The sequence below is a fragment of the Leuresthes tenuis genome, unplaced genomic scaffold, assembly GCF_036924035.1.
Source record: "Leuresthes tenuis unplaced genomic scaffold, fLeuTen1.0.hap1 SCAF_9, whole genome shotgun sequence".
NCBI lineage: Eukaryota > Metazoa > Chordata > Actinopteri > Atheriniformes > Atherinopsidae > Leuresthes > Leuresthes tenuis.
In genome coordinates, this window is record NW_027325363.1 from 2,162,600 (window position 1) to 2,229,147 (window position 66,548).

At 43.7% G+C, this 66,548-nt stretch overlaps 3 protein-coding genes across 5 annotated transcripts in view; 2 read left to right on the plus strand and 1 right to left on the minus strand.

Moving 5' to 3' along the window:
- Positions 1–515: 515 nt before the first annotated feature.
- Positions 516–31,571, minus strand: LOC140313899 (transmembrane protein 87A). 2 transcript variants are annotated; one of them, XM_072391885.1, is made up of 21 exons: positions 31,359–31,571; positions 27,914–27,986; positions 27,740–27,837; positions 26,509–26,628; positions 26,366–26,434; positions 25,792–25,851; positions 23,573–23,608; positions 23,338–23,476; positions 22,647–22,708; positions 21,573–21,756; positions 20,127–20,226; positions 19,950–20,043; positions 18,996–19,075; positions 14,794–14,900; positions 14,657–14,715; positions 14,392–14,495; positions 14,235–14,308; positions 14,062–14,120; positions 12,619–12,671; positions 12,466–12,496; positions 516–1,784 (listed from the first exon to the last, which is right to left on the minus strand). In XM_072391885.1, exons 1-21 carry the CDS (start codon positions 31,494–31,496, stop codon positions 1,743–1,745), a joined length of 1,782 nt encoding a protein of 593 aa, XP_072247986.1. In that variant the 5' UTR covers positions 31,497–31,571; the 3' UTR covers positions 516–1,742. The 2 variants fall into 2 exon arrangements, with proteins under 2 accessions (XP_072247986.1, XP_072247985.1); XM_072391884.1 differs by having other exon boundaries at positions 525–1,784; positions 14,062–14,123.
- A 3,795-nt stretch (positions 31,572–35,366) lies between these two features.
- On the plus strand, positions 35,367–50,454 carry capns1b (calpain, small subunit 1 b). Its single transcript, XM_072391889.1, has 11 exons — positions 35,367–35,526; positions 36,847–36,905; positions 36,987–37,023; positions 38,703–38,795; positions 45,815–45,872; positions 45,983–46,047; positions 47,721–47,789; positions 47,876–47,954; positions 48,036–48,152; positions 48,527–48,585; positions 50,225–50,454. Exons 2-11 carry the CDS (start codon positions 36,859–36,861, stop codon positions 50,249–50,251), a joined length of 651 nt encoding a protein of 216 aa, XP_072247990.1. The 5' UTR covers positions 35,367–35,526; positions 36,847–36,858; the 3' UTR covers positions 50,252–50,454.
- A 3,633-nt stretch (positions 50,455–54,087) lies between these two features.
- LOC140313904 (synaptosomal-associated protein 25) overlaps positions 54,088–66,548 on the plus strand; it is a 23,373-nt gene continuing 10,912 nt past the window's right edge. The window contains exons 1-5 of one of the 2 annotated variants that reach the window (XM_072391891.1): positions 54,088–54,183; positions 58,506–58,673; positions 62,388–62,429; positions 63,248–63,296; positions 65,436–65,553. In XM_072391891.1, the coding sequence (XP_072247992.1) occupies positions 58,593–58,673; positions 62,388–62,429; positions 63,248–63,296; positions 65,436–65,553 (290 nt within the window). In that variant the 5' untranslated portion in view covers positions 54,088–54,183; positions 58,506–58,592. The remainder of the gene's footprint in view (positions 54,184–58,505; positions 58,674–62,387; positions 62,430–63,247; positions 63,297–65,435; positions 65,554–66,548) is intronic. The other variant, XM_072391890.1, reaches the window with a different exon arrangement.

The following is a 66,548-nucleotide window of genomic DNA, read 5'->3' on the forward strand; positions in this document are numbered from 1 at the left end:
CATGAGTAGCACACAAATAAAACATGAGTCTGCTGTGATTGGTCAGCTTCGGTGGCCTGATTAAGCTCCGCCCACAACTCTGCATCGTGTCCTCACTGTAAAACGCCTCATATTAGCTCTACTAAATGTGTTTTTTGTTCATTCTTGGAACAGATACGAGTGCTCAGGTGGCAAGAATAACCATAAAAGAAGATAAAACATCTGATTGTGTGTATTTGTGTGTTCTGGTTCCAACAGCTAATGGCTAGTAGCTCATTCCTCCTTGGGAGCGGCAGCTAGCCCCTGCTAGCCCCTGGCTAACTGCTCCTCATACTTTGAGCTAGCTTCTCATTGCTAATTGCTAATTAGCTGTAGACAAGGACGTATTAATATGCTGTTTAAGATAATGTTGAGATTTGATCTAATAAAACCAAAATATGGCTTTTTTTTTTACCTATTTTAATAAATTTGCAATAACACGGTTGTCATTAGAGGTTTTGGTCCGGATTGTGTTGTAAAAACAGCTCTAATGCAGACTAAAACCAGCCGTTTTAGCACTTTTAGCATTAATTTCAGTTGATGTTCTTGGAAATATCAAACACACGGAAAGTTTTGGGCCACAAACAAAAGAAATGAATACCGTAAAAAGTTGGGAAACATTGCTCCGGTGGCAGGGATGAAGGATGGTCGGTGGTTTGACTCCAGGCTCAGAAACAGAAAAACGTGTGTTTGACAGCAGCTTTATTTGGAATTCAGCTGCATTAATATAAATTTACACTTACAAAACGATGCAAAAAGACTCAACTTTGCAGCATGTAAAGAGCGCTCATCTGGGTGTGCGAGTTCGGTTTAAGAAAGCTCCATTTTCTACAGTTTGGGTTGGACTAACATGCTTGTGTGCATCTTAAAGGTCTGGTTGCAGTGGGACAAACACAATAATTAGATGTTGTGAATGCTAACATGCTTGGTGAAACCTGGGTGAACCTTACATCTGAGGATGAGTGCAGACGGGAGGATAAATCCTCAGATTCATGTGATTGTCTGTATAGAACTGAATGGCTGTCCTGTTGGTTGCTGATGGACACAAACACCCCTCGAGTTGTAAGAACGCTGCAAGCTCGCAGGGCTTAAAAAACAAAGACAAACGGATAAAAGATGAGGTGATTCCCCTGTGTGGGGAACCCTGCTGGAACCAGGCTATCACCTGGGTTCCCACAAGCCTTCCACACTCTAAGCAGAAGGGTTGTGCAGCGTTATCAGACATTAAAGGGCTCCTAAACAGCACAGATGGGAAAACTACCTGCAGCCACAAGCCTAAAAAAATAGAAAAAAACCTTTCATTCACATATTTGAATACTCTGAATCACATCTTTGGCTGGTTCAGGTTGGAGACGACATCATCACAAACTGGCCCGATGTGTTTTCCGGTGCAAAAACAAGGCGGAGAGCTGGTCTGCTGCACAAATACGAGCGTTTCTTTACATGTAAACCAAGAAAAAGGCCAAAAAGCCAAACGGGTAACAGAAAGAGAAGCTAAAAACAGATCCGTGTGCTGCTGTGATTGATTCTGCTCCCAGTGTATGAACAATCAAGGCTTACAAAGCTCAGAAATTGAGGGATCAAATCACATGGTGACACTGCCGCCTCTAAAATAAACTCCTCTCTCATCCTTCAGTTTTTCTCCCACAGGTGCATTTAAAGCGGCCGTCCTGATTGGCTCCACCTCCGTCTTTCTGTCCGTTCACCAGACTTCCTGTTCTGCTTCACTCCATCTTGGACATCTCAAACTTTGTCACCATGATTTCCTGAAACACAGAAACAGAAAGTACAGGTTCGCTTCTGTCTTTGTCCATCATTTGAACACCAAAACCACATTCTGCCTGCAGTCCTGACCTGTCCCCAGCAGAGAAACAACCACCCCCCCGCCCTGCTGCACACCTTAAGACCTGTTTAAGGAAGAATGGGACAAAATAACAGCTGGAACTCTGCATCACCTGGTTTCCTCAGAGTCAGAACGGCTTTAAGTGTTGGCAGAAGGAAACAAAGTGCTTGGTCATTATTTGGTATATTTTGATCATTATTTGGTGTAATTCGGTCATTATTTGGTATATTTTGATCATTATTTGGTGTAATTCGGTCATTATTTGGTATATTTAGATCATTATTTGGTATAATTCGGTCATTATTTGGTGTAATTCGGTCATTATTTGGTGTAATTCGGTCATTATTTGGTATATTTTGATCATTATTTGGTGTAATTCGGTCATTATTTGGTATATTTTGATCATTATTTGGTATAATTCGGTCATTATTTGGTGTAATTCGGTCATTATTTGGTATATTTTGATCATTATTTGGTGTAATTCGGTCATTATTTGGTATAATTTGGTCATTATTTGGTGTAATTCGGTCATTATTTGGTATATTTTGATCATTATTTGGTGTAATTCGGTCATTATTTGGTGTAATTCGGTCATTATTTGGTGTAATTCGGTCATTATTTGGTATATTTTGATCATTATTTGGTGTAATTTGGTCATTATTTGGTGTAATTCGTTCATTATTTGGTGTAATTTGGTCATTATTTGGTATATTTTGATCATTATTTGGTGTAATTCTGACATTATTTGGTGTAATTCGGACATTATTTGGTGTAATTCGGACATTATTTGGTGTAATTCGGTCATTATTTGCTATATTTTGATCATTATTTGGTGTAATTCGGTCATTATTTGGTATATTTAGATCATTATTTGGTATAATTCGGTCATTATTTGGTGTAATTCGGTCATTATTTGGTATATTTTGATCATTATTTGGTGTAATTCGGTCATTATTTGGTATATTTTGATCATTATTTGGTATAATTCGGTCATTATTTGGTGTAATTCGGTCATTATTTGGTATATTTTGATCATTATTTGGTGTAATTCGGTCATTATTTGGTATAATTTGGTCATTATTTGGTGTAATTCGGTCATTATTTGGTATATTTTGATCATTATTTGGTGTAATTCGGTCATTATTTGGTGTAATTCGGTCATTATTTGGTGTAATTCGGTCATTATTTGGTATATTTTGATCATTATTTGGTGTAATTTGGTCATTATTTGGTGTAATTCGTTCATTATTTGGTGTAATTTGGTCATTATTTGGTATATTTTGATCATTATTTGGTGTAATTCTGACATTATTTGGTGTAATTCGGACATTATTTGGTGTAATTCGGACATTATTTGGTGTAATTCGGTCATTATTTGCTATATTTTGATCATTATTTGGTGTAATTCGGTCATTATTTGGTGTAATTCGGTCATTATTTGGTATATTTTGATCATTATTTGGTGTAATTCAGACATTATTTGGTGTAATTCGGTCATTATTTGGTGTAATTCGGTCATTATTTGGTGTAATTTGATCATTATTTGGTGTAATTTGGTCATTATTTGGTATATTTTGATCATTATTTGGTGTAATTTGGACATTATTTAGTGTAATTCGGTCATTATTTGGTGTAATTTGGTCATTATTTGGTATATTTTGATCATTATTTGGTGTAATTTGGTCATTATTTGGTATATTTTGATCATTATTTGGTGTAATTCGGTCATTATTTGGTATATTTTGATCATTATTTGGTGTAATTCTGACATTATTTGGTGTAATTCGGTCATTATTTGCTATATTTTGATCATTATTTGGTGTAATTCGGTCATTATTTGGTGTAATTCGGTCATTATTTGGTATATTTTGATCATTATTTGGTGTAATTCAGACATTATTTGGTGTAATTCGGTCATTATTTGGTGTAATTCGGTCATTATTTGGTATATTTTGATCATTATTTGGTGTAATTCGGTCATTATTTGGTATATTTTGATCATTATTTGGTGTAATTCGGTCATTATTTGGTATAATTTGGTCATTATTTGGTGTAATTCGGTCATTATTTGGTATAATTTGGTCATTATTTGGTGTAATTCGTTCATTATTTGGTGTAATTCGGTCATTATTTGGTATATTTTGATCATTATTTGGTGTAATTCTGACATTATTTGGTGTAATTTGGACATTATTTGGTGTAATTCGGTCAGTATTTGGTATATTTTGATAATTATTTGGTGTAATTTGGTCATTATTGTTATTCAGACCTGTTTAAGGAAGAATGGGACAAAATAACAGCTGGAACTCTGCATCACCTGGTTTCCTCAGAGTCAGAACGGCTTTAAGTGTTGGCAGAAGGAAACAAAGTGTTTGGTCATTATTTGGTATAATTTGGTCATTATTTGGTATATTTGGTCATTATTTGGTGTAATTCGGACATTATTTGGTATAACTTGGTCATTATTTGGTATATTTGATCATTATTTGGTATATTTGGATCATTATTTGGTGTAATTCGGTCATTATTTGGTGTAATTGGGTCATTATTTGGTGTAATTCGGACATTATTTGGTGTAATTCGGTCATTATTTGGTGTAATTCGGACATTATTTGGTGTAATTCGGACATTATTTGGTGTAATTCGGTCATTATTTGGTGTAATTCGGTCATTATTTGGTGTAATTCGGTCATTATTTGGTGTAATTCGGACATTATTTGGTGTAATTTGGTCATTATTTGGTGTAATTCGGTCAGTATTTGGTATATTTTGATAATTATTTGGTGTAATTTGGTCATTATTGTTATTCAGACCTGTTTAAGGAAGAATGGGACAAAATAACAGCTGGAACTCTGCATCACCTGGTTTCCTCAGAGTCAGAACGGCTTTAAGTGTTGGCAGAAGGAAACAAAGTGTTTGGTCATTATTTGGTATAATTTGGTCATTATTTGGTATATTTGGTCATTATTTGGTGTAATTCGGACATTATTTGGTATAACTTGGTCATTATTTGGTATATTTGGTCATTATTTGGTATATTTGATCATTATTTGGTGTAATTCGGTCATTATTTGGTATATTTTGATCATTATTTGGTGTAATTCGGTCATTATTTGGTGTAATTGGGTCATTATTTGGTGTAATTCGGACATTATTTGGTGTAATTCGGTCATTATTTGGTGTAATTCGGACATTATTTGGTGTAATTCGGACATTATTTGGTGTAATTCGGTCATTATTTGGTGTAATTCGGTCATTATTTGGTGTAATTCGGTCATTATTTGGTGTAATTCGGTCATTATTTGGTGTAATTCGGACATTATTTGGTGTAATTTGGTCATTATTTGGTGTAATTCGGACATTATTTGGTGTAATTTGGTCATTATTTGGTGTAATTTGGTCATTATTGGTATTCAGACCTGTTTAAGGAAGAATGGGACAAAATAACAGCTGGAACTCTGCATCACCTGGTTTCCTCAGTGTCAGAGCGGCTTTAAGTGTTGGCAGAAGGAAACAAAGTGGGAAAAGATTCACTGTTTTCTGATCTTTTTCACCCTGAATTGTAGCAACGTCTGTTTCTGACGGCTGTTGATTTAAATTAAGACTTTATTTGTCATGAAATACACTAAATTACTCCTCTGCATTTAACCCATCCACACGTGCACGTGCACGGGGTCACACACTGGAGCGGTGGGCGGCCAATCACAGCGCCCGGGGGTACGAGGGCATCTTTTGGGTGGTGAGAATGGGAATCGAACCGCCAACCTTCAGGTTATTGGTCTCACCACTGAGCCAGATTTTAACTGTTGTTTCTTCAGCAGATTTGGTGCTCAGAGGACAGACTTTTACCTTTTATTAGGGTTCTTTCGAGGGATTTTCTGACTTTGAAATTAAGAAACAGTCGAATTTAAGGACTCAAACCAAACCAATCAGGAAAAAAACCATCATCAAGTCGGAGGTTCAACAAACCGGCTGTGAGGACGACTGTGAATTGTCATAGCATCGAGTTTAAGGCCTCTAATCATTATTCTCACAGTCTGAAAATGTACTTTGGCTTCATAAAGCCTCGCCTTAAGACTGCTGCAGGACTGATACGAACCTCTCTGCTTTGTTTGGGCGCTGGAATAAAGGAATAAACAGCTGGAACACAGAAAAGGTTCATCATGCAGCGGCTTAGAGAGGATGTTAGCAGCCGATCAAAATCCAGGTTAACGGGATTTATCAGAATCACAAAACAGCAACTGAAGCACATAGATGGACACAAAGTGGGAAAAGATTCACTGTTTTCTGATCTTTTATGGGATGCTGCAGGTCTGAGGTGTAAAAATGATGTTTGTTCACAGATTAAATGAAGCTGAACAGGAAATATGTTGAGTTCAGACTGTCTGACAGGAAGTAAAAGTAAGAGAAAACATCAAAATAACGTTTTTTGCAGAAAACTATCCCAAGTTTTTCCAATTTGTGGCTGTAAAAGTTATTTTAAGCCTTTTAGGAATGTTATAACATGTAAAACTGATCAGTTTAGTCTGTTTATGGGGTTGACAGAATGAGTAAAGGCTGAAAATCAAGGCTGAACCTCTCTGCTTTGTTTGGGCGCTGGAATAAAGGAATAAACAGCTGGAACACAGAAAAGGTTCATCATGCAGCGGCTTAGAGAGGATGTTAGCAGCCGATCAAAATCCAGGTTAACGGGATTTAACAGAATCACAAAACAGCAACTAAAGCACATGGAGACAGAGCTGAGCTTCAGGCTGATGGCAGCAGGGTAAAGTCATCTGCCTTTCCTCTTTAATCATCACAAATTACATTATTTGCCATTGCAGGGACAGCAGATGGTTTAGATATCAGATTTCACCATAATTTCCTTCTTAAACAGCAAGAATCCGCTGCATAATCTGCCATAAAGAGGCACTTATGTCACTTTAATCTGCTTCTGCAACAAAGGAGATTCATGACGCTGTTACTCACGCAGCCTGGACACAACTCACACTGATATTAATGCACTAAACTCACCTGAAAGAGTCTGAATGCGGCCTCCAGTGTGCACATAACTACTATTTCTATGCATTTAATCCCTCTCAGGGTCCCTAGCAGCTTATATAACCCATTGATTTCACATTAGAGGCACTTGGCTGATTGCTGGATGCCTTAAAAGGGGCTCAATCAGGAGATGAAGGAGAATATTTGGAAAATGACCTGAATAAACCGTTAAATAGGAGATAAACCAAAAATATCTTGAACTGAAACGAATGATTCAACTTCATCAGCCTCCGTTATTCATATGATAAACAATCAGCGAATATTATTCCATTTTGTGCATTTATGGCTGCAGAAGCATTTAAAAATCAAACAAGCTCCGCTCGCCATGACAACAAGGATGAGGATAAACAAAGTGTGATGCAACAGATGAGCTCCTGGTTGTTTGCTGCCCCCTGCTGTTCACAATCTCAACTGTGACAAAGAAGCGCCTCCTGCACATGAACAGATCCACGCTTTTATCTCCCTCTGTGGTGTTAAAGAGCTTCAGAAACTCGTCTTTTCTCTCATTCTAACTCCTCTCCTCACGTATCCTCATGCGTTTGCTTTTGCTTTTGCTCAACTATGATTATTTTCAGGCTAAAAAGACTCTTTAACAGGTTATAAATCAATCAAAACAGCCAAGTAACTCACTTTTCCTCTAAACCAATCCCCTTCCTGGACCCTGGTTACAAACTCAACCGGCTAAAAAGAGTCTTTAACAGGTTATAAATCAATCAAAACAGCCAAGTAACTTACTTTTCCTCTAAACCAATCCCCTTCCTGGACCCAGGTTACACACTCAACCAGCTAAAAAGACTCTTTAACAGGTTATAAATCAATCAAAACAGCCAAGTAACTTACTTTTCCTCTAAACCAATCCCCTTCCTGGACCCTGGTTACAAACTAAACCAGCTAAAAAGACTCTTTAACAGGTTATAAATCAATCAAAACAGCCAAGTAACTCACTTTTCCTCTGAACCAATCCCCTTCCTGGACCCGGGTTACAAACTCAACCAGCTAAAAAGACTCTTTAACAGGTTATAAATCAATCAAAACAGCCAAGTAACTCACTTTTCCTCTAAACCAATCCCCTTCCTGGACCCTGGTTACAAACTAAACTGGCTAAAAAGACTCTTTAACAGGTTATAAATCAATCAAAACAGCCAAGTAACTCACTTTTCCTCTAAACCAATCCCCTTCCTGGACCCGGGTTACAAACTAAACCGGCTAAAAAGACTCTTTAACAGGTTATAAATCAATCAAAACAGCCAAGTAACTAACTTTTCCTCTAAACCAATCCCCTTCCTGGACCCTGGTTACAAACTAAACCGGCTAAAAAGACTCTTTAACAGGTTATAAATCAATCAAAACAGCCAAGTAACTCACTTTTCCTCGAAACCAATCCCCTTCCTGGACCCTGGTTACAAACTCAACTGGCTAAAAAGACTCTTTAACAGGTTATAAATCAATCAAAACAGCCAAGTAACTCACTTTTTCCTCTAAACCAATCCCCTTCCTGGACCCGGGTTACCAACTAAACCGGCTAAAAAGACTCTTTAACAGGTTATAAATCAATCAAAACAGCCAAGTAACTCACTTTTCCTCTAAACCAATCCCCTTCCTGGACCCTGGTTACAAACTAAACTGGCTAAAAAGACTCTTTAACAGGTTATAAATCAATCAAAACAGCCAAGTAACTCACTTTTCCTCTAAACCAATCACCTTCCTGGACCCAGGTTACAAACTAAACTGGCTAAAAAGACTCTTTAACAGGTTATAAATCAATCAAAACAGCCAAGTAACTTACTTTTCCTCTAAACCAATCCCCTTCCTGGACCCGGGTTACAAACTCAACCGGCTAAAAAGACTCTTTAACAGGTTATAAATCAATCAAAACAGCCAAGTAACTTACTTTTCCTCTAAACCAATCCCCTTCCTGGACCCAGGTTACAAACTAAACTGGCTAAAAAGACTCTTTAACAGGTTATAAATCAATCAAAACAGCCAAGTAACTTACTTTTCCTCTAAACCAATCCCCTTCCTGGACCCGGGTTACAAACTCAACCGGCTAAAAAGACTCTTTAACAGGTTATAAATCAATCAAAACAGCCAAGTAACTTACTTTTCCTAAAACCAATCCCCTTCCTGGACCCAGGTTACAAACTAAACTGGCTAAAAAGACTCTTTAACAGGTTATAAATCAATCAAAACAGCCAATTAACTTACTTTTCCTCTAAACCAATCCCCTTCCTGGACCCGGGTTACAAACTCAACCGGCTAAAAAGACTCTTTAACAGGTTATAAATCAATCAAAACAGCCAAGTAACTTACTTTTCCTCTAAACCAATCCCCTTCCTGGACCCTGGTTACAAACTCAACCGGCTAAAAAGACTCTTTAACAGGTTATAAATCAATCAAAACAGCCAAGTAACTTACTTTTCCTCTAAACCAATCCCCTTCCTGGACCCTGGTTACAAACTCAACCAGCTAAAAAGACTCTTTAACAGGTTATAAATCAATCAAAAACAGCCAAGTAACTCACTTTTCCTCTAAACGAATCCCCTTCCTGGACCCTGGTTACAAACTAAACTGGCTAAAAAGACTCTTTAACAGGTTATAAATCAATCAAAACAGCCAAGTAACTCACTTTTCCTCTAAACCAATCCCCTTCCTGGACCCGGGTTACAAACTAAACCGGCTAAAAAGACTCTTTAACAGGTTATAAATCAATCAAAACAGCCAAGTAACTTACTTTTCCTAAAACCAATCCCCTTCCTGGACCCTGGTTACAAACTCAACCAGCTAAAAAGACTCTTTAACAGGTTATAAATCAATCAAAACAGCCAAGTAACTCACTTTTCCTCTAAACCAATCCCCTTCCTGGACCCTGGTTACAAACTAAACCGGCTAAAAAGACTCTTTAACAGGTTATAAATTAATCAAAACAGCCAAGTAACTCACTTTTCCTCTAAACCAATCCCCTTCCTGGACCCGGTTTACAAACTAAACCGGCTAAAAAGAGTCTTTAACAGGTTATAAATTAATCAAAACAGCCAAGTAACTCACTTTTCCTCTAAACCAATCCCCTTCCTGGACCCTGTTTACAAACTCAACCGGCTAAAAAGAGTCTTTAACAGGTTATAAATCAATCAAAACAGCCAAGTAACTCAATTTTCCTCTAAACCAATCCCCTTCCTGGACCCTGTTTACAAACTCAACCGGCTAAAAAGAGTCTTTAACAGGTTATAAATCAATCAAAACAGCCAAGTAACTCACTTTTCCTCTGAACCAATCCCCTTCCTGGACCCGGGTTACAAACTAAACTGGCTAAAAAGACTCTTTAACAGGTTATAAATCAATCAAAACAGCCAAGTAACTTACTTTTCCTCTAAACCAATCCCCTTCCTGGACCCGGGTTACAAACTCAACCGGCTAAAAAGACTCTTTAACAGGTTATAAATCAATCAAAACAGCCAAGTAACTCACTTTTCCTCTAAACCAATCCCCTTCCTGGACCCGGGTTACAAACTCAACCGGCTAAAAAGACTCTTTAACAGGTTATAAATCAATCAAAACAGCCAAGTAACTTATTTTTCCTCTAAACCAATCCCCTTCCTGGACCCGGGTTACAAACTCAACCGGCTAAAAAGACTCTTTAACAGGTTATAAATCAATCAAAACAGCCAAGTAACTTACTTTTCCTCTAAACCAATCCCCTTCCTGGACCCGGGTTACAAACTCAACCAGCTAAAAAGACTCTTTAACAGGTTATAAATCAATCAAAACAGCCAAGTAACTTACTTTTCCTCTAAACCAATCCCCTTCCTGGACCCTGGTTACAAACTAAACCGGCTAAAAAGACTCTTTAACAGGTTATAAATCAATCAAAACAGCCAAGTAACTCACTTTTCCTCTAAACCAATCCCCTTCCTGGACCCGGTTTACAAACTAAACCGGCTAAAAAGAGTCTTTAACAGGTTATAAATTAATCAAAACAGCCAAGTAACTCACTTTTCCTCTAAACCAATCCCCTTCCTGGACCCTGTTTACAAACTCAACCGGCTAAAAAGAGTCTTTAACAGGTTATAAATCAATCAAAACAGCCAAGTAACTCAATTTTCCTCTAAACCAATCCCCTTCCTGGACCCGGGTTACAAACTCAACCGGCTAAAAAGACTCTTTAACCGGTTATAAATCAATCAAAACAGCCAAGTAACTCACTTTTCCTCTAAACCAATCCCCTTCCTGGACCCTGTTTACAAACTCAACCGGCTAAAAAGAGTCTTTAACAGGTTATAAATCAATCAAAACAGCCAAGTAACTCACTTTTCCTCTGAACCAATCCCCTTCCTGGACCCGGGTTACAAACTAAACTGGCTAAAAAGACTCTTTAACAGGTTATAAATCAATCAAAACAGCCAAGTAACTTACTTTTCCTCTAAACCAATCCCCTTCCTGGACCCGGGTTACAAACTAAACCGGCTAAAAAGACTCTTTAACAGGTTATAAATCAATCAAAACAGCCAAGTAACTCACTTTTCCTCTAAACCAATCCCCTTCCTGGACCCGGGTTACAAACTCAACCGGCTAAAAAGACTCTTTAACAGGTTATAAATCAATCAAAACAGCCAAGTAACTTATTTTTCCTCTAAACCAATCCCCTTCCTGGACCCGGGTTACAAACTCAACCGGCTAAAAAGACTCTTTAACAGGTTATAAATCAATCAAAACAGCCAAGTAACTTACTTTTCCTCTAAACCAATCCCCTTCCTGGACCCGGGTTACAAACTCAACCAGCTAAAAAGACTCTTTAACAGGTTATAAATCAATCAAAACAGCCAAGTAACTTACTTTTCCTCTAAACCAATCCCCTTCCTGGACCCTGGTTACAAACTAAACCGGCTAAAAAGACTCTTTAACAGGTTATAAATCAATCAAAACAGCCAAGTAACTTATTTTTCCTCTAAACCAATCCCCTTCCTGGACCCTGGTTACAAACTAAACTGGCTAAAAAGACTCTTTAACAGGTTATAAATCAATCAAAACAGCCAAGTAACTCACTTTTCCTCTAAACCAATCCCCTTCCTGGACCCTGGTTACAAACTAAACTGGCTAAAAAGACTCTTTAACAGGTTATAAATCAATCAAAACAGCCAGGTAACTCACTTTTCCTCTAAACCAATCCCCTTCCTGGACCCGGGTTACAAACTCAACCGGCTAAAAAGACTTTTTAACAGGTTATAAATCAATCAAAACAGCCAAGTAACTTATTTTTCCTCTAAACCAATCCCCTTCCTGGACCCTGGTTACAAACTCAACTGGCTAAAAAGACTCTTTAACAGGTTATAAATCAATCAAAACAGCCAAGTAACTTACTTTTCCTCTAAACCAATCCCCTTCCTGGACCCGGGTTACAAACTCAACCGGCTAAAAAGACTCTTTAACAGGTTATAAATCAATCAAAAGGTGCAGAGTCATGCCCCAAAAAGCTCTCATTTTCAGGTTCTTTTACAACAAAAAGCTCTTTTTAGGGGCCCGGCTGCTGGAGCTGGGCTCTAATGAAGCGAGAACACGAGGAAACGTACCTCATCGGAGTCCAGCAGAGGCGGCAGGGCGCTGCCAAGAGGAGAAAAAGACTTTCATTAACACGAGTCTGAGTTTCAGTCTGAGCAGAACAGCATCGAAAGGTCATACCATGGAAATACATCCGATTTCTGTATAAAAATTATGTGACTTACACCTCTGCCACAGACGAAGGGATGTTCTCCTCGACCCATTTCAGATCCTCATCCTGTGAAAACCACAAAGTATCACATGTGTTACAGGATTAGAAGAAAAAAACAGCTAACTTTGAGCTAAAATGTCCCCCACTCACCACTTCCCATCTCTACCATTAGGTGGCAGTATGCCTTTAGTTCCCATCTCTACCATTAGGGGGCAGTATGCCTTTAGTTCCCATCTCTACCATTAGGGGGCAGTATGCCTTTAGTTCCCATCTCTACCATTAGGGGGCAGTATTCCTTTAGTTCCAATCTCTACCATTAGGGGGCAGTATGCCTTTAGTTCCCATCTCTACCCTTAGGGGGCAGTATGCCTTTAGTTCCCATCTCTACCATTAGGGGGCAGTATGCCTTTAGTTCCCATCTCTACCATTAGGGGGCAGTATGCCTTTAGTTCCCATCTCTACCATTAGGGGGCAGTATTCCTTTAGTTCCCATCTCTACCATTAGGGGGCAGTATGCCTTTAGTTCCCATCTCTACCATTAGGGGGCAGTATGCCTTTAGTTCCCATCTCTACCATTAGGGGGCAGTATTCCCATCTCTACCATTAGGGGGCAGTATGCCTTTAGTTCTCATCTCTACCATTAGGGGGCAGAATGCCTTTAGTTCCCATCTCTACCATTAGGGGGCAGTATGCCTTTAGTTCCCATCTCTACCATTAGGGGGCAGTATTCCTTTAGTTCCCATCTCTACCATTAGGGGGCAGTATGCCTTTAGTTCCCATCTCTACCATTAGGGGGCAGTATGCCTTTAGTTCCCATCTCTACCTTTAGGGGGCAGTATGCCTTTAGTTCCCATCTCTACCATTAGGGGGCAGTATGCCTTTAGTTCCCATCTCTACCATTAGGGGGCAGTATGCCTTTAGTTCCCATCTCTACCATTAGGGGGCAGTATGCCTTTAGTTCCAATCTCTACCATTAGGGGGCAGTATGCCTTTAGTTCCAATCTCTACCATTAGGGGGCAGTATGCCTTTAGTTCCCAACTCTACCATTAGGGGGCAGTATGCCTTTAGCTCCAATCTCTACCATTAGGGGGCAGTATGCCTTTAGTTCCAATCTCTACCATTAGGGGGCAGTATGCCTTTAGTTCCCATCTCTACCATTAGGGGGCAGTATGCCTTTAGTTCCCATCTCTACCATTAGGGGGCAGTATGCCTTTAGTTCCCATCTCTACCATTAGGGGGCAGTATGCCTTTAGTTCCAATCTCTACCATTAGGGGGCAGTATGCCTTTAGTTCCCATCTCTACCATTAGGGGGCAGTATTCCCATCTCTACCATTAGGGGGCAGTATTCCCATCTCTACCATTAGGGGGCAGTATTCCCTAACCCTGCAAGTAACCTGATGAAGTTCCCCACATGGAAAACCAGCTAACGTTGAGCTAAAATGTCCTCCACTCACCACTTTGTTGGCTTTGGCCGTCCCGTTGGTCTCGTTCTTCATGCCCCTCATCTTCATACCTTCTGCAGGCGCCAACACAACAGAGAGCATTTCACTGACAGCACAGATAACTCAGCCTCAGGCTCCTGAAGCTTTAAATGTGACGAAAGGAAAAGGAGAAGAAGGTTTCTGACCAAAAGCCTCATTCATCATGGGCTCCTTCTCCTCTTCTTCACTCTCTTCATCCACCAGAGGGCTGAAGGCATACCTGTAACAGAGAGACAGACACCGGGCTTTGATTCCCAACTCAAGGGCGAACACCGGCGCTAACCGCCCCGGCGTGGCCTTTACCTCTGGTTATTGGCCGATGGTCGCCATAGGAACATGATGACCAATAAGATGGTGGAGAACAGGAAGCGCCAGAAGGCATCTTCTATCCACAGTTCTCTCCAGTCCTGCAGGCACAGAGCGAAAGAACAGGAGGAAAAAAGGCTGAAAACGAGTGAACATGAGGTCAAGTTCCTACAAACCTCAACAGAAGATAGAGTTTAGATTTTATGATGGATTCCAATCATCTGGATCAGTTTAGGAGGACAAACAGAGGTGTGGTACTTACAGACCGGCAGGTCGACAGCGTGAAGGTCTTTGTGGTCCAGATGACAAAGATGATGGTCGCTGAGAAGAAGCAGAGGGGGTTTTAAACAGATGTGAAAAGGCTTCCAGGAAAGAGCATCTCCACACAGCTTTCTTTACCTATGACTGCGAAGATGAGCGTGTTGGTGAAGTGCCTGTAGAGGGAGAGCTTCACCACATTCCTCCTCAGCCTCAGCAGCTTCATCGTCTGAGCCAGACTCATAAAGATGTGACGACAAGGTCAAGGAGCATCAGGGAAAGGTCAGCGCTACCAGCCGGAAAAGCTCTTCACGTGGTTTCAGAGTCAAAAAACTACAAGGCGCCGCTTTACTTTAATAAACTCTGACAGGTTTCCACATATAATTCGTCCTCGGGGACTCAATCAGACCTTAAGCTGAATCCTGCACCTGAAATATGATTTTCCAGCTGTCGCTCTACTCTGAAAACAACAAGGAGCATCATTTTGGGCCAACAATAACACTTATTGTCCACTCTTATCCAAGCCTATGACTCAAATCTATCATGAATCCAGGAAGTGTTCTCACGAAAAAAGCCTGTTCAATCCAAGGTGAATTAGTACCGTTGTTGGTTTAGTTTGTGTCAACATCACAGAAGCTTAATTAAAAGGTTTTCTAAAGAACACAAACAGGAGGAATAAAGCGGAAAAACAGAAGAAGAGGGAGAGAAACATTGTGTGTAAATACAGTAAAAAAAAAAAAAGAGGGAGCTGCAGTAGCGGATATCCACCAGCAGAGGGTAGAGTCGAGCACAGCCAGAGGGATAGCAGCCAGGAGAACTACATCATCTTCAGCCTGAAGAAAAGAAGAAGAGGAGGAGCAGGAGGATGGAGAATGAAAGAAACAAGGGGACAATGAAGGAAGGAGGGTGGCAGGGGGGAGGACAGGGAGAAAAGAGGGAGTAGAAAGAAAAGAGAAGGATGAGAGGAAGCATCGAAACGCAGAAACAGTGAAGCTCAGATATATTAGCAACGGCAGGTTTGTTTAATTACAGTAGGAGAAGTCATTCAAACAGGCTGATAAACAGGAGCTTCGGCCCCAGAGGAGGTTAGGCCCCAGAGGAGCTTAGGCCCCAGAGGAGGTCAGGACCCAGAGGAGGTTAGGCCCCAGAGGAGCTTCGGCCCCAGAGGAGGTTAGGCCCCAGAGGAGGTTAGGACCCAGAGGAGGTCAGGACCCAGAGGACGTTAGGCCCCAGAGGAGCTTAGGCCCCAGAGGAGGTTAGGCCCCAGAGGAGCTTAGGCCCCAGAGGAGCTTCGGCCCCAGAAGAGCTTCGGCCCCAGAGGAGCTTCGGCCCCAGAGGAGCTTCGGCCCCAGAGGAGCTTTTGCCCCAGAGGACGTTAGGCCCCAGAGGAGCTTAGGCCCCAGAGGAGGTTAGGCCCCAGAGGAGCTTAGGCCCCAGAGGAGGTTAGGCCCCAGAGGAGCTTAGGCCCCAGAGGAGGTTAGGCCCCAGAGGAGGTTAGGCCCCAGAGGAGCTTAGGCCCCAGAGGAGGTTAGGCCCCAGAGGAGGTCAGGCCCCAGAGGAGCTTAGGCCCCAGAGGAGCTTCGGCCCCAGAGGAGGTTAGGCCCCAGAGGAGGTCAGGCCCCAGAGGAGGTTAGGCCCCAGAGGAGGTTAGGCCCCAGAGGAGGTCAGGCCCCAGAGGAGGTCAGGCCCCAGAGGAGCTTAGGCCCCAGAGGAGCTTCGGCCCCAGAGGAGGTTAGGCCCCAGAGGAGGTCAGGCCCCAGAGGAGGTTAGGACCCAGAGGAGGTTAGGCCCCAGAGGAGGTCAGGCCCCAGAGGAGCTTAGGCCCCAGAGGAGCTTAGGCCCCAGGGGAGGTTAGGCCCCAGGGGAGCTTCGGCCCCAGAAGAGCTTCGGCCCCAGAGGAGGTTAGGCCCCAGAGGAGCTTCGGCCCCAGAGGAGCTTCGGCCCCAGAGGAGGTTAGGCCCCAGAGGAGGTTCGGCCCCAGAGGAGCTTTTGCCCCAGAGGACGTTAGGCCCCAGAGGAGCTTAGGCCCCAGAGGAGGTTAGGCCCCAGAGGAGGTTAGGCCCCAGAGGAGCTTCGGCCCCAGAGGAGCTTCGGCCCCAGAGGACGTTAGGCCCCAGAGGAGGTTAGGCCCCAGAGGAGCTTAGGCCCCAGAGGAGCTTAGGCCCCAGAGGAGGTTCGGCCCCAGAGGAGCTTCGGCCCCAGAGGAGCTTCGGCCCCAGAGGAGCTTCGGCCCCAGAGGAGCTTTTGCCCCAGAGGACGTTAGGCCCCAGAGGAGCTTAGGCCCCAGAGGAGCTTAGGCCCCAGAGGAGCTTAGGCCCCAGAGGAGGTTAGGCCCCAGAGGAGGTCAGGCCCCAGAGGAGCTTAGGCCCCAGAGGAGCTTCGGCCCCAGAGGAGGTTAGGCCCCAGAGGAGGTTAGGACCCAGAGGAGGTTCGGCCCCAGAGGAGGTTAGGACCCAGAGGAGGTTCGGCCCCAGAGGAGGTCAGGCCCCAGAGGAGCTTAGGCCCCAGAGGAGCTTAGGCCCCAGAGGAGCTTAGGCCCCAGAGGAGGTCAGGCCCCAGGGGAGCTTCGGCCCCAGAAGAGCTTCGGCCCCAGAAGAGCTTCGGCCCCAGAGGAGGTTAGGCCCCAGAGGAGCTTAGGCCCCAGATGAGGTTAGGCCCCAGAGGAGGTTAGGCCCCAGAGGAGCTTAGGCCCCAGGGGAGCTTCGGCCCCAGAAGAGCTTCGGCCCCAGAGGAGCTTCGGCCCCAGAGGAGGTCAGGCCCCAGAGGAGGTTAGGCCCCAGAGGAGGTCAGGACCTAGAAGAGCTTCGGCCCCAGAGGACGTCAGGCCCCAGAGGAGGTCAGGACCCAGAAGAGCTTCGGCCCCAGAGGAGCTTCGGCCCCAGAGGAGCTTTGGCCCCAGAGGAGGTTAGGCCCCAGAAGAGCTTCGGCCCCAGAGGAGCTTCGGCCCCAGAGGAGGTCAGGCCCCAGAGGAGCTTCGGCCCCAGGGGAGGTTCGGCCCCAGAGGAGGTTAGGCCCCAGAGGAGTTTCGGCCCCAGGGGAGGTTAGGCCCCAGAGGAGGTTCGGCCCCAGAGGAGGTTAGGCCCCAGAGGAGCTTCGGCCCCAGAGGAGCTTTGGCCCCAGAGGAGGTTAGGCCCCAGAAGAGCTTAGGCCCCAGAGGAGCTTCGGCCCCAGAGGAGGTTAGGCCCCAGAGGAGGTTAGGCCCCAGAGGAGGTTAGGCCCCAGAGGAGGTTCGGCCCCAGAGGAGGTTAGGCCCCAGAGGAGGTCAGGACCCAGAAGAGCTTCGGCCCCAGAGGAGCTTCGGCCCCAGAGGAGCTTTGGCCCCAGAGGAGGTTAGGCCCCAGAAGAGCTTAGGCCCCAGAGGAGCTTCGGCCCCAGAGGAGGTTAGGCCCCAGAGGAGGTTAGGCCCCAGGGGAGCTTCGGCCCCAGAGGAGCTTCGGCCCCAGAGGAGCTTCGGCCCCAGAGGAGCTTCGGCTCCACGTCTCCGTGTCGGAGACACATTAAGGCCAACGGATAAGTGTGTTCATCATCGCATTCCCACATTTGTTTGGAGTGTGGTTTGTCTACATCCTCCAAAAAATGTTTCCAACATGTAGGGGCCAGAAGGGCCCGATCTGATGATGGTCGTTGGGTCGCAGCGGTAAAAATGGCGGGAAGCTTTGAAAATCCACCATAACCCAGACGTATCTTTGCCACTGCTCAGTGACAAATATGCCGGGAAAATGCTGCCGAGAGAAGAAGAGAGGTGGAGAAAGTCATCTGGTGCGCCCCCTGAGGAATCCTCCAATAACAGCCGTAGTGCACGAGGCACGTACACGAGGCACGTGCACGAGGCACGTACACGAGGCACGTGCACGAGGCTCGTATACGCCTAAGCTAGCAGTGTCATCAGCTGAGTCCCACCCTGAAAGAAGCTATCAAAAGGAAAGAGAGTTTAGCATTTTACTGCCCCCTGGTGGTGAAGACCAGCAGCCAGCGGCCGTTTCTTCCTTTAATGATTTAAATGTGTTGCAGGGGTGTAGCATCTGTTCTAGTGTGGATGAGGCTTTTATTCAGGTTTTTAAATCAAAAACAGCAGCACGGACACTGGAAGATAAAAGTTACACCGGCCCCATGTTTACAAGTCTTATAATTTGTGGTTCACATATGATCTTTCCTCTTTTCGTTTGCTTTTCTTGTATAAACCAAAGCAAAGGAGGAGATCCCACTGGGCCCCGAGCTGGGACCACACGACAAGTTACTTTAAAAAAGCTTGAAACTGGAATACTGAAGAATACTTCTCACAGATCAGGAGACATTTCACATTCAAAAACACCAAATCCGAGTTCACGGACACTTTAAAGGATATCCACCAGACAATGCAGGTGTCAGTGAAGGCCAGCACCACAGCACAAAAGATGTTGGTGCTGGATTTCTCTCCTTGGCCCTGCAGAGACACAGAGGTTAGACTCACTGCTGTGCTTTCGCTGCCTGTCCTGTAAGCAACCGTTCAGCTTTTCAGCTTTGCTTGAAGCTGCCGCCGCTGAATCCGGTCATAGATGGACATCCAAAAGAGTTTAATCATCAAGACAGAACAGATTTGAACATTTTTTGTGCAAATTACACCAGAAGGATCTGAAAAACAGGTTAAAATGGCAGTGAGCTCATCAGAAATGTAGAACAATCACCTTTAAAACATTTCGGATGCACTCTGGCTGCTACAACGGGGAAAAGGAGGAGCTTGTGACGCGTTTAACGTGCACGTATAACCGAGCGCACGCCATCTGCCGGCGCCTACGGGCTGAGAAGAGGTGAAAAAGTCCAGCTCCTGCCCAGCAGAAAGCAGCAGACTCAGCTCGTCCTTTTAGCCTTTAGCCATCAGGCTCACGCACGTTAAAGATGTGCACGTGTGTGTGTGTTTCGCTCACAGTGCACGAGTTCATCACATAACTCAGAACTCAGTAGGATGGACATCAAACGGCAACATTCAGCTTTTTAAAGGTAAAAGAGTGAAGGATTCGACTCTTTTTTCCACACAGGAGGTAGAACAGGTTGTAAAATCAGTCCAATAACTAAATGAATAAAAGCAACTGGATCTCTTTTCTTGGTTTCTTCTTCAAATGTTTTGGAAGCTCAGGAGAGCATTTAATGTTGTACGAGAGCTACTGAGGTCACGATGCTTAAGAAATCTTCAAGAATCAAGAAAATGGCAATCATACCACCACACTATCCAGTCCAAAATAAGTCCAGTTGCCTTTATTTAAGCTCTGAGCGACTCCCCCACATCAGAATCCAGCAGCTCTGCGGTTTGCGCGACTCACCGAGTTGACTCGCAGGATTCCCTCGATAACGGAGAAGACCAAGTAGAGCAGACCGACCCCGACGACCCTGTGCAGCAAAGCGCCGAGCCTGGGCCTGGAACATCAAAATGCATGATCAAATCTGTGGATTTAAACTCAGGGAAACATCCCAAAGAGCTTCATGACGCCAACACTCACTTGACGATGCCGTAACCCAGACTGGCGATGATGACCAACACCCTGGCCAGGGTCCTCTTCACCGCCGAGAGCACCTCAGCGAACACCACCGCCCCCCAGACTGCGGGAGGACACGTCACCGGGCTGTTCAACTGTACAGTTCATCTCTAAAACACCTCCAGAATCAATCCCAAATAACCCTAACCCTACCCTAACCCTGCTAATACTAATACCTAACCCTAACCCTAGGACTAGGTATTAGCATAACCCTAACCCTGCTAATACTAATACCTAACCCTAACCCTAGGGTTGGGTATTAGCATAACCCTAACCCTGCTAATACCTGCTAATGCCTGCTAATGCTAATACCTAACCCTAACCCTAGGGTTAGGTATTAGCATAACCCTAACCCTGCTAATGCTAATACCTAACCCTAACTCTAGGACTAGGTATTAGCATAACCCTAACCCTGCTAATACCTGCTAATGCCTGCTAATGCTAATACCTAACCCTAACCCTAGGGTTAGGGTAGGGTTAACAAACCTGTACAGGAGGCTCTGCAGGCCCGTGGGAACCAGAGGCGTCTCCTACCTAACTGTACAGTTCATCTCTAAAACATCTCCAGAATCAATCACACATAACCCTAGCCTAACCCTAGGGTTAGGTATTAGCATAACCCTAACCCTGCTAATACCTGCTAATGCTAATACCTAACCCTAACCCTAGGGTTGGATATTAGCATAACCCTAACCCTGCTAATACTTGCTAATGCTAATACCAAACTCTAACCCTAGGGTTGGATATTAGCATAACCCTAACCCTGCTAATACCTGCTAATACTAATACCTAACCCTAACCCTAGGATTAGGGTTAGGGTTAACAGACCCGTACAGGAGGCTCTGCAGGCCCGTGGGAACCAGAGGTGTCTCCTACCTAACTGTACAGTTCATCTTTAAAACATCTCCAGAATCAATCACACATATACCTAACCCTAACCCTAGGGTTAGGTATTAGCATAACTCTAACCCTGCTAATACCTGCTAATGCTAATACCTAACCCTAACCCTAGGGTTGGACATTAGCATAACCCTAACCCTGCTAATACTTGCTAATGCTAATACCAAACTCTAACCCTAGGGTTGGATATTAGCATAACCCTAACCCTGCTAATACCTGCTAATGCTAACACCTAACCCTAACCCTAGGATTATGGTTAGGGTTAACAGACCCGTATGGGAGGCTCTGCAGGCCCGTGGGAACCAGAGGTGTCTCCTATCTAACTGTACAGTTCATCTCTAAAACATCTCCAGAATCAATCACACATAACCCTACCATAACCCTAGGGTAGCCTAGCCTAACCCTAGCCTAACTCTAGAGTTAGGCTAGGCTACCCTAGGCTTAGGGTTAGGGTTAACAGACCCGTATGAGAGGCTCTGCAGGCCCGTGGGAACCAGAGGCGTCTCCTACCTGACCGGCCGTCGTATCTGATGCTCTGGAACTCAGCGTAGTAAACGGCTTTCTCCAACATGCCCAGAAAGATGACGCCTCCGATCCAGAACTGGATCCTGAGCAGGTCCCTCCAGTAGCAGGCAGACAGAACCAACCACAGCACCGCCAGCAGCACGTACATGATGCACATCACCATGTAGAACTGGAAACAGGCAGAACAATGAATTTGTGTTGAAGTTGCATTTCCACAGCAGGAACCCAAAGCAAAAAGAGTTCCAGGGAAGAAAGTCTGGCCCCAAAAAAGGCCCCGGTGGGACGGTTGTGCTTTAAAGACAACCATGAACCGCTGGGATGGGGCTAAATTAAATGTCTTAAGTTTAAGTTAACGGCAGGAATAGATGCAGACACTCAAGCTCCAGAATAAATACGGAGAAAGAGCTCCGATTGTGATATGAAAGCATTTAAATCTTTTTTTTTTACAGTGTTTATGTTCTAAGGCACGAATAAAAACACTTTAACATTAACAGACTTTAAGAAAACACAGCCAAGAAGAACCTTTTTGAGCTAAAAACTTAACTCTGCCCTCAAGTTTTAATATATTTGTTTTATTTTGGGGTCATTGTTAGCATACTTTTGAGATTAACAGCATTAACTAACTCTATATCGTGATAATATTCAGCCTCTGGAAGCAAAGCCTCGGGCAGTTTTAGTTGCTTGAAATGCACCAAAAGGCAGTTGAGGATCACCACCGACACCTGCCTCATTTTTCACCAAGTAGCCAATTCAACTTTTACCAGAAATGGCTGGAATTAAGAAACCTCGATAGCCGCCATGAGAACGTTGGCTTTTTAATAACCTTCAGAGCTTATTCCTCAGCTGGAAGGCGACTGAAATTGAATATTTCTGAGCAGTTCTGCGTTGCTAATCTGGGATGTAGTTTATCAGCGTCTTCAGCGGACCCCCGGTGGCTCAGAAAAGACACCGCTGCTCATTTTAATACGACCTTAAGACCACATTTGATCAACTGGTGGTTGTTTTAATCATTTATATTTGGCTGAGTTTGACTTTGATAAAAGTTTGATGTGTTCTTACCACCATCAGAGGCCATTCGGAGGCTGATATGTAGTCATGAGGACCCTTCATGCTGATCTGAACTGTAACACAGACAGACACAATCAGGTTAGATTAGCGGTTTCCATCAGCCGGTTTGTAGAGAATAAAACAACATGGAAACATCGTCTATCGTAGCTATCGCTAACCACAGTAAACCTGGAAGAAGACGGACAAAACCAGTGGTTTTGGTCACATATGACCTGTGGGAGCATCATTTAATCTCAGTGAGTCTCGGCTAATAAAACAACATGGAGTGTGGTCAGCATGTAGAAACATCGTCTATCGTAGCTGTCGCTAACCACAGTAAACCTGTAGATGTATTTGAATCATCTCAGTGAGTCTCGGCTGCGTTTATTCCCCAGAAACAGACAAACGTGACGTCAAGTCAAGCGAGGAACTTGTTTGCTGCTTCAGGAATGATTTGGAAAAGCTTTTTTCATTTCCTCTCATGAGAATAAACTCTTAAAAAGGCAGAAAAACAACCTCGAGTGTTCCAGTTCCATCGATATGCAGCCTAGAAAAGTGTTTTAATGGGTCCTGGTTACACATTTTTAAATGAAATAAAAGGGGATTCCTGTCCTGAATGATTTCAGCTGATAAAACATCGGTGTTTGGATATAATTATCATGGTTAATGGTTAACAGGTGGGCCGATAACGGTGTGTACTGACGCTGCAGACTCCAGGGAGCGGGGGCGCCGCCGGACTCGGACGCTCGGGGCTTGATGATCTCGCTGATGTTGAGGATGAACATGTAGGGTCCGTCCTCCCAGCTCTTAGCCACCGCACCAAAGCGGGAGTTCGCCGGCTTCTGCGCCACGAATCAATGAGAAGAAAGCAGTTTAAATGCTTTTTGCTGCCGTTTAAACCAACAACATGCTGGCTACACGTTAGAAATTAAGCCGACCTCTTCAGCAGGAACGGCATCGTTTCCTCCAGCAGGCTGAAACAGAGAGAGAAAGCAAGTGAGCATCTGAACATTTCAGCAAGAAGAGATAAAATAACCTGAAACTGTGAATGCAGGCATCAAGATAACATGACAGCGCTTCATCAAGGCTGAGCGATTTTATCGATACCGCAATATATATATCGATATTTTGCTTCCCGATTAATTATCGATATTTTTTTTGTTGCAAATTTTATTGAAAAATCAGACGTCTTTAACTCAACAGGTTGGTGATGTTCAAAGCTTCCCAACATTCAAACTGATGCCCGACTTTGAAGAAAAAGTGACGGTTCTGCTGCTCGGGGTACCGGGCCTTACAGCTGGCTCATTTTTCACAGCATGACTCGTCATATTTTCACGAAACAACTGATTTCGGTGCCTCAAAACACGACCTCTGTGGACCTGAAGTAACGTGGACCCTGTGTGGGCTGGACATGAGAAACAAGACAGAACAATTCTACTCAAAGGGAAATTATCTCAGACACAAAACAAAAAATAAACAAAAGATAACAGAAAACAACTCTGTGCTTCATCAAGGTTGAGCGATTTTATCGATACCGCGATATATATCGATATTTTGCTTCCCGATTAATTATCGATCTTTTTATTTTTTGTTAATTTTATTGAAAAGTCAGATGTTACAATTAGTGAAAACACAGAATATTAAAATAATACAAAACAATGCCAGGAGGGGGTCAGATTATGCATAAATTAGTTCATAAAAACGTTATATAAAGTGCATAGATCAGTGGTTTTGATGACTTTTCTGTGTATTGAATGTAGGATTGTTGTAATTTATTGTTTGAGCTCCTTCTCAAAAATTAAAAAAGATGTTTTGTGATGAGAGAATTTGGATTTGCGTTTATGGTATTTAGCAAGTAAAACAAGCAGGTCGATGATGTAATATTCACAACATAAACATGAGTCTGCGTACGATGTTTGTTTCTGTTGTCCTTCCGGGTTCAAAGGTCGACCACCAGCGAGGAGTCATGGGAAATCACACTTTCCCTTTAAAATATTTCAGAAAATGAGGTTTTAAATCGTATAAAATCGTATTGTATGGAGTGCCGTGTATCGTATCGTGAGATTAGTGTATCGCCACAGCCCGACCCTCACGCTGTTCCTTAAATACAGCGAAAACCTCACTGACTGATTGTCAGAAAAGTTTGCTTATTATCATTATAAAAGGCCAGTTCATATCAAATCTTCACAAGGAGAAGTTTAGAGACAAAGAGAGCTGTGTTTTAAGAACTGATCGTTATCTTTATAGCTCCCCAAATAAGGAGATGCCTCCAAACTCAGGAGATATACCAGACCTGGGCACATAGAGGATTGTATGTATGTGTCACCTAATAAAAGGTAAAAGGAGGCAACCACTCGTTGGAGAACTCTTGTGAATCTTCAGAGAGAAGGTTTGTGTGTTGTTCTCCCCTTGCAAGTACATTTCTGAGGGATTTCTTGGTTTCATACCGTTGTCTGTTAGTTAATTTTTTCTAACACTGATCTTTACAGGAACCGTCTTTTGGGACATGAGTCATTAACTGGACTCTGAACTCTTTAACCCGTGCAAACATGGGACTGGAACATGGGACTGGATCGTTTAGTGTAGTGATTCCCACCTTTCATGTGGGAGATCTGGGTTCAAATCCCCTGCATGAAAGGTATTACCTCCAGTAGGGCTCCTTAGGCAAGACCCCCTTACTCTATCTGCCTACCTGTAAGTCGCTTTGGATAAAAGGGTCTGTTAAATACATAAACAACAAACAAACATCCGACCATCATCTTAGACTCTTATTCCAGGTCGGGTCACAGAGGCACCGGGTCTGAGACACCCGGACATCCCTCTTCCCAGCTCCTTCCCTGGGAACCTGAAGTGTTCCATGAATATCGTCCCGGTTAGACGCACCTGTAAAAACCTCCAGAGGTGGGAATAATGTTGTTCTTGTGCATAGTTCACACTTTCTTTAATCCAATACCGTGGATTTCTCCTCATTCTTTCCTTATTTCTGTCTCTTCTTCCTCTCAGCAGGCGAACGTCACTCTCAGTCGGTCTGACCTCAGTGAAAAAAAGCTCCTAAAGAAGCTAATTTCTTCCTGCTCTCAGATATTTTCGAGGGAAAGGACGATGAGTAATAAAAGACACCCGACTTCCCTTTCCCTTCCCTGTTAGACGTGCACACCTTTGGCTGTGGATGCAGCACCTGTCTCTTCCTTCTCCCCGACGTCTTTTCTGTGACTGGCTGAAAAACAAAGAGCAGATTTACCGAAAGGCGAACACGTTATACACAACAAGAAGGATAAAATCATCCTTTTAGCCAAGTTAAAAGACGTTTTCTTTGTTGGATCCGTTTTGTTCAGACCGAAACAAATGGTTTAATGTTATTATTACATTTTTAACTAACAGGGTTTTGAGTCTTAAAGCGACTGACGGATCATTTAAAGTTCACTTCACAGTGGAATCTGAGCAGAGATTTTCCAAAAAAAACATGAATGTGAACCAGAAACGTTTCCATTAACTGGTTTAAAGTGAATAAGGATTAAAAAACAGACAACAACAACTGTGGTGGACATCCACAGGATGAAAGCAGAGGAAATAACATCATTTAAACCTCTGAAGGTCTCAGAAATGTGACTCCAATCCTTCCTCTCTTTCTTTATCCCTGCCTGAGCTTTATTTGGGTTTCAGATGGGAACCAAAGTTGTTCCTGTTGTGATTTGTCTCCCTTTTAAATGTGCAGACGGACGGATTCGTACCTGCTGCTGCTGAGGAGGAGGAGGAGGTTCCTTCAGACGGATTTCCGGGTCAAACTTATCCACACTGAACTGAAGCATAAAACAAACACTTTTAATATCCAACCATCACACCCAGATGGTGCAGGTCTTCCTGCGTTCCTCACCGTGTCTGGGTTCATGTTCGGCTGGCAGACGATGGCGGGATACTGGTGGAAAACGTAGAATCCGCTGCCCCCGCCTGTTGGGACCTCTGTGGACCTGAAGTAACGAGGAGCCTGTGTGGGCTGGACATGAGAAACAAGACAGAACAATTCTACTCAAAGGGAAATTATCTCAGACACAAAACAAAAGAAAATTCATTCAAAAATCTTATTAAATAATAAAAACTTTACAGAAACCACAAAAAAACTATTAGATCAATTTTGGAAAAAAAGCAATAGATAAAAATGATTGTGGGAATCAGTGGGAACTGTTCAAATATGAAATCAGGAAATATGCATTTCAGCAAAGAAGTAAGAATAGAATTTTTAATTAGGAGCATTTCAAACCTTACTCTAAATCTAGGTGATAATGAACAATCCTCAAATGGATGATATTTATACAGAAAAAGCTATGAAATCAGGAAATATCCATTTCAGCAAAGAAGTAGTAGATAAAAAGAGCAAGAATAGAATTTTTAATTATCTAAATCTAGGTGATAATGAACAATCCTCACAATTAGACTGTCTTCAAATGGAGTTGGATGATATTTATAAAGAAAAAGCTAAAGGTGCTTCATACGATCAAGACTAAAATGGTTTGAGGAAGAGAAACAGCAAATATTTCTTTGCCATTGAAAAAAAAAAATATGGAAAGAAGCTCACTTCATACATTAAAAGTTGACAGACAGAGCGCCCCCTGCTGGATCTACAGAGTTAACGATCCGAAGCGCTGACAGACTGTAATTATCTTTAACCCAACAGGTTGGTGATGTTCAAAGCTTCCCAACATTCAAACCGATGCCCGACTTTGAAGAAAAAGTGACGGTTCTGCTGCTCGGGGTACCGGGCCTTACAGCTGGCTCATTTTTCACAGCATGACTCGTCATATTTTCACTAAACCACTGATTTTGGTGCCTCAAAACACGACCTCCAACTCCACCTCCTGTAATCTCCTGATAGATTTCCAAAACTCGACCTTCTACTTTAGATTTTTAACCTCTAAAAGTATGTCGAAAGTCTGATGGAGAAGCTAATCGCTATGTTTTGCTAACGCTTTTAATCTCTCAAAACAGACGACAAACCAGCAGAAAAACCTCCAAATTCAGCTGGAAATCAGGGCTCAAACTGCATTAACCTGGAAGCAGTTTACTGTTCCCTCTGAATCTGAAAGAGAGAAGAAAACAAAGCATCTTACATCCAGTCTGAAGATCTCGTTGTAGCAGTGCGAGTTCCTCAGATACCAGGAAACATTGAGCTGCACAGGAGGCGAAGAGTTGCAGTCCTGAGACGTCACTGCAGACACAAACAGGAGAAATTAACCCGGACCGATACGAATGTTTGAGTGCTGCTTTAAAGGAAGTGTGTTTACCTTTCAGATAGATCAGGCTGTTGTTGAAGAGAGTTTTAGTGAAAAAGAAGAGGTTCTCCTTCTTCACGGTTTCCTGAAGATAAATTAAAAAAAAAAGAAAGCATCAGACGAATAAAAGATGAATAAACCTGTAACAACAAGAGCTACATCTCAGACTCTCCAGGCCTCAGTTAGCATGTTAAAGGTTAAAGGTCATGGCAGCAGAGCTACATCTCAGACTCTACAGGCCTCAGTTAGCATGTTAAAGGTTAAAGGTCATGGCAGCAGAGCTACATCTCAGACTCTACAGGCCTCAGTTAGCATGTTAAAGGTTAAAGGTCATGGCAGCAGAGCTACATCTCAGACTCTACAGGCCTCAGTTAGCATGTTAAAGGTTAAAGGTCATGGCAGCAGAGCTACATCTCAGACTCTACAGGCCTCAGTTAGCATGTTAAAGGTTAAAGGTCACGGCAGCACAGTTAGAAAAAGACTGAACAAGGACGGCTTGTTTGGAAGGGCTGCAGGAGAAAGCCTCTTCTCTCTAAAAAGAACATGGCAGCACAGCTTAGGTTTGCAAAGCTGCATCTGAACAAAGCTCAAGACTTCTGGAACAATGTCCTTTGGACAGACCAGAGCAAAGTGGAGATGTTTGGTCTCGGGCAGCTGCTCTTATATAACCATCATTATCTTTCAGCTTGGAGTGTTTAAGGTAGATTCCAACTAAATAAAAGACAATATCACAGTTCATAACCCTTTAATGAAATATGCAGCTTGTTGCAACAAACAATTATTTAACTGTGTAGCAAACACACAAAAATAAATACTTTATTCCTTCATTTGTCTCTGGCATCAAATCAAATGAGGTCGACACCTGAAACTCAGGAATTATTCACAGAAAGTTTTGGTCTCACAGACTCAAATATAACAGCAACACGTTCAGTTTGGACTCAGTCAGCACATTAGCTTCCTGAGGTGTGCATGTAGCTAGCTTTAATGTTAGCTAGCTTTAATGTTAGCTAGCTTTAATGTTGGCTAGCTTTAATGTTGGCTAGCTTTAATGTTAGCTAGCTTTAATGTTGGCTAGCTTTAATGTTGGCTAGCTTTAATGTTAGCTAGCTTTAATGTTAGCTAGCTTTAACACAACCGTCCATTGAAGTTCATCTTCAATGGATGGCTGTGTTAAAGCTGATGTGTTTGAATAGCTGTTCAAACACTGTTACAACGTTACAGAAAACACATGAAATATGTGTGCTGAGGCTAATTAATCACATTGTCATCGCTAATGTTCACTTAGTTTCTCACACTGCTGCTGAAGCTGCTGGATCAGGGGTTCACTTAGTTTTACACTCACTGCTGCTGAAGCTGCTGGATCAGGGGTTCACTTAGTTTAGTTAGACGGTGCGATACGTCTCGTGTGTCGTTCAGATTCACCTCAAACAGACCATGTGAAACTGTTGCCTGAATAACTGGTTTCTGGCTTCTCCACAGGTCTGATTAAATATTTGCACTGAGAAACTTTCAGGAGGCGTGGCGGCAGACAGCCGGCGAGGAACGGCTTAAATCCGCGTCCTGCTCCACCTGAAATGAGCCGTTGGACTGTGGGCCAGCAGAGGATCATGTGCCCCAGGAAGAAACAGCTCTTTGTGACTCGGCGGTGCAGGATGTGGGCGCCCAGCAGCCTCCTGCAGCATAAACCTCATAAACTGGAGGGGCTGAGACACACAAAAAGGACCAAATCTGCAAAAATAACCCGAAAGGAACCAGAGGAGCTGCAGAAAAAGGTCTCAGCTGATTAAATCAGAGGCAGAATCATCAGTTCTGCTGTGCTTCGTTTTCAGATAATCAGATAAAACTGTGTTTTTCCACAGCTCTGATTGGCTCTTGAAGGCATCGTCTCATTGCTGCTGCCTCAGTGCCAGAATCATCTTTGGGTTTCACTCAAACTTTATTTAAATCACGTTGATGGACGAAAACAGTCGTTTTAAAGTGTTTGAGAGGATATAATAAGGACATAATTATTGCCATAAATAAACTGAATTTTTGCTGCTTTTACAGCTGGGGGTCCGGTGAAAATACTCTTTGTCTGTATCCTGATGGACAGTTGTTTTATCTGTGGGTTTTTTAAGGTTTCATGACACCGATCCCTCCTCTGTGATACTCCAGCAGCTGTTTTTGACTTCATAGCGACCTCAGATGGAAGGTGGCGTCTGGGGAATTCAGCTGGGTCCAGTTTTCAGTACCGAGATCAGAGAAGAATTCAGCGAGAGCAGCAAGGTGGAGGAACCGGGCGCCTCGGCCCGACTGATCCAGGGTCCAGAGAGCAGTAAGGTGGAGGAACCGGGCGCCTCGGCCCGACAGATCCAGGGTCCAGAGAGCAGTAAGGTGGAGGAACCGGGCGCCTCGGCCTGACAGATCCAGGGTCCAGAGAGCAGTAAGGTGGAGGAACCAACAGATCCAGGGTCCAGAGAGCAGTAAGGTGGAGGAACCAACAGATCCAGGGTCCAGAGAGCAGTAAGGTGGAGGAACCGGGCGCCGCGGCCCGACAGATCCAGGGTCCAGAGAGCAGTAAGGTGGAGGAACCGACAGATCCAGGGTCCAGAGAGCAGTAAGGTGGAGGAACCGGGCGCCTCGGCCCGACAGATCCAGGGTCCAGAGAGCAGTAAGGTGGAGGAACCGGGCGCCGCGGCCCGACAGATCCAGGGTCCAGAGAGCAGTAAGGTGGAGGAACCGGGCGCCGCGGCCCGACAGATCCAGGGTCCAGAGAGCAGTAAGGTGGAGGAACCGACAGATCCAGGGTCCAGAGAGCAGTAAGGTGGAGGAACCGGGCGCCTCGGCCCGACAGATCCAGGGTCCAGAGAGCAGTAAGGTGGAGGAACCGGGCGCCTTGGCCTGACAGATCCAGGGTCCAGAGAGCAAACTGAATGATCTGAATCGTGTGAATCTCCTGAAATGTTCCACATTTGCAGCGGTTGTTGTCTGAGTTTATTTTTATTTTTGTCTTGTTTGAGGACCCCTGGCTCATTGGGCCCCCTGTGGCTGTGTCCTGGAGGCCCTTTAAGCAATCTGTCCCTGATCTTAATAGTCGCACCCCTGGCTCACATCGACTCACCAGTTTCCAGAGAAAAATCACACAATTCCTCCATTTCTGCTGCATTTTAAAGCAGAATCAGAGTGTAGAAACACAACTTAACAGAACAATGAATCCCACACACGTCGCACTTCGTGCTAAACTTGTCGGAACCGGTACTCTGCAGCCTGCTGAGCACGCTGATGTGACAGTGACTGTCTACCTGCAACCAGCCAACGTTACACGGTTCTGACGCAGCGTCATTCTGACCCAGAACCAGCAAAAACCCGCTTAAAGCTCCACTTTAACCCATTTACTTTAACCTCTCACGCGTTAAACACACATAACTGTCAGATAAAGGACACCAACGCGGATTCCAGGGTGTAAACACGAACTCACGCTGTCGACGTTCAGGGTCCATTTCCCCTGTTCGGCCAAGGCGGGGACTGGCCCGTTCAGAACCACCAACAAGACAAAGAGCAGCGCCGAGGACCACAGCCCAGAGCCGGTCCGGCCTGGACCCGCTAAAGTCGCCATTAGAGCCAACAGGAAGGGGCAACCAGCAGAGGCAAAGCCACCGCGACAACTCACAACAAGCGGCGATTACTTCCTGCTTCCGGGTGACGTCACATTGAGTAGCGCGATGCGTTCAGGGGGCGTAGGAAGGTTAAAAGCGCATACAAAATTTTTTATTTATTTTTAAGACTGCATCTAGCTTTAAACAAAAAAGGACAATTAGTATGACTACGTCTAATCGATGTCCTCATTGGGGAATTTTTCAATTTGTGTGATTAATAACAGTCACGTGATCTCTGTATTTGAACCATAGACTATAACCATAGACTTTTTACAAGTTGTGACCTGAACGTGGCCTCAAAACAAATCTTATTAATAAATCTTTACCAATTTTGGTGTTATTTAAAAGTCAAACTTAAAACCATCAATAAATCGAAATGATTATGGATATAAGAGCTGCAGATGTGCTTTAAATGTGACCACAAGGGGGCAGTAAATGGAAACTAGAACATTTTTGGAGCTGCTGCCTGTTGCCTAACATGAAATCCAACATGAAACAGCTAAGCCACAGAGATATATGAGATCCTGGCTCGCTGTGGTGAAGCCTGCATGCTTTAGGCAGCATGAGGAAGGGAAAGCAGACAGAAGGGCTGTGAAAGCCAGAGAACAAACAGCTTTAAGTCACAGTAAAAAGACTTTGTGTCGGTTTTATTAGCTTTTATGTTGGTTTAAGAATACAAATTTGTCTTATAAATTTGTCTCATATATTGTTTAAATATAACATCAGATATCACGTTATAATGAACATTATTTGAAACCCATGACAGTTAGAAATGACTGAACATGACCCTGTAATTTAAGTGTTTTTGTAATAATCCGAATATTAACCTAGAGACTAATAAATCTGTTGTATTGTTGATATTCTATTAAAATTGTTGTGATGCTTGTTGTGTCGCCTTCATAAAAACTCTTATTCTTTCCCTTCTTGTATCAGAGTTGATAGCAGTGGTCATATTAGCTTCTTTAAATGTATATTTGTTTCTCATCTGAACTTCTTTGCTCTGTACAGTTCGGCACATGTTCAAGTTGCTGTTTTAATTCAGCTTTAATTCAGCTTCAGGTCCTTCAACAAGTACTTTCCAGCCCTGAAAGAGTGACAGAAACTACTTTTCTGTCACTCTTTAGCATCTTTAGGTGCCATCATTCTATTATGACTGAAACAGAATTCTTCTTCTTCTTTGGTTTTTAAACCTTCAGCTTTTTCTGCTCACATTTCTGCATTTTTTAAGCCATTTAATCAATTCTTCTGAGCTTAAAAATCCTAAAAATTGCACCTTTTTCAGCTTCTCGGTCAGCTCTCCCCAGTCAGCTTGTCAGCATTCTCACTGCTGCAGGAACAGCTTCTTCTAGTTATGTTTCGACCTCCTCAACGGACATTACTACAAAGTAAATCCAACACATCCAGACTTCCTTTCTTTTAGCTAATTATTAAACCTAATGAATTCATATATGTCTGCTGTTCAGGTTGGGCCAGCTGCACAAAAAGATCTTAAACTTGATTAAAAGTACATTTAACTCTGAAACTGGCCCATCAGCAGCAGAATTTTACAGATTATTATTGTTCTAGACTCAGTTATCATCTTGTGTGGTTAGATCAGTTATTAACAGATGGATGTGGAACTAATTTGTTGGTCAATCAGGACCAGATGGGTCAACAGATTTGGATATTTTGAGTATAAAACCTAAATCATAACTGAAAACTGAAACAACAACCTGCAAACCATCTGTTTTTTCGGGATTAACAGGGACTGTGAAGTTGATCTCATGCATCCTGTTCATTTAAACACAGATTCCTCTGAGATTGATCCTGAATTATGAGTGTTTTTAACTGAAGTACCTCTAAAATCCTAAAAGCTGAGCAAAAGAAACCTTTGTTTTCAGCAGAATGACTCATGTGGATGACACCATATATTAACACACCCCTGAATGTATTCAAAAGCATTATCCTTCATTTACTTTGATTAATTAGCATTCAGTGGCATGATTCACTTTCCAAAGGAACCATTTAGGTTAACTATAAGAACCTGTGTGGGTTCCAGGCTGCAGATTGCTGTTGTTTACCTTTATTTTTGGAAAAAAGTGTGACTGAAATCTATTTGGCATCCTTCACGGTTGCACTTGAACGCAACACATTCCTGCTGATGTTCATTACTGGATGCAAACTTTGAACAATCTGAATGTTAAATGTAAGACTCTAAGTGGTGCAGTTCTCTTTCTGACCACTGGAGGGCGGCGGTGACTCGCTTTTATGCCGCAGTAGAAACATATTTATACATTATGTAACACTGAGGGTTTTAATTACATGTTTATTTGCCTGAATTTGTATCCGTTCTGGCTTGGGAAAGGATCCCTCGGGAGCAGCAGGAGGAGGATGTCTGGGTTTCCCTCCAAATCTGTTTCCACTACTAACTGACCTCAGATGAGTGGAAAATCATGGAAAACAATGTACAGCCCAGATTCACAACAGAAAATATCACAGCTATGTTAGCTAAACATCACAGTTTCACACAAAGACTCTGGGATTGTATAATATCCTGCAGATTGGGCTCAAATGTCCATCCCTTTGTCATCTTGCTGCCCTTTTATAGGTGGTTAAATACAGTGTAGGATAGCCTGAAATCTGAAGCTTTGAATGCTGTCCCTCCCTCTCAGGCACATGGTCTTATTTAAAGCTGAAACATAATGAGAAAAACCAGCAGGAAACCTCTATGGGGGTCTCTCTAGAATCCATTAGACCCTTAAGTGGTGGTTAATTAAACTGGGCTGGGAGTTCATGGGGCTCTTCCTGGTGTTGAAATGGGTGGAAATGGGTGGGATTGTTATAATTTTAACTTGTTTTTCTTCTTCTTCCTTTTATCTTGTTGGTTTTGTTCACACGCGTCTGTGTCTGGATCCTGAAAAGCAACATTTTCATGAAAAACAAGCTCTGAATGTGTCTCTGTGGGCGTTTCTTTAGGCGATAAATGATCACGTTTGACTCAAGTTTCATCCAGAAGCTGTTCTGTGAAACAGGTCAGTCAGCTCTGCACGAGACACACCTCACACTCAAAGGAATGTTTCAAATATGTGTGAGTCATCGTCTGCAGGTGGAGCAGCAGTAACTGTTGTTTCTGCAGGTGGAGCGGCAGCAAGAGTTTCTGCAGGTGGAGCGGCAGCAAGAGTTTCTGCAGGTGGAGCAGCAGCAAGAGTTTCTGCAGGTGGAGCAGCAGCAAGAGTTTCTGCAGGTGGAGCAGCAGCAAGAGTTTCTGCAGGTGGAGCAGCAGTAACAGCTGTTTCTGCAGGTGGAGCAGCAGTAAGAGTTGTTTCTGCAGGTGGAGCAGCAGCAAGAGTTTCTGCAGGTGGAGCAGCAGTAAGAGTTGTTTCTGTAGGTGGAGCAGCAGTAAGAGTTTCTGCAGGTGGAGCAGCAGCAAGAGTTTCTGCAGGTGGAGCAGCAGCAAGAGTTTCTGCAGGTGGAGCAGCAGCAAGAGTTTCTGCAGGTGGAGCAGCAGTAAGAGTTGTTTCTGCAGGTGGAGCAGCAGCAAGAGTTTCTGCAGGTGGAGCAGCAGCAAGAGTTGTTTCTGCAGGTGGAGCAGCAGTAAGAGTTTCTGCAGGCGGAGCGGCAGTAAAAGTTATTTCTGCAGGCGGAGCAGCATGAATGAATCCAACTGAGATGACTGATGAAAGCAGTTTTGTTGAAGCTGATACTTCCTGTCGGCCGTGAACGCAGCATAAACTGTTTACTTCTCGCTCATAGAACCAGGAGGGCGTTAGGACCCTGCGGCCGGCCCCGCCTACCCTCCTCCGTGCGTGTGTGGGTGTGTGCGCTGGGCGTGGTGATGATGATGATGATGAATAACTGAGGAACTTTTGCTCCACTGCTTTCCTGGACTCCGGCCGTGTTAGCGCCTCCTGACTGACTGTCTGCCCGTCTTTGTGCGCTCCTCTGCGGCTCCGCCTGTCTCCTCTGCCCGCTGTCGCTCCGCCTGTTTCCCCGCAGCTGAAGCAGAAATCTGTAAGTAACTCGCTTGTTTTCCGAGCTGTGTTGCGTTGCTGTGAGCTCTGCTGAAACCCGACCCAGAGAGGAGATAAAAGCAGGGTTTGTGCGCCGCTGCACCCACTGCTGGTGGGAATGTCCCAGCTGTGAAACAGCTGCATCACGCAGGAGGATCCGAGCTAAACAGGAAGTGAAGCAGCTCAGGTGAACTTTACCGTGAAGTCTTTAAACAGCAAATTCAGGTTATTAAAACTCAACTAAAAGTGGGAAAAACACATTTAGACTTAGATTAAAGCTTTTATTCTGCAGTTATTTGCTCTCAGTTACTTTTTATGATTAATGTCGCTGTAGTTTTATTAAAGTCTTTTATTGATTTCAGGAATAAGTGTAAAGCGTTCATTTTATTTCTCTAAAGCCTCACTTTTCAACATCAAAACTTCAATTAAGAGAAACTAGAAATATAATAAATAATATATATATATATATATGTGTAATATATATTTTATATATATGTATTATTTATTTATTAAGAAACTAAAAATATAATATATATATAGTAATTATATATTATTTATTATATTTTTAGTTAAATAATAATAATAAATAAACTTCAATTAAGAGAAACTAGAAATAATATATATATATAATATATATTTATATATTATTTCTTTATTAAGAGAAACTAAAAATATAATAAATAATATATATATATGTGTAATATATATATTATTTATTTATTAAGAAACTAAAAATATAATATATAATATATATATAGTAATTATATATTATTTATTATATTTTTAGTTAAATAATGATAATAAAAAACTTCAATTAAGAGAAACTAGAAATATAATAAATAATATATATATATAATATATATATTTTATATATATGATTTATTTATTAAGAGAAACTAAAAACAATTCATCTTATTATTCTAATGTGATTATAGGCAGGAGAAGCATTGTAGGTGGGCCCCCACACCTGTACAGGGCCCCCACACCTGTACAGCAGGCCCATCCTGAATGACCGGAGAAGGCGTGTTTGCTTAGTTCTTAGTTTGTTTCTACAAATGAACGTTTAAAAGATAAAAATAAAACGGTCGGAGACAAAGAGTCACACTTAAATGTGATGTTTAAAGTCATTAAATGTGTGAGAAATGTCTGAATATAGCATCTAAAGTGTCTGAAATACTCAAATATTTCCTTTTATTGCTCATGTAAAACAGAGAAATCCACATTTAATGTGAAAGAATTGGTTTAATTTGACGCCTTTTTGCAGGTTCCAGTCAGAACTGCGGTTCCTTAAACCCAAACTTCACCTTTTCTCTCTCCTCAGACACAGAACAACATGTTTCTGGCGAAGAATTTGATCGGTGGCATCATTAACATCGTGAGGTGAGCACAAACCTCTCCTGGCAGCGCTGCGCTAACACTTCTCAGCCAAGTTAACCCTCTGCTGTCGCTTTCCTCCAACAGCAACATCGACCCGGCCCAGTTCGTCCCTTCAGACCCCGTAAGTACCGGAAAGGTTGGGGTAAAAGCTGATGGAGCTGCTCCACCCTCCCCACACAGCCTGGAGTATTGATCTGACCTTTTCCAACAGACATAATGACTGTAATGCATCACCCCCCCCCACTGTCTGAGGCAGATTTACTGGATGTGGAAACAGTGTCAGCAAATTATTTAACAGCTTATTTCCTGAAAATAGATAATATATTAGCAGGATTCAGTATTTATGAGGCTGGAGCTTCAGTCGAGTCGGTTTCTAATTCAATGTCTGTCTCACCTGGTTGCCGTGACGACCAAAGTTGTGTAAAATACTCCAGCCAGGTGAGAAAACCCTTTAAAACACCTTATGCAGCTTAAACAAACGAAAAGTCGCTCAGACTTCCTTCTTTTTTAAAAACCACAGCTGGTTACGTCTTCCATTGAGATTTAACTGTTTCACCTTGTTGCCGTGACGACCAAAGTTGTGTAAAATACTCTGTCCAGGTGAGAAAACCCTTTAAAACAAATGAAATTCAGATTAAATGTGATTCAACTCTGATGAGTTACGTCTTCCATTGAGTTTGAGGTCCAAAGCAACACATTTAACGTCTGTCTGTGTTTAAAAAACCTTCCGCCTGTGACATTTTCACATTTATTTCATGAAAATAAGCCTGTAAATGTGCTTTAGGGGCTGATTTGGCTGCCTCACAGATTGATTTAACCATTTACTGTAACAGACACAAGTCCAGTTTGATTTGGAGCAGAACATTTGGATATTTTATCACCGTAAATACTGATTCTGTGTCCTCGAAGCCAGCCGAGTTGCTGTGATGGAAGATTTCACAGCAAACAGCTCACAGAAGCTCTTTGAGTGTGTTTCTGTGAGCAGTTTCACTTTATTTCCTGAAAATAGATAATATATTAGCAGGATTCAGTATTTATGAAGCTGGAGCTTCAGTCGAGTCAGTTTCTAATTCAATGTCTGTTACACCTGGTTGCCGTGACGACCAAAGTTCTGTAAAATACTCCGTCCAGGTGAGAAAACCCTTTAAAACAAATGTAATTCAGATTAAATCTGATTTAACTCTGATGAGTTACGTCTTCCATTGAGTTTGAACTGTATCACCTGGTTGCCGTGACGACCAACGTTGTGTAAAATACTCCGTCCGGGTGAGAAAACCCTTTAAAACAAATGTAATTCAGATTAAATGTGATTTAACTCTGATGAGTTACGTCTTCCATTGAGTTTGAACTGTTTCACCTGGTTGCCGTGACGACCAAAGTTGTGTAAAATACTCCGTCCAGGTGAGAAAACCCTTTAAAACAAATGTAATTCAGATTAAATGTGATTTAACTCTGATGAGTTACGTCTTCCATTGAGTTTGAACTGTTTCACCTGGTTGCCGTGACGACCAAAGTTGTGTAAAATACTCCGTCCAGGTGAGAAAACCCTTTAAAACAAATTAAATTCAGATTAAATCTGATGAGTTACGTCTTCCATTGAGTTTGAGGTCCAAAGCAACACATTTAACGTCTGTCTGTGTTTAAAAAACCTTCCGTCTGTGACATTTTCACATTTATTTCACGAAAATAAAGCCTGTAAATGTGCTTTAGAGGCTGATTTCACAGCAAACAGTCCCAGGGAGGAATGTGTGTGTGGCTGCAGCTCACAGAGGCTCTTTGTGTGTGTTTCTGTGTGTGCAGCCTCCCCCCCGCAGACCTCTCAACTTCTCCGAGGCTCATGAGAATGACGAGGAGAAGCAGTTTCGAAAAGTCTTCCACCAGCTCGCTGGAGACGTGAGTTTTTGATGTTTAATCCGGTTTAATCCGGTTTAATCTGTGTGCACACAGGGTCTGAAAGCCCCCACTTCAGTCCAGATTACAGCGTCTCCCTCACTCTGTCCCACATGAAGCTCATTTATAAGTTTCTATTCGGTTCAGAGCAGAGGAAAGCTTCGGGACTCAACATTCCTGCTGCAAACCACACGGTTTGGTGTGTAATTACAGAAGAGTCAGCTGCTGCTTTATTCTGTGTGAAACATCCCATAAACACGTCGGCTGGAGGTCCCGACTCTCCCATCGTCCAACAGAGGAAGTTGTTGTGCTTCCCAGTGATTTCAGATGGCAGTCTGAGCCCATTTCTGCCTGTTTAAAGCTGCCAGCATCCTTTGGGCTGAGGGAGGTTTCTACCTCTGTGGGAGCAACAGCTGGTGAACTCTGACCTTCACACAGACAGGAAGAGCTTCGAAAGGCAGAAAACATCCCAGAACATTTTTGTGTTTGCTTCCTCGGACTGAAGCCGGGATTTAAGCATTTATTTGTGATTTAAACTCATCAGATTTATTTTAACTTGGCTCTGATGCTTGTTACCGACCTGGTTTGAGGTCATTTGCTGCTCAGCAGGTTTTAAAGTTCCTGCCTGCTGCTTCTTCTTCTTCCCTCACCACACCTGTCTGCTGCTTCTTCTTCCCTCACCACACCTGTCTGTCTGCTGCTTCTTCTTCTTCCCTCACCACACCTGTCTGCCTGCTTCTTCTTCTTCCCTCACCACACCTGTCTGCTGCTTCTTCTTCTTCCCTCACCACACCTGTCTGCTGCTTCTTCTTCTTCTTCCCTCACCACACCTGTCTGCTGCTTCTTCTTCCCTCACCACACCTGTCTGCTGCTTCTTCTTCCCTCACCACACCTGTCTGCTGCTTCTTCTTCCCTCACCACACCTGTCTGTCTGCTGCTTCTTCTTCTTCCCTCACCACACCTGTCTGTCTGCTGCTTCTTCTTCCCTCACCACACCTGTCTGCTGCTTCTTCTTCTTCTTCCCTCACCACACCTGTCTGTCTGCTGCTTCTTCTTCCCTCACCACACCTGTCTGCTGCTTCTTCTTCTTCTTCCCTCACCACACCTGTCTGTCTGCTGCTTCTTCTTCTTCCCTCACCACACCTGTCTGCTGCTTCTTCTTCCCTCACCACACCTGTCTGCTGCTTCTTCTTCTTCCCTCACCCCACCTGTCTGCTGCTTCTTCTTCTTCTTCCCTCACCACACCTGCCTGCTGCTTCTTCTTCTTCCCTCACCACACCTGTCTGCTGCTTCTTCTTCCCTCACCACACCTGTCTGTCTGCTGCTTCTTCTTCCCTCACCACACCTGTCTGCTGCTTCTTCTTCCCTCACCCCACCTGTCTGCTGCTTCTTCTTCTTCTTCCCTCACCACACCTGCCTGCTGCTTCTTCTTCCCTCACCACACCTGTCTGCTGCTTCTTCTTCCCTCACCACACCTGTCTGCTGCTTCTTCTTCTTCCCTCACCCCACCTGTCTGCTGCTTCTTCTTCTTCTTCCCTCACCACACCTGCCTGCTGCTTCTTCTTCTTCCCTCACCACACCTGTCTGCTGCTTCTTCTTCCCTCACCACACCTGTCTGCTGCTTCTTCTTCCCTCACCACACCTGTCTGCTGCTTCTTCTTCCCTCACCACACCTGTCTGTCTGCTGCTTCTTCTTCCCTCACCACACCTGTCTGCTGCTTCTTCTTCCCTCACCACACCTGTCTGCTGCTTCTTCTTCTTCTTCCCTCACCACACCTGTCTGCTGCTTCTTCTTCTTCCCTCACCACACCTGTCTGCTGCTTCTTCTTCCCTCACCACACCTGTCTGTCTGCTGCTTCTTCTTCCCTCACCACACCTGTCTGCTGCTTCTTCTTCTTCTTCCCTCACCACACCTGTCTGTCTGCTGCTTCTTCCTCTTCCCTCACACCTGTCTGCTGCTTCTTCTTCTTCCCTCACCACACCTGTCTGCTGCTTCTTCCTCTTCTTCCCTCACCACACCTGTCTGCCTGCTGCTTCTTCTTCCCTCACCACACCTGTCTGCTGCTTCTTCTTCTTCCCTCACCACACCTGTCTGCCTGCTTCTTCTTCTTCCCTCACCACACCTGTCTGCTGCTTCTTCTTCTTCTTCCCTCACCACACCTGTCTGTCTGCTGCTTCTTCCTCTTCCCTCACGCCTGTCTGCTGCTTCTTCTTCTTCCCTCACACCTGTCTGCTGCTTCTTCTTCTTCCCTCACCACACCTGTCTGCCTGCTGCTTCTTCCTCTTCCCTCACACCTGTCTGTCTGCTGCTTCTTCTTCTTCCCTCACCACACCTGTCTGCTGCTTCTTCTTCTTCTTCCCTCACCACACCTGTCTGTCTGCTGCTTCTTCCTCTTCCCTCACGCCTGTCTGTCTGCTGCTTCTTCTTCTTCCCTCACCACACCTGTCTGCTGCTTCTTCCTCTTCCCTCACCACACCTGTCTGCTGCTTCTTCTTCTTCCCTCACACCTGTCTGCTGCTTCTTCTTCTTCCCTCACCACACCTGTCTGCCTGCTGCTTCTTCCTCTTCCCTCACACCTGTCTGTCTGCTGCTTCTTCTTCTTCCCTCACCACACCTGTCTGCTGCTTCTTCTTCTTCTTCCCTCACCACACCTGTCTGTCTGCTGCTTCTTCCTCTTCCCTCACGCCTGTCTGCTGCTTCTTCTTCTTCCCTCACCACACCTGTCTGCTGCTTCTTCCTCTTCTTCCCTCACCACACCTGTCTGCTGCTTCTTCCTCTTCTTCCCTCACCACACCTGTCTGCTGCTTCTTCCTCTTCCCTCACGCCTGTCTGCTGCTTCTTCTTCTTCCCTCACCACACCTGTCTGCCTGCTGCTTCTTCCTCTTCCCTCACACCTGTCTGTCTGCTGCTTCTTCTTCTTCCCTCACCACACCTGTCTGCTGCTTCTTCTTCTTCTTCCCTCACCACACCTGTCTGTCTGCTGCTTCTTCTTCTTCCCTCACACCTGCCTGCTGCTTCTTCCTCTTCCCTCACCACACCTGTCTGCTGCTTCTTCCTCTTCTTCCCTCACCACACCTGTCTGCTGCTTCTTCCTCTTCTTCCCTCACCACACATGTCTGCTGCTTCTTCTTCTTCCCTCACACCTGCCTGCTGCTTCTTCCTCTTCCCTCACCACACCTGTCTGCTGCTTCTTCCTCTTCTTCCCTCACCACACCTGTCTGCTGCTTCTTCCTCTTCTTCCCTCACCACACCTGTCTGCTGCTTCTTCTTCCCTCACCACACCTGTCTGCCTGCTTCTTCTTCTTCCCTCACCACATCTGTCTGCTGCTTCTTCTTCCCTCACCACACCTGTCTGCCTGCTTCTTCTTCTTCCCTCACCACACCTGTCTGCTGCTTCTTCTTCTTCCCTCACCACACCTGTCTGCTGCTTCTTCTTCCCTCACCACACCTGTCTGCTGCTTCTTCTTCTTCCCTCACCACACCTGTCTGCTGCTTCTTCTTCTTCTTCCCTCACCACACCTGTCTGCCTGCTTCTTCTTCTTCCCTCACCACACCTGTCTGCCTGCTTCTTCTTCTTCCCTCACCACACCTGTCTGCTGCTTCTTCTTCTTCCCTCACCACACCTGTCTGCTGCTTCTTCTTCTTCCCTCACCACACCTGTCTGCTGCTTCTTCTTCTTCCCTCACCACACCTGTCTGTCTGCTGCTTCTTCCTCTTCCCTCACGCCTGTCTGCTGCTTCTTCTTCTTCCCTCACACCTGTCTGCTGCTTCTTCTTCTTCCCTCACCACACCTGTCTGTCTGCTGCTTCTTCCTCTTCCCTCACACCTGTCTGCTGCTTCTTCTTCTTCCCTCACCACACCTGTCTGCCTGCTGCTTCTTCTTCTTCCCTCACCACACCTGTCTGCTGCTTCTTCTTCTTCTTCCCTCACCACACCTGTCTGTCTGCTGCTTCTTCTTCCCTCACCACACCTGTCTGCTGCTTCTTCCTCTTCCCTCACGCCTGTCTGCTGCTTCTTCTTCTTCCCTCACCACACCTGTCTGCTGCTTCTTCCTCTTCCCTCACCACACCTGTCTGCTGCTTCTTCTTCCCTCACCACACCTGTCTGCCTGCTTCTTCTTCTTCCCTCACCACACCTGTCTGCTGCTTCTTCTTCTTCCCTCACCACACCTGTCTGCTGCTTCTTCTTCCCTCACCACACCTGTCTGCTGCTTCTTCTTCTTCTTCCCTCACCACACCTGTCTGCTGCTTCTTCCTCTTCTTCCCTCACCACACCTGTCTGCTGCTTCTTCTTCCCTCACCACACCTGTCTGCCTGCTTCTTCTTCTTCCCTCACCACACCTGTCTGCTGCTTCTTCTTCTTCCCTCACCACACCTGTCTGCTGCTTCTTCCTCTTCCCTCACCACACCTGTCTGCTGCTTCTTCTTCTTCCCTCACCACACCTGTCTGCTGCTTCTTCTTCTTCCCTCACCACACCTGTCTGCTGCTTCTTCTTCTTCCCTCACCACACCTGTCTGCTGCTTCTTCTTCTTCTTCCCTCACCACACCTGTCTGCCTGCTTCTTCTTCTTCCCTCACCACACCTGTCTGCTGCTTCTTCTTCTTCTTCCCTCACCACACCTGTCTGCTGCTTCTTCCTCTTCTTCCCTCACCACACCTGTCTGCTGCTTCTTCTTCTTCCCTCACCACACCTGTCTGCTGCTTCTTCCTCTTCCCTCACCACACCTGTCTGCTGCTTCTTCTTCTTCTTCCCTCACCACACCTGTCTGCCTGCTTCTTCTTCTTCCCTCACCACACCTGTCTGCTGCTTCTTCTTCTTCCCTCACCACACCTGTCTGCTGCTTCTTCTTCTTCTTCCCTCACCACACCTGTCTGCTGCTTCTTCTTCTTCTTCCCTCACCACACCTGTCTGTCTGCTGCTTCTTCCTCTTCCCTCACGCCTGTCTGCTGCTTCTTCTTCTTCCCTCACACCTGTCTGCTGCTTCTTCTTCTTCCCTCACCACACCTGTCTGCCTGCTTCTTCTTCCCTCACCACACCTGTCTGCTGCTTCTTCTTCTTCTTCCCTCACCACACCTGTCTGTCTGCTGCTTCTTCCTCTTCCCTCACGCCTGTCTGCTGCTTCTTCTTCTTCCCTCACCACACCTGTCTGCTGCTTCTTCCTCTTCCCTCACCACACCTGTCTGCCTGCTGCTTCTTCCTCTTCCCTCACACCTGTCTGTCTGCTGCTTCTTCTTCTTCCCTCACCACACCTGTCTGCTGCTTCTTCCTCTTCCCTCACCACACCTGCCTGCTGCTTCTTCTTCCTCTTCCCTCACCACACCTGTCGGTGCATTCAAGGGAAATGAAGCTGCTCCACCTTCCAAGATGCAGTGAAAAAGACTCTCCAACTGCCTGAATGAAGGAGGAGGATGAAGAGGATGAAGATGGCTATGAGGATGATGAAGATGAAGATGTCTGGGAGGATGATGAAGAGGGCAGGGAGGATGATGAAGATGCCTGGGAGGATGATGAAGATGATGAAGAGGGCAGGGAGGATGATGAAGATGATGAAGAGGGCAGGGAGGATGATGAAGATGAAGATGTCTGGGAGGAGGATGAGGATGATGAAGATGATGAAGAGGGCAGGGAGGATGATGAAGATGAAGATGGCTGGGAGGAGGATGAGGATGATGAAGATGATGAAGAGGGCAGGGAGGATGATGAAGATGAAGATGGCTGGGAGGAGGATGAGGATGATGAAGATGATGAAGAGGGCAGGGAGGATGATGAAGATGCCTGGGAGGATGATGAAGATGATGAAGAGGGCAGGGAGGATGATGAAGATGATGAAGAGGGCAGGGAGGATGATGAAGATGAAGATGTCTGGGAGGAGGATGAGGATGATGAAGATGATGAAGAGGGCAGGGAGGATGATGAAGATGAAGATGGCTGGGAGGAGGATGAGGATGATGAAGATGATGAAGAGGGCAGGGAGGATGATGAAGATGAAGATGGCAGGGAGGATGATGAGGATGATGAAGATGGCGTCCTCAGGTGCATTTGGGTGAAACTGGTGAAAAAGACACTTTTTTCACTCATTCTGTGAACAAACGCCTGTCGGTGACGGGCGCCGCGGCGTTCAGGAAGCCTCGCGTTACGGCCTCCACCCGTAAAGAGATTTCCAGGCCTGTGATTGGATCAGAGAGCAGAGAAGCCCCCCCGAGTGGAAGTGACTCATCAGGAAGTTTTCCTTCTCAGGAATCTGCAACCTCGGCTGAGATTTCATGGCCAAGCAGCTCGCAGCTCGCCGCTTTTCTGGGCGTCGCCCGGCGGATCGTCCTCAGACAAACGTGAGGGAGCGGCGTGCAGCCGCAGGGCGTGTTCCTCACACAGCGGCTCGCTCTCTGCATTCCTGCCATTGTCTGACAGGGCGCCACTCGAGCCCGAGGGCGTTGTGCCGAGTGTTTGTTTACTGAGTCATCAGAGGGGCGTGGTCACCGGCTCAACCAGCCGGCTGCAGCGAGTTATCTGACCCCCGCCTGGCTGAGCGCCGGGTGGGTGTGGCCTGTTGCTTTTTAAAGGAACAGAGCAGCCGGGGGGGGACTCTGGTCCAGTTTGAGCTGCATTCTTTGCACCTCAGATGTGGGAAATCCCTGAAACCAAACCTTCGCTGAACCGCAGAACAACATGTTTGTGTGCTGCCGGCTGCAAACAGAGGAGGGCGTCATGGCAACAGCGAACAAATGGGATGTTTTTCCAGCTCTGAGTCAGAAACTGGAGGAAAATCAAAGGAAAGAAAAGAGTTTGAGTCACACTCAGATCAGCTGTGACTCACTCTGTTTGGGACTCTCAGGGTTCTGCTCCACTTCAGTTCAGGGAGGTTCCTGGATGCGTGAAATCAGCTCCACTGCTTCCTTATTTTCTCCTTCCACAGAAGAAATGATTCTAATAAAGCTGCACTAACTCTGACTGATAGAAAAAAGCTTCTGGCCTTGTGTTGTTTCGCATGAAACGGCTGATTTGTGTCTGTGTGGTTTCACAGGACATGGAGGTGAGCCCGAAAGAGCTGAAGGACATCCTGAACAAAATCATTTCCAGACGTGAGTGCAGTTCCCTTTCTTTGTGACTTCCTGCTGCTCCTCTGTGCCAGTTTGTGTACAACAGCCCTGCAGCCACATTAAGCTGAACTAAAGCTGCTGTTTTGCCTCAGATGGAAGCCTGAAGACGGACGGCTTCAGCATAGAGTCCTGCAGGAGCATGGTGGCCGTCATGGACGTATCCTTCCTCACATGCTGGAGCAGCAGGGATTATTACGGCCAGTGAAGGCTGGTGGTGACATTGAATGGGGGGGGCTAATGTATTATAAAAGCCAAGTAGTTGTATTTCAACATAAAAGGTGTCCTGTTAGAAAGTTTAAACTATCACAACAGCACGGGCCTTTTCAACAAACCACCGAAACACTATTTAGAAGAATGCACTGATGGAAAATATACCATCTACCATCTCTCTGGAAAAACAAATACTTTCACACCATAAAAGGTTTAAAAAAGGTCAACCCAGACTTATAGCCGATTGCAATTAGCTTTGGAACACAATAATTCAGACATCAGCACAAAACTAAAATAGTAACTCCAGAAAAACACTCCAGAAAGACGTTAAGAGAGCCTTAAAAGAAATACTCCACAAAATGTTCCATCTGTGTGACATGAATGGGGGGGTCTACCTTATCTGAAGAGAAGCTTCAAGAGGCCGTTAGCCTTTCTAACGTTAGCTGTTAGCCGTTAGCCTTTCTAACGTTAGCCGTTAGCCTTTCTAACGTTAGCCGTTAGCCTTTCTAACGTTAGCCGTTAGCCTTTCTAACGTTAGCCGTTAGCCTCTCTAACATTAGCCGTTAGCCTCTCTAACATTAGCCGTTAGCCTTTCTAACGTTAGCCGTTAGCCTTTCTCTCAAACCAAGTTACACAAAAGCTACGATTTTGGCGCTTTTCTTTCTGTGTAATTTGGATATCCTTTGGATGATGTGCCCCTACTTTTTTCACCTGAGGACATTGAAGAAAACGGATTTGAAAGTAAATAATCCACTTTGTTAACGCCGATGTCAAAGTTTCGCCCTACATACGTAATCAAGTAGAGTCGTCTGTGATTGGTCCAAATCTGCTGGCTTTGGGCTGTACAGATTTAGCCCAAATGGAGGGGGCGGGACTTGCAACCTGTCACTCAAATGTTGAAGAAAAGTCAAGTGTAACCGAGTTGCTTCGCTTGGGCTGTAGATAATTAGCCCGTTTTCACCGATTTCATGGGTTTCAGTTCAGATTTTGCTCCGCCTCTGATCAAAAATAAAAAAACAATTTGTTTTTATTGAATTATTTATAAATTATATTCTAATTTTTATTGAATAATGTAGGGAGGGCTGAGCCCTGTTAGCCCAAATTATACCAGCCGTCCCTGATTACGGCTGTAATGATTACTTAATGTTGAAGATGTACCGTGAAGCAGTTAATTAATTAAGAATTGTCTGAACCAGGACACGTGGATGTTATTTTGGCTCCTAACAGCCACATAAACACTGCTCCTGACCACGAATTAATGCAAAAGAATGGGTTGAGGAGCACGACCTGGCCTCCAGATTTCCCAGATGCCAGTTTAACTGAGCATCTGCGGGATGTGCTGGACGATCAGGTCTAATTATAGGCTGATTACAGGACTTAATGGATCTGTTTCTGATGGCTCGGTGCCAGACACCACAGCGTGTCTTCACCGGTCCGATGGACCCGATTCAAGGCTGTTTTGATGGGAAAAAAGGGGACGAACTGATTTAATTTGGAACCTGTTTCACCCCTGAACTGCATCACACCCTCCGATCATTTTACAAACCATTCAGATTAGAAAGGTCAGAGCCGTTCAGTGCTTTTGTTCTTGAGTTTGAGCTTTGACCCGACTCCCTGCAGAGCGACAGCACAGGAAGACTGGGCTTCCACGAGTTCAAATACCTCTGGAACAACATCAAGAAGTGGCAGGTGAGTCCGCTGCAACACAGACTTCCTCTTCTTGCTGCCTGATTCACGTTTTTAACATCCCTCCTGCTTGTTTTTTTGGTCTCCAGGGTATCTATCTGTCCCACGACGCTGACCGTTCAGGTGTGATCGGCGCCCATGAGCTGCCGCGGGCCTTCAAAGCTGCAGGTGAGATGCGCTGCTCTCAGTTTATAGAACCAGAGAAGCCTTGATGCATTTCAAACCCACTTTGTTTGCTTGTGTGAGCAGGTTTCCCTCTGAATGACCAGCTGTTCAAGATGATTATCCGTCGCTATAGCGATGAGCATGGCGACATGGACTTTGATAATTTCATTGGCTGCCTGGTGCGACTGGACGCCATGTGCAGTGAGTGCCTTTGCCTCCTCGTCCTCTCTTCTTCTCTGTTTTCCTTTCAAAGCTCAGCAAACTGTCTCATATTGTCACTTTGACTGTTGTTTTATTAATTAATCAGGTTTTCCAGAGAATTCTTTTTCATATTTTGCCGTCTTTGCTGCTTCCACTGAAGCATTTCGCTGCATAAAGTGATATTTTTGATGTGAAATGCATCATTCTGAACACGTTTTTACAGAAAATTCAGCCTTATCTGGCTACAAAATATGAAAAATGTGGGAAATCGTCCAGAAAATGTTCCGTCAGAAGGCTGTTCATTACTTTTCAGTTTGATTTTTAGGCATTGCATCAGCACCTGCGTTGTTTTAAAGCGTGTTTGTGTTCTGCAGGAGCGTTTAAGACTCTGGATAAGGACAACAACGGCTCCATTGACCTGGACATCAAGGAGGTGAAGCACAGTTTGATTTCTGTCCCTGCATTCATGCACCATATGAAGTATAAGCCGAATGGAAATGTGACTTCTTTAAGCCTTCCTGAACTCATTGTTTGATGAGCTCAAATTCAGTCTGTGACTGAATTTCTGTTGAAGCCTGTTTTAGCTGCAAATAAAACTCATTTTTCTTCCTCAAAAATAGTTAATTTTACCCTTTATCACAAGGATTTATCCCATCCCAGCTCTCTGTGTCACATATGTGAGGTTATCCTGCTTCTTTGCCTTATCCCTTATGGATCATAACCCCCTGAACTGTCCACCTCCACCATCACTGTGGAGCTTATTCAATGCAGCTTGCAAGGCCCACAGAGGACAAGTCCTGAAAGTGCTCGCTGCTTTTTATGAATCTTCTTTTATGTGAATCTGGATTGTTGTGGCCAGACATTAAAGTCGAACTCCAGTATTTTTAAACCTTATTTCTGGCATGAAATACGTTCATCTGCTCACAGAGAACAGTTTGGTGAAAGTCGGCATCCTTCGGAATATATTTAGACAACTCTCTATCCATATATCCTCTAAATAAGGCATTATCTGTCTTTATTTCACCAATACTTTAAGAAGAATGAATGAATGAACGTGTGCTATAGCTCTGTTAGCTCATAGCTGCTGTTATGTGGCTACTTGCGGCTATAGGAGAGCTAACGGAGGGATTTCTACACAGGCACTCTACTGGGCCCACTTCATCCACACGCCCCCCTGCAGCACAGTTTATTCACTCCGTGCTCTGTGACAGTCGGCTAACTTCACACAGAGAATTACAATAATCTGTCTGAGAGGAAAGGAAGACGTGGAAAACTATTTCAAGACATCTGGGAACTTGGCCAAAAGGCTAAACTGGAAGAAAAAGCCTGATTCAGCCGATGTGTTGGTCACATTTTGAAGAGCTTTGTTGCAGTAGATCGATGATATGAAGCTAAAAGCTCAAAACGACAGCTGAGGTCATCTCCAGAGTCTGATCACCTGAAGAAAGTGTGTTTCTGTAACTGTGAGAGAGGAACAAATGTCTTTGAGTCCAACTGCATGCTGAAACCTGCCGCTGATTGTTCCAGTTTCTCCCAAAGCATGATGGGAAATGCAAGAAACTTTTTAAACCTGGACCTTATTTCTGGCATGAAGTGGGCCCAGTAGAGTGCCTGTGTAGAAATATCCCTCCGTTAGCTCTCCTATAGCTGCAAGTAGCCACATAACAGCAGCTATGAGCTAACAGAGCTATGAGCTAACAGCAGCTATGAGCTAACGGCAGCTATGAGCTAACAGAGCTATGAGCTAACAGAGCTATGAGCTAACAGAGCTATAGCACACGTTCATTCATTCATTCTTCTTAAAGTATTGGTGAAATAAAGACAGATAATGCCTTATTTAGAGGCTGCATCCTCTAAGCCCCGTTCTCTCCGTTATATGGATCTCCAGTTATCTAAATATCTTCTGAAGGACGCCGACTTTCACCAAACTGTTCTCTGTGAGCAGATGAACGTATTTCATGCCAGAAATAAGGTCCAGGTTTAAAAAGCTTGAATTTCAGCCTCAGCAGTAGAAGAACGATGAAGTTATCCTGCACTCAGATGCTGACTCTGATTCTTTTCATGTCTCCCAGTGGCTTCAGCTGACGATGTACTCCTGAAGCAACAAATGGAAGCTGCTCCACGACCACAGCGTCCTCTCTTTGTACTTCCCATGCCTCCCTTCCTCTGGCTACACCTCTCTCTTCTCTCAGACACCGGACCAAAACGCCTGCTTTGAGCTAAAAGCAAAGGGAAACTTTAAACTGGGACCAAAGTGGAGCTGAGGCTCCTCCTGCTGTCAGGTGGCGCTTTTTGACATATCAGTTGCACAACTTTTAATGTTTTGATTAATAAAAGTTTTTCATTTCTATCAAGCTGAAACTGATAAATGTTTCAAGAAATAAAGCAACTTTTTTCTCCTGGATATTTGAGTTGTGTTTCCCTGGAAGAGTTGTTGGCTGTGATAAATCTGAGCTCTGCCCAACATGTGATGTGCTATTAATAGAAACCAGCTTCTCTCCTGTGGTTACAGCTTGCATCACATGAGACAAAGACCTGAAAACATCTCAATATATATGACCTTTAAAGGATTAAATGACTTAAAATGGTTTGAGTGAGACTGAAAGTTACATTTGTTGTGATGGAGGTGAATTATCCACCATAAAAAGTCCTAAAACAAACCTTTTTTATAAGAGTCCTGCCTCTTATAACAGCCTCCTTCACCAGAATCCAGCCTGAACACTTTATTCTGGTTGACTTCCCTTTTTTAAGGCTGTCTGTGCCATGAAAGATGAGTCATAGAATCAGATTAAACAAATGTTCTCTGACAAATTTCACAGATAAAATCATGAAGCAGAGTTTTGAAGAGGGACATAAACACTGAAATCTTTATTTTCTGCCTTTAAACACACTTTTTATAAGTTAATTTCAGCTCAAGAGTTTTATGCTTTCTACTTAAATACAATAAATAACCCTAAATAAGAGGAAACTGCTGAAGAATCGATTTATTTCCTACTTTTACTTTCACAAGTTATTTCAATATGATAATAAATATCAGTTTTTACACCTCAGACCTGCAACATCCCATAAAGTCAGTGAATCTTTTCCCACTTTGTTTCTTCTGCCAACACTTAAAGACGTTCTGACTCTGAGGAAACCAGGTGATGCAGAGTTCCAGCTGTTATTTTGTCCCATTCTTCCTGCAAACAGGTCTGAATACCAATAATGACCAAATTACACCAAATAATGACCAAATTACACCAAATAATTATCAAAATATACCAAATAATGACCAAATTACACCAAATAATGACCAAATATACCAAATAATGACCAAATTACACCAAATAATGACCAAGTTATACCAAATAATGTCCGAATTACACCAAATAATGACCAAATATACCAAATAATGACCAAATATACCAAATAATGACCAAACACTTTGTTTCCTTCTGCCAACACTTAAAGCCGCTCTGACTCTGAGGAAACCAGGTGATGCAGAGTTCCAGCTGTTATTTTGTCCCATTCTTCCTGCAAACAGGTCTGAATACCAATAATGACCAAATTACACCAAATAATGTCCGAATTACACCAAATAATGACCGAATTACAGCAAATAATGACCGAATTACAGCAAATAATGACCAAATTACACCAAATAATGACCAAATTATACCAAATAATGACCGAATTACACCAAATAATGACCAAACACTTTGTTTCCTTCTGCCAACACTTAAAGCCGTTCTGACTCTGAGGAAACCAGGTGATGCAGACTTCCAGCTGTTATTTTGTACCATTCTTCCTGCAAACAGGTCTGAATACCAATAATGACCAAATTACACCAAATAATGTCCGAATTACACCAAATAATGACCGAATTACAGCAAATAATGACCAAATTACACCAAATAATGACCAAATTACACCAAATAATGACCAAATTACACCAAATAATGTCCGAATTACACCAAATAATGATCAAAATATACCAAATAATGACCGAATTACACCAAATAATGACCGAATTACACCAAATAATGTCCGAATTACACCAAATAATGACCAAATTATACCAAATAATGACTGAATTACACCAAATAATGACCGAATTACACCAAATAATGACCAAATTACACCAAATAATGACCGAATTACACCAAATAATGACCGAATTACACCAAATAATGACCAAATTATACCAAATAATGACCGAATTACACCAAATAATGACCGAATTACACCAAATAATGACCAAATTATACCAAATAATGACCGAATTACACCAAATAATGACCAAGCACTTTGTTTCCTTCTGCCAACACTTAAAGCCGTTCTGACTCTGAGGAAACCAGGTGATGCAGAGTTCCAGCTGTTATTTTGTCCCATTCTTCCTTAAACAGGTCTTAAGGTGTGCAGCAGTGCGGGGGGGCGGTTGTATGTGTTGATTTTCAGCCTTTACTCATTCTGTCAACCCCATAAACAGACTAAACTGATCAGTTTTACATGTTATAACATTCCTAAAAGGCTTAAAATAACTACAGCCACAAATTGGAAAAACTTGGGATAGTTTTCTGCAAAAGCAGATGAAGAAAACAGTTATTTTGATGTTTTCTCTTACTTTTACTTCCTGTCAGACAGTCTGAACTCAACAGATTTCCTGTTCAGCTTCATTTCATCTGTGAACAAACATCATTTTTACACCTCAGACCTGCAGCATCCCATAAAAGATCAGAAAACAGTGAATCTTTTCCCACTTTGTTTCCTTCTGCCAACACTTAAAGCCGTTCTGACTCTGAGGAAACCAGGTGATGCAGAGTTCCAGCTGTTATTTTGTCCCATTCCTCCTTAAACAGGTGTTAAGGTGTGCAGCAGTGCGGGGGGGTGGTTGTTTCTCTGCTGGGGACAGGTCAGGACTGCAGGCAGCCAGTCCAGCACCCGTACCTCTTCTTCCTCAGCCAGGCCTTTGGACTGTGGCAGAATGTGGTTTTCCATGGTCTGCTTGAACAATGCTGGGACGTCCCAGGAAAAGATGTGGCCTTGAAGGCAGCATATGTTGCTGTAAAATCTCAGTGAGCTTTTCTGCATTAATGCTGCCGTCACAGAAGTGGAAATGAGCTTTGCCCCCTGATCCAACCCCATACCATCACAGAGCCTGGCTGCAGGGACTGGCTGCTGACAGCAGGCTGGATGCTGCTTTTGCTCTTTGCTCCATTTCTTCCAACAAAGATGTGGAATACTGATGGGTCTGACCACAGCACACGTTTCCACCGTGTGACGGTCCATCCCAGATGCCTCCGAGCCCAGAGAAGTGGACGAGGTTAACATCAGGCTTCTTTTCTGCACAGTTGTGCACTGACCCAACTTTTTGAACATTTTTTAACATTTTACGGCCTGAAATGCAGAAACTGATGTATATATTAACAAATCAGATGAAGATGTTGGGTTTATACTGTCCAATTATTAATAAGCACTTATTATGTTTGTAGTTGATTTAATTTTCCATAGAATTACAACATTTTCTGGTTCAGGGTTGTATGAACAAGTCGTCCTCCTGTATTCTAATGAGTGTGATATTATAATCATAGAATAATAGATATAAATGAGTAAAATTTCTCTCATTAACAGCTGCCGATGCGCCAAGAGACGCAGCCGTGGTGACGTCATGGAGGAAAACGCTGCAGGGAAAGTTTCATGAGATCCTGAATTTATAAAGAACTAATAGAAATATAACTTTGATCCCACTTTGCTGTTCTTATTCTAATATTTAGACGGAAGCCTTCACCCTGACACGTGGTCCTTGGAAACATCGAGCTGTGGTGTGTTTGGGTTGCTGTGGTGCGTTTGGTGCGGGCGGGGCCGGTGTGGCGGAGCGGGGCGGTGCAGCGGAGGAGGTGGAGCGGGGCGGTGCAGAGGAGGAGGCGGGGTGGCGCTGATGCTGAGGAGGGATGACAGAGGAAGAGCAACAGGTGTCGGCCGCGGACTGCAGACGGTTTAATGCGGAAAATCTGGACAAAAGCCCGAGAACACAAAGAGGAACCGATGAAAGGTGGGAGCGCGAATGTCTGTTTTTATCCCATCTGAGTGAATTTGATAAAGTCTTCAGATAAATATCCTCTTTTTGCATCTAAACTCTGTGTAAATTGATGATAAACGAAGCGTGGAGCTCAGGTGGGAAGTTGGTGTTCTGCAGCAGGAAGAACCTTCAGGTTGGGAGATAAAAGTCCTTAAAAGTCACAGATTTCCTCACTTAAGTCTTTTTAACTTTCATTTTTATTTGACCTGGAAACACGTGAATTCGCGCGTGTTCTGACCCACTCTGCAGGTAACAGTCAGATTGATTCTTTACGGCGAGAGTCTCGTTTTCAGGTCCACTCGTGGCATCTGAATATGGTCCACATTGAGATCATAACACACCGTAACTGTACCAGTACCAGTACCAGTACCAGTTCCAGTTCCTGTACCAGTACCAGTACCAGTTCCAGTACCAGTACCTGTACCAGTACCTGTACCATTAACTGTACCAGTACCTGTAACTGTACCTGTAACTGTACCTGTAACTGTACCAGTACCAATACCAGTTCCAGTTCCAGTTCCTGTACCAGTACCAGTACCAGTTCCAGTACCAGTACCTGTACCAGTACCTGTACCAGTACCTGTACCATTAACTGTACCAGTACCTGTAACTGTACCAGTACCTGTACCAGTACCAGTACCAGTAACTGTACCAGTTCCAGTACCAGTACCTGTACCAGTACCTGTACCAGTACCAGTACCAGTACCAGTACCTGTAACTGTACCAGTACCTGTACCATTAACTGTACCAGTACCTGTAACTGTACCAGTACCTGTACCAGTACCAGTACCAGTAACTGTACCAGTTCCAGTACCAGTACCTGTACCAGTACCTGTACCAGTACCAGTACCTGTACCAGTACCATTACCAGTACCAGTACCAGTTCCAGTTCCTGTACCATTACCAGTACCTGTACCAGTACCACTACCAGTACCAGTACCAGTACCAGTACCAGTTCCAGTTCCTGTACCATTACCATTACCAGTACCTGTACCTGTACCTGTACCAGTGCCAGTGCCAGTACCAGTACCAGTTCCAGTTCCAGTACCAGTACCAGTACCAGTACCAGTACCTGTACCAGTGCCAGTACCAGTACCAGTTCCAGTTCCAGTACCAGTACCAGTAACTGTACCAGTGCCAGTACCAGTACCAGTACCTGTACCAGTACCAGTTCCAGTACCTGTACCTGTACCAGTTCCAGTACCAGTACCTGTAACTGTACCATTACCAGTACCAGTACCTGTACCAGTACCAGTGCCAGTACCAGTGCCAGTACCAGTACCAGTGCCAGTACCAGTTCCAGTACCAGTACCATTACCAGTACCAGTACCTGTAACTGTACCAGTGCCAGTAACAGTACCAGTACCAGTTCCAGTACCAGTACCAGTACCAGTGCCAGTACCATTACCAGTACCTGTAACTGTACCAGTACCAGTACCAGTGCCAGTACCAGTACCAGTACCTGTACCAGTGCCAGTACCATTACCAGTAACTGTACCAGTACCAGTACCTGTACCTGTACCGGTACCTGTACCAGTACCAGTACCAGTACCAGTACCAGTAACTGTACCAGTACCAGTACCAGTACCTGTACCAGTACCAGTACCGGTACCTGTACCGGTACCGGTACCTGTACCAGTACCATTACCAGTACCAGTACCAGTACCAGTAACTGTACCAGTACCAGTACCAGTACCTGTACCAGTACCAGTACCGGTACCTGTACCGGTACCGGTACCTGTACCAGTACCATTACCAGTACCAGTACCAGTACCAGTAACTGTACCAGTACCAGTACCAGTACCTGTACCGGTACCTGTACCAGTACCAGTACCAGTACCAGTAACTGTACCAGTACCAGTACCAGTACCAGTGCCAGTACCAGTGCCAGTACCAGTACCTGTACCAGTGCCAGTACCAGTGCCAGTAACTGTACCAGTACCTGTACCAGTGCCAGTACCAGTACCAGTACCAGTACCAGTACCAGTACCAGTGCCGACCTCACAGATTCAGTATTTACCTTTCATATGTGCAGTTTTGCATATTTCACACTAAAAACGGATGAAATTATGTTTTGAGTGTGAATATTTTTCATTATTGAATAATTTCCCTTTAAGACCATGATGAATATTTATGTTTTAAACTAATAAGGTAAGTTTTTACTCATCCACCCACACATTCATATCCAGTTTTTAGCAGTAACAGATGACGTCCAGGTCGAATAATTCCTGTTTCTTGCTCACTTAATCGACAGATTATGCATTTCCAGAGCCTCATATGACTGGCTTTGTGCTGAAGAACGTCATCTTTCTTTTCTACGGTCTTGTCCCTCCTTCCTTTTCTTTATTCCAGTAGGCGGTGATTAGTAGTTAGACTTAATTAAGATACTGCAGCCTGATGTCTGAAAAGAAATGTGTGTATTTCTGAGTGTGGAAGGGCCACACTGTGGAGTTTTTATCATTATCATAATTCAAAGACATCACTCGGTTATCTGACCATCAAAGGGAAGAGCCGAGCAGTTTTAATGTTAATAACTTTGTGTCAGTCATTTATGGCGTCCCTCAGGGATCCGTTTTGGGCCAGTCTTAATTAGCCTGTACCTCCTTCTGCCCTAATGGTGCATTGTGGTTGGTGTATATGCTGCTTTCACTGCTAAATGCAAGCATTGGTCGAGTGAAATACCGATTAAACGCTGTGGAGATTCCACTCTTAAGTTTTATTCTGATTCTGTTGTGGAAATCTGTGCAGAATCTGCTTCAAAAACATATTTTTTACCATTTTATTTGTTGCAGTGGTCTGTATACTGATGTTATTACATCTTAAATGTAAAGATCATGTTCATATTTGTATCGGTTAATCTTTACACCTCTAATCATTAGGAAATATTCTACGCTGATGATACACAGTTGTACATCCCACTTCTACAGTTTAGTCCTTTTCCTCTAAAGCTGAACAAATATTGTCCATCTTTTAGAGCTAAATGTCTTCACAGACTTTTAATCCAATTATTCATGTCTTTTCATCCCAAACTGTCTAAAAAATGTGACATTTTCTGTTCTTTTTGATACAGATGATGCACACAAAAGTCTATCTTGGGCACATTTCAGAAGGCAGTCGTGTTCACATCAGAGTCACTTTAGAGGAAAGTTAGTTTTAGTTTAGTAAACCTTTAAATCTTATCTGTACTGAATGAGAATTTAGTTTCAGAATACACATATTTACAGCATATAAAATGTGATAAATACGTCAGTTCTGTTCTTTTAAGTCTAGTTTTCCAGTTAAAGCCCCTCCTGTTCTTCTACATATAAGACATATTTGTTCCTTTCATTACATATAATTTATATTAGATCGATCTCTTCGGTAATTTGGTTTAAAATAGAGACACAAATAGAGCTCCTTTTCTCTTTGCTCTGGCTTCCAGTTCACTTTAAAATTCAATTTAAACCCCCTGCTGATCATGTTTAAGTCTCTCGGGCCCATTATTACGTACAGATGTGTTGAAACACATCATCCCGACAGCCTCCTTCATCACGGTGAAAATGAGAGGACGGCAGAACACTTACCCATGACTCTATGCATCATTTCTTTGTTTTTATGTTGGAGTTTATTGTATTGTGTAATATTTTGAGCAGATATTGGTGTATTTAACTGTGCTTCAGGAAGAAAAATGATTGATGGGATGCTTTGAAAGCATGTGGTGAGAAAGAAATGTGCTGAGTACGTTAGATTTAACGTAAAATATATTTATTCCTTGGCCTTTAACTGCATTTAACACTTTTTAACAGGTTTTACTTGTTTTATCTGCCTATAAGTTTGTGTTTTACATTGATTTGGTCAACTGTGCTTGTCTTAAATGTGCTTTATAACTAAGTTTGACTAATCCTTGGTATATTTAACGATTAGTTAACTTAAAGTTTAGTGTTTTAAAACAGCTAGTGTTGTGTTAAGTGTATTTTAGTTGCAATTAAATGGTTAAAAGCAGAATTTGAAGTGTGTTTATTGTACTTTTGTGTGCTAAAGTGGGAATGAGCTACTTTATGATGCTTTGACTTTACATTAATTTAGCAGATGCATCAGTCAAAAAGGGACTTAAGAAATGCTTTGACTTATAGACTGTAGGTTTGACCAGACTTTGGTTAAAAAGCAGGAATTCTTCATGCAGTTTGAAGACTGAACAGTCTGCTCAAGAACCAGAGAAAGTCTTTCCATCAGTTTTGACTTGTGAGAATCTTCTTTGTGGTCTCTTTTCTCGATGAAACCATCAGAATCGATGCTTTCTCTCTGTTTCCCTCCAGCTGCTAAAACCACCTGATGCTGCAGCCTGATCCGATCACCTGGGATTGAACCGGCCAACACACACAAGCTAACAAACGCTCGCAGACATGGCGAACAGCCGCGTAAACCCGCCTATCCTGACAGAGCAGGAGGAGCTGCAGAGGAGAGCCAATCAGATTACAGATGAGGTAATGACCCATGTGGGAAGTTTGGACCTTATTATTTATACGTGGACTCTTGTTTAATGACGCATTTCTTTGTCTTGGATGCAAAACCAACACAGGTTTTTAAAAAATACGTTTTGATTTAACGACTTAGAAGATTATATTTTAAAAAATGTTCTGATTACCTCATTAAACACTTCAGTGTATGCATGACCAATGTGAAGAGATCATAGAATTTCAATTCAGTCAATATAAAATGGATAAATACAGCAATAAAACATAGGAATAAGATTAGTTGATACTGTTTTTATTGTAGATCTGCTGCTGTGTTTGGGATCTTTGTCCTGTTGATGAGCCAGTTTCAGCCCAGCTTTAGCTGTGGGACAGATGGCCTCACATCTGACTCTAGAATACTTTGGTATCCAGAGGAGTTCATGGTGGACTCAATGACTGCAAGGTGCCCAGGTCCTGTGGCTGCAGAACCAGCCCAGATCATCAGCCCTCCACCACCGTGCTTGACAGCTGGTATGAGGTGTTTGTGCTGATATGCTATGTTTGGTTTCCTCCAAACGTGCTGCTGTGCATTAGGACCAAACATCTCCACTTTGCTCTGGTCTGTCCAAAGGACATTGTTCCAGAAGTCTTGAGCTTTGTTCAGATGCAGCTTTGCAAACCTAAGCTGTGCTGCCATGTTCTTTTTAGAGAGAAGAGGCTTTCTCCTGCAGCCCTTCCAAACAAGCCATCCTTGTTCAGTCTTTTTCTAACTGTGCTGTCATGACCTTTAACCTTTAGCATGCTAACTGAGGCCTGTAGAGTCTGAGATGTAGCTCTTTGCTTTTTCACCTTGGGGTGACCTTTAACCTTTAACATGCTAACTGAGGCCTGTAGAGTCTGAGATGTAGCTCTTTGCTTTTTCACCTTGGGGTGACCTTTAACCTTTAACATGCTAACTGAGGCCTGTAGAGTCTGAGATGTAGCTCTGGGCTTTTTCACCTTGGGGTGACCTTTAACCTTTAACCTGCTAACTGAGGCCTGTAGAGTCTGAGATGTAGCTCTGGGCTTTTTCACCTTGGGGTGACCTTTAACCTTTAACATGCTAACTGAGGCCTGTAGAGTCTGAGATGTAGCTCTGGGCTTTTTCACCTTGGGGTGACCTTTGACCTTTAACATGCTAACTGAGGCCTGTAGAGTCTGAGATGTAGCTCTGGGCTTCTTCACCTTGGGGTGACCTTTAACCTTTAGCATGCTAACTGAGGCCTGTGGAGTCTGAGATGTAGCTCTGGGCTTCTTCACCTTGGGGTGAACTTGCTGGGACGTCCACTCCTGGGAAGATTGACAGCTGATAGTCTGGAAATGGCCTTATAACCCTTCCCAGACTGATGGGCAGCAGCAGCTGCTTCTCTGAGATCATTGCTGGTGTCTTTCCTCCTTGGCATCGTGTTAAACTGACAGAACTCCTGCTTTTATAGAGCTGCTCACACCTGATCAGTTATTCATCTTCTTCATTTTAACATAATTCTCTTTGGGTTAGCCTTCCATTAGACAGTGAAACATATTTCTGACAGCATCAGAAATTTAGGATGATCATCCTGACATCTCTGACAATCTTCTTCTTCTGTTAGCTACTTGACTAATTTGAATCCCCCCCACTGGGGGATGAATAAAGTATTTTTCTGTTCTATTCTTTGCAAACATAAGCTGTGCTGCCATGTTCTTTTTAGAGAGAAGAGGCTTCCTCCTGCAGCCCTTCCAAACAAGCCATCCTTGTTCAGTCTTCCGAATCAGAGACAAAAAGCTACACAACACGTCCAGCACCTTTAAAACCTGAGGGGAGAGCCCCTTAACAACACCTGGCTCACCTGGTTGCCGTAGAGACGGCTGGTCTCCCAGTGCAATCGTGTGCAGAGAAACAGGCGCTGATGGGTTCATACACACACAGGCTGGGTTTCAGAGCCATTTGTCACCTCATCATCCGCTGGGTGGGGACGTCCCCGGGGACCGAGGTGATATTTACACAAACACTCACAGCGAGGGGCTGGCAGACCGCGGCAGGCTTCCTGTGCGTACCGACCGGTGTCAACTCTTTTCACATAAACAACATTTACCCCTGATGGAAGAAAGCTTTAATTTCAAACAGACAAAACTGATTCTCCCCTTCTAAATGTGTTTCTTCACACATAACGACAAAGTGAAAGTGTTCCTCTTCAAAATGTTTTCTTTAAAAAATGGAAATCTGATTGGACTGAAGTTTTCAGACTCTGTGGCGCCTGCAGATTGTATGAATTTGGGTTTGGTTTGAACTTGAACTAAAGACATCTTTGTATCGACAGTCCAGCTTCATTTCTTCCAGACTTTCCTGTAACCTTTAAAGTGTCCTGATCAACAGTTCTGCAGCTTTCTGAAGCCTTTAAAGTGTCCTGATCAACAGTTCTGCAGCTTTCTGTAACCTTTAAAGTGTCCTGATCAACAGTTCTGCAGCTTTCTGAAACCTTTAAAGTGTCCTGATCAACTGTTCTGCAGCTTTCTGAAGCTCTTTCAGAGTTTTTCTTTGGACATTTTCTGCTTTTCCCCTCATCTTCAGTCCTTGTTCCTGAACATTTTCAGTGCTTTTTCTTTGTTCAGCCACTTAACTCTGAGCTATGAACCATTCAGGCAGAAAAAAGGCTCCTAACTCAAGGGATGAACCAGTGTTGTGTCGACACAGAACAGACAACTTAGCAAAGAAGCCATTTTAAACTGGATCTTTAGGCACTTTGTTACCAGCAGCCTGTCACAAAGACACATCATTTGTTCCCATTTCTTTAGCTGCATCTATGAAAAACAGCAAAGAAAACACAGTTTGACAGACAGAAAATAGGATTTCTGCAGCAACAAGGTGATTCCCAAAGAGCTATTAGCTGAAAACTTGGCATATCTCAGCATGGTGTGCAGTGTGTCCTTAAAACATTTGAGGAAACTGGACAAGTGGAGGACAAAAGAAGAAGTGTCAGGCCTAAAAAACTATCTCCAGCAGATGAACAGGATCTGAAAGTGATGTCCTTAAGAAAGAGGAAAAAATCCAGCTGTGACCTGACAGGACCTGAGAGATGCATCTGGACCTTCAGCTGATCCATCTACTGTTGGCCCAAGCCTCATCAGAAATGGTCTCCATGGAAGGGTGGCTGTCAAGAAGCCGTTCTTAAGGAAGGGAAACAGGGAGAAAAGGCTGAGCTGTGCCAAATGACACAAGAAGTGGACTGAAAATCAGTGGCAACAGGTCTTATGGAGGGATGAATCCTCCCCAGAGCCCGGACCTCAACATTATTGAAGCAGTGTGGGATCATCTGACAGAGAACGGAACAAAAGGCAGCCCACATCCAAAGAAGAGCTTTGGGATGTCCTTCAAGAAGCCTGGAGAACTATTCCTGAAGACTCCTTAAAGAAATGACAGAAAGCTCGTCTCAGAGGGTTCAGGCTGTGTTGGAGAATAAAGGAGCTCAGAGCAGATATTCACTTTAAAGCTGCTGAGAACTGATAAAAAACTCTGTTTCTGCCTCAGATTCTTGGTTTATGTTCATGTTTGAACATGTTTCAGTGAATCTCTGCAGCTGGTTCCTGTTTCTATGGATAAATATAAAGAAAACAGGAGTTTTTTTTACTCTTTTGTAACTGTAGGAAGATTTTGTGAGACAGATGTGGAAAAATAATGTGGAAATATGTTTTACGAGTCGTGATTTAATGTGTTTTTGTGTCTTTTAGTCTCTGGACAGCACGCGTCGGATGCTTCAGTTGGTCGAGGAGGTACTAAAACACACAAATTTAAGACATCAATAATGAAAACAACCAATACAAGTCATTTAGAAAGACACTGGATGAAGAATGAGAGCAGATAAACCTCGTTATCATGTCTGCTTCATCCTCTGTTCATCAACCCTCGGGAGGATGTGCAGAGGATGATGATTTATCAAATGACTCTGAACAACAGTTTTTCTTTGGACATTTTCTGCTTTTTCCCTCATCTTCAGTCCTTGTTCCTGAACATTTTCAGTGTTTTTTCTTTGTTCAGCCACTTAACTCTGACCTTTGACCCATTCAGGCAGAAAAAAGGCTCCTAACTCAAGGGATGAACCAGTGTTGTGTCGACACAGAACAGACAACTTAGCAAAGAAGCCATTTTAAACTGGATCTTTAGGCACTTTGTCACAAAGACACATCATTTGTTCCCATTTCTTTAGCTGCATCTATGAAAAACAGCAAAGAAAACACAGTTTGACAGACAGAAAATAGGATTTCTGCAGCAACAAGGTGATTCCCAAAGAGCTATTAGCTGAAAACTTGGCATATCTCAGCATGGTGTGCAGTGTGTCCTTAAAACATTTGAGGAAACTGGACAAGTGGAGGACAAAAGAAGAAGAGTCAGGCCTAAAAAACTATCTGATTTATCAGAGGATGATGATTCATCAAATGACTCTGAACTGATTGTTCTTAGACACTGAAAACAAAGTGAGAGAGCAGGGATAATACAAGCTTTAACACCCATTTTTCCAATAAACACGACGCATGTGGAACATTTAGTATTCGTTTCTAATTGAAGTGTCTTTATCTTCTCCCTCCTGCAGAGTAAAGATGTCGGGATCAGAACTGTGGTGATGTTAGATGAACAAGGAGGTAATCACTTCTGGGTTATAACCGTTTAATTTATGCATGAAATGAATCAAATGAAAACAAAATGAGCTGTTTTACAGGCAACAGAGTCACGAGTTCACCTCTGAATCACTTAAATCATCGTGCAATCTGTTCTAATTAGCTGAAATACATCAACACTGACTTCATTTACATTTCTCTAATAGTTAAACACATTGTAATGTGTGTAAATTTGCATATTCATTGCTACCAAATGAATTAATATAGACTTGTAGCATCTTTTCAATCATTTTCTCTTATATTAAGCTACACAGTAGCTCATAGTTTACATGGTGCTTCCACTTGTAATCACAAAAACAGCCCAATATGAAGTAAAAGTCTCCTGAAACCACCTCAGCGGGAACAGACTGGATCCTTATGTCCAGTCAGAGTGAATTTCTGACTGAAGAAGATCGTTTTTTTTCAGTAAATGTATTATTTCTGCACATTTGATGTTAAGTTTCCATTCATGCACCTGTTCCTGGTCTTTGATGGAATAAGAGTCTGTGAACATCTTGTTCTCATTGACATCGGTTCTGACTGGTACCACAGAACCAGTCGCCCTGCAGCTGTAGGAACAACTTTCGAATCCCAATGGTTCTCAGCTCATAAAAAACTCCCCAAAGGTCCAGTGTGTCACATTCAGTGAGTTCTAATGAGACAAATAATGAGCATCAACCAGCTAAAAGCCCCGCCTTCCCACCACCTTCTGTGGCTGAGAGAATAACAATAATACATTTTATTTATAGGTCACCGTTCGTAGGTTAAAAACAATGCAACACAGACCATGATAACAAAATCAGGTTAAAATTGCAGTGCAAATGAAGTCATAGGGAAAAGGAGGAGGTGGGACAGTCAGGTGGATAGAGGAGGAGGATCGGAGAGGGCAACATGGAGGTCAGACAGGTAGGGAGGGGCAAGGCTGTGAATGGACTTAAATGTCAACAGGAGGACTTTCAATTCAATTCAATTCAATTCAATTAAATTTTATTTATATAGTGCCAGATTACAACAATTGTCATCTCAAGGCACTTAACTTAATATAGTCCAATTCAAGCCAATTGGAATTCAATTCATTGTAATCATAATCCAATTAATTCATATGGAGCCAATTCAAAAATAATTTCCTAGCTAAGGAAACCAACAGATTGGACCGAAACTTGTCTTCAGTCCAATCTCCCGTCACAGCCATAGCCATAGCTCTAGCCTTGTTATCATAGTCCTCTTCATAGTTATTTATTCATAGCCACAGTAAATCATAGTCTTGTTTTGTTTTTCATAGTCTTGGTTTTTTGTCATCGTTTAAGTATTTTTGAATCCGGCTCTGCCGCGCTTTTTGTTCTTGCCTTTTTGGAAATAAACTTTCCTTTGAATCCAAAGAGCTGCGTCTGGGTCCTACCTCTCCACAGTCCCTGACAGAAACTGCCGGTTTCGGATAGTGTTGATTTGGAACCGATGAGGAGAATCTCAGTTTTATCGCTGTTTAATTTGAGAAAATTGGAAGAGAACCAGGATTTTATGTTGTTTAGGCAGTCTGTGAGAGAGTGGAGGTGGGTTTACTGGAGAGGTAGAGCTGGGTGTCATCCGCATAGCAGTGAAAACTGATGGTGTACATGCGGGAGGAGATGGTGCCGAGAGGAAGGAGGTAAATGATGACGAGGAGGGGCCCCAGGACAGAGCCCTGGGGCACGCCTGAAGTGACGGGAGAAGACTGGGATGTGAAGGATTTGAGTTGAATGAACTCAAATCAAGAATGAAAAATGAAAAACAACAATAGTTTGCTTTAGAGCCAATGTTTGGGTTGTTGTTTCTGGGAGTTTGAGCTCAGAAGGTCGAGCCGCAGGGTTTGGATATAAACTGCTTGTTCTCAGCTAATAAAAAACACAATAATTCTTAGTTTCACACAACTCTAAACTAACTAAAACATAGTTATGAGCATATTCCATAGCAATGAATGAGCTGTAAGCTCATATTGATCCCAAGTGAAATGCCTCTTATCCACATAAACATTTTAGTTTGAAGTATTGGGATTGCCTGAACACGGCTGACCAATCAGAGCAGCTCACTGCTCCTCTCTGCTGTTTCAACATCATAAAACGATGCACCGTAAAACTCCTGTTCCAGAGCAGTTGGAGCGTATCGAGGAGGGCATGGACTCCATCAACAGGGACATGCGAGAGGCAGAGAAGAATCTGACGGACATGGCCCAGTGCTGTGGTCTCTGTATCTGGCCACTCAGGAAGTATGCTCCGGATCCTCACCTCCTGGTGTCCAGTTCCATTAAATATAATCTCTATCAGCAGGTATCTGCACAGGAACCGAGAGAATCTGAAGGTGGGATTCAGCCTTCCATTTATAGTCCAAAAAGCATTGATCTCTTATGTTTGGGCAGGCAAAAATAATCATGTGGAGAGAAAAATAATCAGCTATTGTCTGACTGATGTAACTTTAACCAGATATCCATCACCTATAATGTGGATATCTGCAGGCCACACTGGAAGCCCTCAAAGACCCAATCTCAGTTGCTCTCTAGAGCCTCAACCTTTGGTTTTGCATGATTTTGGGTGAGTTACGATGCCTCTTGCTTTCAGAATTAAGGGGTGTAGTTATCCAGCTGCCATTTGGTTGCCCAGATGACCCCAAAAGAAAAAGGACACCCGTCCAACATGGAAGGTTGAAAAATGGAGGTTAGGGTCAATAAAAGGAATTGAGATTGGAGCAGAGTTGGGAGACGATAGCTGTTGGGTTCCCAGGCTGCATAAAATCATATTTAAATAAGATATTTGTTGGGATTTTAGCAGGTTTATTCCTCCAACACTTACAGAGTTAATAGATGCACTGTGCAGAGCTGAAAAATGTGAGAGAGGTTATTTCTGTAGCCTCTATGGTCTTCTTCTCCTGCAGAAAAACGGTAAAAAATCAGCATATTCAACTCAACACATAGGACTGCTTGGTCACCAGCACCTTTCCACCCATGGGACACCTTCTTTGTCCACTTCAGATGCAGAAGGGACCTGCCATAGAGCTGCATATTAGCTTTCTGCTGTGCTGAGTGATGCACCGGCTCCTTCATTATGTGTATGCATTTAGCAGATGCTTTTATCCAAAGCAACTTACAGGTAGGCATGTAGGGTAAGGGGGTCTTGCCTAAGGACCCCTACTGGAGGTAATACCCTTCATGCAGGGGATTTGAACCCAGGTCTCCCACATGGACAATGATACCACTACACTATGCCG

What these genes read in the sequence shown, in the direction of transcription:
- capns1b (XM_072391889.1), top strand. Translation starts at nt 36,859, where the DNA reads ATGTTTCTGGCGAAGAATTTGATCGGTGGCATCATTAACATCGTGAG. An exon ending in GCATGGTGGCCGTCATGGAC is followed by an intron (nt 46,048 to 47,720) that starts GTATCCTTCCTC and finishes GACTCCCTGCAG; the next exon opens with AGCGACAGCACAGGAAGACT. An exon ending in ACAACATCAAGAAGTGGCAG is followed by an intron (nt 47,790 to 47,875) that starts GTGAGTCCGCTG and finishes TTTGGTCTCCAG; the next exon opens with GGTATCTATCTGTCCCACGA.
- LOC140313899 (XM_072391884.1), bottom strand. Translation starts at nt 31,496, where the DNA reads ATGGCGACTTTAGCGGGTCCAGGCCGGACCGGCTCTGGGCTGTGGTCC. An exon ending in GGACCCTGAACGTCGACAGC is followed by an intron (nt 27,987 to 31,358) that starts GTGAGTTCGTGT and finishes ATTTATCTTCAG; the next exon opens with GAAACCGTGAAGAAGGAGAA. An exon ending in CCTTCGTCTGTGGCAGAGGT is followed by an intron (nt 12,497 to 12,618) that starts GTAAGTCACATA and finishes TCCTCTTGGCAG; the next exon opens with CGCCCTGCCGCCTCTGCTGG.